The sequence below is a fragment of the Durio zibethinus genome, chromosome 3 (genome assembly GCF_047325235.1).
Source record: "Durio zibethinus cultivar Kanyao isolate XHJ-2024 chromosome 3, ASM4732523v1, whole genome shotgun sequence".
Taxonomy (NCBI): Eukaryota; Viridiplantae; Streptophyta; class Magnoliopsida; order Malvales; family Malvaceae; genus Durio; species Durio zibethinus.
In genome coordinates this window covers 38075251-38147339 of record NC_143164.1, presented here as the reverse complement: position 1 = coordinate 38147339, position 72089 = coordinate 38075251, and the positions used below count along the sequence as shown (strand labels likewise).

Genomic DNA, 72089 nt, shown 5'->3' with positions numbered 1-72089 from the left:
TATTATTAAATTAGATTATTTTATTTTGAATCAGCTTATATGAACTGAAAATAATTATTTTATAATAAAACAAAAGGTTATAATGCTTTGAAATAGATAATTGTTCAAATAGGAACTAATTCAGTAAAAAAATTTATTTTTTAAATCTCTTAGATATTCATTTTTGAAATATTAATAAATTAGTATTATTTTATTTTGAATAGGCTTGTATGATGAAAAACAATTGTTTTATGACAAAACAAAAGTTCCTAATGATTTGACATAGATAATTGTTCAAATAGCTATAATTATTTGAACTGATGATTTATTTTTTAAATCTCTAACTTATTAATTTTTGAAATATTAATAAAATAATATCATTTCATTTTAGATAAGCTTTTATGAACTAAAACAATTGTTTTATGATAAAACAAAAGGTCATATTTATTTTTAATAGATAATTGTTCAAATTGTTCAAATTGTCATAACTATTTGAACTTAGTAAACATATATTTTTTAATTTCTCACTCATTAGGTTTTTTAATGTTAATAAATTAGTATTATTTTATTTCAAATAAGCATGTGTGAACTAAAACAATTATTTTATGACTAAACAAAAGGTTAGAATACTTTGAAATAGATAATTATTCTAATAGTTTTAACTATTTAAACTGGTTCGGCAAACACATTTATTTTTTCAATCTCTTATTAATTTTTAGAGTATTATTAATGTAACAATATTTTACTTCAAATAAGCTTATATGAACAGAAATAATTATTTTATAACAAAACAAAGATCATAATGATTTGAGATAGATAATTGTTCAAATAGTCATAACTATTTGAGTTGGTTCGATAAACAAATTTAATTTTTAAATCTCTTATTAATTTTTGAAATATTAATAAATTAGTATTATTTTATTCTGAATTTTGTATGAATAGAAACAATTATTTTATGACAAAATAGAATGTGATAACGATTTAAAATAGATAATAGTGTAAATAGACATAATTGTTTGAACTTGTTCGGAAAACAGATTTATTTTTTAAATCTCAAACTTATTAATTTTTAGAATATTTATAAATTGGTATTATTTTATTTCAAATAAAATTGTATGAATAGAAACAATTGTTTTGTGACAAAACAAAAGATCATAATGATTTGAAATAAATAATTATTCAAATAGTCATAACTATTTGAACTCACTCAGTAAATAGATTTATTTTTTAAATATTTTTCTTGTTAATTTTTGAAATTTTAATAAATTAATATTATTTTATTCTGAATAAACTTTTATGAGCATAAACAATTGGTTTAGGACAAAACAAAAGGTTATAATGATTTGATATAGATAATTGTTCAAATATTTATAACTATTTGATTGTTTTAGAAAATGTATCTATTTTTTAAAATTTTATTTAATAATTTTTGGAATATTAATAAATTTATATTATTTTATTCGAAATAAGCTTGCATGAATAGAACCAATTTTTTATAACAAAAGAAAAGGTCATAATGTTCAAATAGTCATAACTATTTGAACCTGTTTGGTAACCAAATTCATTTTTTAATTCTCTTCCTCATTAATTTTTGAAATATTAATAAATTAGTATTATTTTACTTCAAATAAGCTTATATGAATTGAAACAATTGTTTTATTACAAAACAAAATGTCATAATGATTTGAAATAGATAATTATTCTTATAGTTATGATGATTTGAACTTGTTCAGTAAACATATTTATTTCTTAAATCTTTTATTTATTATTTGATGAAATATTAATAAATTAATATTATTTTAATTTGAATAAACTTGTATGAACAAAAACAGTTGTTTTATGACAAAACAAAAAGTCATAATAATTCAAAATAAATAATTGTTCAAATAGTCATAAAGATTTGAATTTTTTCAGTAAACAGATTTTTTTAAGTCTTTTACTTATTAATTGTCTTAATATTAATAAATTTGTATTATTTTATTTGAAATAAGCTTCTATGAATAGAAAAAATCATTTTATGACAAAACAAAATATTATAGTGATTTCAAATAGATAATCATTGGAATAGTCATAATTACTTATTAATTGTCTTAGTATTAATAAATTTGTATTATTTTATTTGAAATAAGCTTCTATGAACCAAAAAATCATTTTATGACAAAACAAAATGTTATAGTGATTTCAAATAGATAATCGTTGGAATGGTCAGAATTATTTAAACTTGTCCGATAAATAGATTTATCTTTTAAATCTCTTAATTATTAATTTTTGAAATATTAATAACTTAATGTTATTTTATTTTGAATAATTTTATATGAACTAAAATAATTTTTTAATGACAAAACAAAAGGTCATAACAATTTGAAATAGATATTTATTCAAATAGTCATGACTATTTGATCTAGTTCAGTAAATATATTTATTTTTAAAATTTTTTACTTATTAATTATTGAAATATTAATAAATTAGTATTATTTTAATTCGAATAAGCTTGTATGAACAGAAACTATTATTTTATAATAGAACAAAAAGTCATAACAATTTGAAATAAATAATTGCTCAAATGATCATAACTATTTGAACTGGTTTGATAAACAGATTTAATTTTTAAATCTCTTATTAATTTTTGAAATATTAATATGTTATTATTTTTTTATTTTGAACAAACTTTTATGAACAAAAACATTTGTTTTATAACAAAGCAAAAGGTCATAATGATTTGAAATAAATAATTGTTCAAATAGTCATAATTATTTGAACTGGTTAGGTAAACAAAATTATTTTTTAAATCTCTTACATATTAATTTTTGCTATAGTAATAAATTCATTTTATTTTATTCCGAATAAGCTTGTATGATAAAAAACAATTGTTATATCACCAAACAAAAGGTAATAAGATTTGAAATAGATAATTGTTGAAATGGCCATAAGTATTTGAACTGATTTGGTGAACAAATTCACTTTTTAAGTAACTTATTTATTTTTGGAATATTAATAAATTAGAATTATTTTATTTTGAATAAGCTTAAATAAATTGAAACAATTTTTTTGTGATAAAGCAAAAGGTCATAATGATTTTCAATAGACAATTGTTCAAATAGTCATAACTATTTGAATTTGTTCAATAAAAAAATTTATTTTTTTAAACTCTTATTTATTAATTTTTGAAATATTAAGAAATTAGTATTTTTTTTTTTTTTTGGATAAGCTTTTATGAATTGAAACAATTGTTTTATATCAAAAGAAAAGGTTATAATGATTTTAAATAAATAATTGTTCAAATAGTCATAAGTATTTGAACTTGTTTGGTAAATGATTTATTTTTTCAAATCTTTTGCTTATTAACTTTTTAAATGTTAATAAATTTGGATTATTTTATTCCGAATAAGCTTGTGAGATATAGAAAAAATATTTTATGACTAAACAAAAGATTAGAACAATTTAAAACAAATAATTATTCTAATAGTTTTAACTATTTGAGCTAGTTCGACAAACACATTTATTTTTTTAAATATCTTACTATTAATTTTGAAATATTATTAAATTAGTATTAATTTTAACCAAATAAGCTTCTATGATCAAAAACAATTGTTTTATGACAAAACAAAGATCTTAACGATTTGAGATTGATAATTATTCAAATAGTCATAGCTATTTGAACTGGTTCGATTAGCAATTTTATTTTTTAAATCTCTTACTTATTAATTTTTAAATATTAATAAATTAGTATTATTATATTTTGAATAAGCTTGTAAGATCAAAAACAATTGTTTTATGACAAAACAAAAGGTCGTAACAATTTGAAATAGTTAATCATTCAAATGGCCATAATTATTTTAACTAATTCGGTAAACAGATTTATTTTTTAAATTTCTTATTATTTTAGGAAATATTAGTAAATTTGTATTATTTTATTCTATCTAAGCTTCTATGAACTAAAATAATTTTTTTATGACAAATCGAAAGGTTATAATTATTAGCTCAAAAACTTGGAACAAACCAATAGAGGGTGAATTAGTTTTAATAAAATTTTCAAAAATAATATTCAATAAGCACAAGTTTAGCTAAACAAATTATCTAAGTAAATAAGCATAATAATTGAAAGTAAACAAGAGATAGGGTTAGAGAATTTGACACTAAGATTTATAGAGGTTCGATCTTTCCTTAGGCACCTACGTCCTCTCCTTTAGCCTCTCTTGCCAAGAAGTTTAATCCACTATGTGTTGAAGATTACAACCAAGCTTCTAAAAGCTTTACAAACTCAACACTATACACTCTTAAGTGTTATCCTCTTCCTTAAGCTTACAAACTCATAATACAAAAATTTTGAAGTATTTTGCAAACTCTAAAAACCTCTCAAAGGTTAGGTGTTTGCTAATTTGAAGTACACAATAGTATAGACAAGAAAATAGAGAAGAACTTATATGAATTCTGCACTTTTCTCTTTGAACAACTTTGAATGCTTTAGCAAATTGGTAGGTGAATAGCAATAAGTTTTCTTAGCTCTTGTTACTTTTGATCTGTAGTGGAATGCTTTATTTATAGGTAGGAAGAAGTTGAGAGCCGTTGGATTGCATTTAATGCTTCAAACCTACAAAAACTTTAGACAAAAATAGCTGTTGGGAGTTTCTAGCCTTCAGGGGATTGATTGGTTCAAGCTTGATAAGGCATGATTTTGAGCTTGAAAAGCCTTACCCGATCAATTAGGTAATCTACCTGATCGATCCATTCTTTAGGTGATCGATCCCCTATGTGGGGGATGATCCTTTTTCTGGATTTTCAGACTTAGGGAGCATTCTGTTTGAGTAAGCGATCGATCTCTTTAAGAGAAAGATCGATCCCTTGCCTTAGGAGATTGATCCCCTATATGGGGGGATCGATCCATTTTCTAAAAATTTGAATGATGAAAACTTTTTGTATGAAAAAGTGATCGATCCCTTGAATGAGAGTCAGCTTAAAACCCCAACCAATAGATCCCTACGAGGGGATTGATTGGTTTTTGCCAAAACTTGAAGAATTTTGATTATGGAAGAAAATAGGATCGATCCTTTTTGCTAGGGGATCAATCTAGTAAGGAAGGGATCGATCCCTTCCCTTAGGGGATTGATCTCTTTTATAAAAACATACACTAATTAGGTTTTGTTTCGAGAATTTGACTTGTTTTGGTTCTCAAATGGATTTTGGCAAGATAGATGGGTGGAAAAATATTCAATTTAAGCTTAGAAAAGATTGATTCAAGTTAGGCAAATTTTTGTTTTGTCAAATCAAAACTCTTAATCAATTTAAGGCCAACAATCTCCCCTTTTTTGATATGACAAAACCAAGTGAAAATTTTGCTTAAAAACATTTTTCCTTTTGAAAAAAAGCTCCCCCTGAATAACAATATAGCTCTCCATGAATTTAAGCAAAAGTTTTAAGGCAACTAAGCAAAACCAATATCACCAAAACCATCAATATTATTAGGATCATCAAAGTAATTTTTCATACCAATATTTCTCCCTTTTTTTTGTCATAGCAAAAAGGATGAAGTAAAGCAAAATGAGAGAACAATCAATTCAAGGCCATTTAAGTTCATATCAAACATCAAACAACACAACAATATCACATGCCATAATGCCACAAGCCATATGAGAATGAAAGATAAATTTCATTAATATAAATATCAAGTACAAAAGTTTACAAACCATAATGCAAAGATAAATTTACAAAGTACAAAGATGTGGGGAAACATAAGGAATAGCACTACTAAAGCTCATTGAGGTGGAGGTAGAGAATGAAGAGATTAATGAGGATGAGGAGAGTGAGGAAAAAGCTACCACATGTGCTGATACGTAGACCCCATTTGCTCAATGTCAGCTTTAAGATGGCAAACTCGTGCTACCAGCTCATTTTGAGTTTCCTCCATAGTTTCCAATCTAGTGTTTATATTTCCAACCATCGAATGCAAGCCATTCAATTGAAGCAAAAGCATCTCTAAGGCTCCTTGAGTATTGAATGGTGGTGTAGAGGGTCCTTCTTGAGGTTCAAGCATATCTAAAAGTTCTTGCTCTTCCTCTTTCTCTTGTGCAGCTCCAATATCACCCTTTTAAACCTATAGTCTACCTGCATTTTGAACATACCCCATGTTGTGCAATGTAAGAGCCTCAAGAACACTAAATTGGTCATTGAATACCATCTCCTTGTCTCCTCTAGTATTCACATCCAAATGCCTCAAAAGATTACTTATGGCATACCCATATACCAAGGTATAATCTCTATTATAAACTATTCTCATCATATCATTAAAAATGAAGTGCACCAAATTTGGTTTCTATTCATGCTTGATCTTATACATCCACTAATAGTCTTGCTTCCTAATAGTGGAGTGTTGTTTCCTAAAAGGTGCTAACATATGAGTAATAATGAGGTATAGCAACCTATCATGCATGGATAACCTAGAGGCTTGAGTGGGAGCAACTTGTAGATTATGATTTCTAAAGATGTTTTGAGCAGGTTGCACCATGTCACATCTAGTATTTGTTTTCCTTTCATCATCTAACATAAAAGCTTCAGCTAGCACTTGTTTGGTAACTAATATTTCCTTCCCCATCACATATGTTTTAAATCTATCAAGGCAATACCTATTTGATCATTCAATTTGAACATAGCTAGCATTGCTATAAAAAAATCTTATTAGATTCTCAAATAATAGACCTTTCATGCACAAATAATGTAGCCATCTAAATTTTTCAAAAGCATGCAAGTAAGGGAATTCTATTGATTGGAGGAATTCTAGTGAAATTACCCTTCCATGCTTTACTTCCCGCTATGCAAAATGTGTCTCATACCGTTCTTTTGCATCTGGATTGTTGAAATTTTGATTAAAGGAAGGTTTCATCATTGAGCTTGAAGCTTCTTTTGGGGGATTCCTTCTTCTAGCATTGACTTTGGTTTTTAAGGCCATGTTAAAGTGAAATTGATAAGAGAATTGGTGATAGTAGGTAATGAGGAGCAAGATATGTGTAAGAGATGCAAGAAGGATGAGTGAGTGTAGTAGATCAACTTTTTAGAGTGAGAAAAGATGGGTATCAATTTTTGAGTGATTTGATAGGTTTCAAGGAGGAATTTTAGCAAGAAATCAAGTTGAAGTGAAGGAATTTGTAAAAGATGTAGCTAAGAATGATCAATTTTGGTTGAGAAATGAGTGAGAGTGTTTAGGGTTTGGAGAGGATAAGTTTGGAAAAAAAATGAACAGGAGAAGAAAGTTGAAATTATTGACCAAGCTAGAAGAAGACCCAATTTTATCGAGCCAATACAGCGTGCATAATGACAGAGAAGTATGACTCGTTTCATCGGGTAAGTAGGGGGATAGATCTATTATGGTTCTTGCATGGAACCGATTGATTGGTTTTGAAGGGGATCAATCGGTTTTGCATGTTTTTAGCCTAATTTTGCTATTGGTTGCACATTCGATCGATCCTGTCCAAAGGGGGATCGATCGATCCTATATGTTTTCCCTTTTATTTGGCTACTGGATGAGTAACCAATCAATCCATTCCAAAGGGGATTGATTGGCTTTTGGTATAGCATTTTTTTTAATAAAAGGATTTAAAAATCATGTAATACGAGCATTCAAGCATGCATCATACAATCATATACAAGTTAAAAAAAATAGAAAATTATACATTTGATTAATCAAGAGTGCATCATTCATCATAACATCAAGAGATTCACTTCAAAGAGCATTCATCATACCAAGTTCACCTCTAATTGCATAAAATCTATCTTTATCAAGAGGTTTTGTGAAGATATAAGCTAGTTGATGCAATGTATCAACATATTCAAGCAGAATATCACCCTTTTGAACATGATCTCTAATAAAATGATGCCTAGTTTCAATGTGTCTGGTTATAGAGTGTTGAATTGAATTTTTAGTGAGATTGATGGCGCTAGTATTGTCACATTTAATGGGAATATGATCCATAGTTATTTCAAAATCCTCTAATTGTTGCTTAATCCACAAAACTTGAGCACAATAACTTTTAGTCGTCGCATATTCGGCTTCGGTTGTAGATTAAGCAACACTATTTTATTTCGTAGAAAACCATGATATGAGTGTATTTCTAAAAAATTGACATGTATCGAAAGTGCTTTTTCTATCAATTTTACACCCACCAAAATCTGCATCAGAATAGGCATGTAAAGCAAAAGATGAACCTTTTAGATACCGTAATCCTAAATTAGGGTTGTCTTTAAAGTACCTAAAAGTTCTTTTGACAGTAGATAAATGTGATTCTCTAGGTGAAGATCAAAATCTAGCACATAAACGTACACTAAACATAATATCGGGTTTACTTGCAGTAAGATATAGCAATGAACTAATCATAGACCTATAAAATTTAGAGTCAACACATATACCTCCTTCATCCTTGTCAAGTTTTGTTGAAATGCTCATAGGTGTTAAGCAAGGCTTTGATTTTCCCAATCCAAACCTTATGTGTAAATCCTTGATGTATTTGGCTTGATTGATGAAGGTGCCATCTTTTGTTTACTTTACTTGTAGTCCCAAGAAAAATGTGAGTTCTCCCATCATGCTCATTTCAAATTCACCTTGTATAATCTTAGCAAATTCTTGACAAAAAACTTCATTAGTAGTATCGAATATGATATCATCAACATAAATTTGCACTATGAGAATGTCCTTACCTTTTGTTTTAATAAAAAGTGTAGTATCAACCTTCCCTCTATTAAAATCATTTTCTATAAAAAAATTTGACAATCTTTCATACCAAGCTTTAGGAGCTTGTTTTAAACCATATAATGCTTTTGTCAATTTATAAACATGATTTGAAAATTTTAGGTTTTCAAAATCGAGAAGTTACTCTACATACACTTCTTCATTTATAAAACCATTAAGAAATACATTCTTGACATCCATTTGAAAAAGTTTGAAAATTTTAAAACATGCAAATACAAGCAACATTTTTATGGCCTCTAACCTTGCAACCGAGGCATAGGTTTCATCATAATCAATTCCCTCTTCTTGACTATACCCTTGAGCTACCAATCTAACTTTGTTTCTAATAACATTTTCATGCACATCCATTTTATTCCTAAAATCCCATTTTATGCCTATAGTAGGATGATCATTAGATCTAGGTACAAGATTCCATACTTGGCTTCTTTCAAATTGGTTCAATTCCTCTTGGATGGCCAATATCCAATTATCATCTCTTAAAGTTTTATCTATATTTTTGGGTTCAATATGAGATAAGAAAGCAACATAATTACATACATTATAAAAAGATCTAGTTCTTACCCTTTGAGTTGGATCACCAATAATTTCATTATCTTTGACATACCTCCTTTCTCTAGGATGATTTGGCTCTCTCTATGTGTTGTGGCTCCTCTAGAAACTCATCATCTTCCTTTTGATTATTTTCCTCAATGTCATAAGGTGCATTATTGATCCATTCTTGAAGTATACCTATATCATCATCATCAAAAAGCACCTTTCTCGGAGGTGGGTTATACTCATAAAAAATAACATGTATAGACTCTTCAACCACTAATGTTCTTTAATTAAAAACTCTATAAGCTTTTGAATTCAAAAAATATCCTAGGAAAATCCCTTCATCACTTTTTGCATCAAATTTACCAAGATCATCTTTTTCATTGTTCAAAATAAAACATTTGCAACCAAAAGGATAAAAATAACTTATATTAGGCCTTTTTCCTTTAAAAAGCTCATAGGGAGTTTTCTTCAAAATTGGCCTAATCATAGCTCTATTTATAATATAACAAAAAGTATTTATGGCTTTCTCTTAAAAATATCTAGCACAAAGCATGGGTCTAGCCATTTCTTCTAAAGTTTTATTTATCCTTTCTACTATCCCATTTTGTTGAGGAGTTCTAGGAGCAAAAAAATTATGGCTAATACCATTTTCACTACAAAATACATTAAAGCCAAGATTTTCAAATTCCTTTCCATGATCACTTCTAATACTAGTAATTGAATAACCTTTTTCATTTTGTATTTGTTTACTAAAAGTGATGAATTTTTCCAAAGCCTTATTCTTTAAATGCAAAAAGAGAACCCATGTGAATCTAGTAAAATCATCAACAATAATAAACCCATATTGTTGTCCAGCAAGACTCATTGTTCTAGTAGGTCTAAAAAGATCAATATGAAGTAGTTGAAAGGGTCTAGTAGTTGGAATGCAATTTTAGGTTTGAAAAAAATTCTTCTATGTTTTCTTTGAGCACATGCATCATAAACCTTATCATTGTCATATTTCAACTTTGGCAAACCAACAACTAAATCATTTTGAGAAAGTTTTGAAATTACATGCATAGTTGCATGTCCAAGCCTTCTATGCCAAATCCAACTCTCATTTTCTTTTTTGAGCCATAAAACAAACATTTTTAGAGGATAGGTCATCTAGATGCACTACATAAATATTTCCTTGACGATGTCCAACAAAAACAAGTTTGTTAGTTTTGATATCAATCACTTGACAACACATGGATTCAAACACAACTCTAAGTCCTTTATCATATAATTGACTAATACTAAGTAAGTTATGCTTGAGACCTTTTACAAGTAAAATATTTTCAATAGTAGTAGAGGAATTGTTACTAATGAAGGCAATTCCTTCAATTTGGCCTTTAAAGTTGTCACCAAATGTAACATCTCTTCCACATTTAGCTTTCAAGTCCTTAAAGAGAGTTTTATCTCCGATGATGTGTTTTGAGCATCCACTATCAAGGTACCATGGATTGTTCTTGCTTGAATTGGCTTTGTAGCAATGCTCATCCACCTACAAAAACACAATTAAATTTTTATTTTGGGTACCCAAATTTTCTTAGGTCCTTGAGTGTTAGTACCAATAATTTTTGTGCCTTTTGGAATCCATTTCATTTTAGTAATCTTATCTTGAGATGTGCTAACTCTTTTTGGAATCCACACTCTCGTAATGAGCTTATCTTTATAAGTGACTTTTTTCAAGGAATAATATTGTATAGAATAACCTAATTTATGACAATGTGCACATATGCTAGATGAATCATTTGGCTTAACAAGGAAAATTTTCAAATGAGTCTCTTTGTTGCCAGTACTATAGCCTAGTCCATCTTGTCAAAGAATGCTTTTTGTGTTTCAAGCATGTCATTGAGCTTTTGATGTCCCATATAAAATCTAGAGAATGAATTATGCAAATTTTCATTTTTCTTAGTTAAGTCATTGACATTCAACTTTAAGAGCTCAACTTCCTTTTCTAGGTCTTATTTTGCTTTAGTCAATGATTCATTTTCTAGTTCAACTTAAAGACCATTTTCCTATATTTCATGCTCATGTTCTCAAATTCTATGGCTAATTCAGCATAAGCATCTTGTAGTTCATCAAATGTGTATGAATTTAAATCACATGGATTAGAGGTTACCTTGGGCTCATTAAGAGCCATGAGACATAGATTGGCTACTTCTTCCTCATTTGATTCATCATCAGAGAAGTTGCTATCACTCTATGTTGCTACCATTACTTTCTTCTTTGGCTTTGTCATGTTTTGCTTCTTTCATAAAGGACAATCAAATTTAATATGTCTCGGTTTGTTACATTCATAGTAAATAATTTGATCTTTTTCTTTTCTACTTGATTCTCTTTTAGTCATCTCCCTTTCTGGTCTTCTACTTGAAAACTTGTTCATCCTCATGAACTTCTTGAATCTCTTTGCAAACATGGCCATCTCTTTATTTTCATTATCCTTCTCTTGTCCAATATTTTCTTCATCTTCTTAAAAGGTAGATTTGAGAGCAATGCCATTTTTTTTAATTAGTTCTTGTCCCCATTAGTTCATCCAAAGAGAGTGTATGAGGATCTTTGGACTCTTCAATGGCTGTCACTTTGGTTTCCTAACTCTTTGGTAGACTATTGAGAATTTTCTTCACCATCTCCATATTTGAGTAATTTTTCCCAAGAGCTTTTAAACCATTAATGATGTCAGTGAAGCAGTTTGACATCTCACTAATGGTTTCATCTGGTCTCATCTTGAATAATTCATAATCATGAGTGAGCATGCCAATTTTTATCTCTTTCACTTGATTTGTACCTTCATGAGTGACAGCTAACTTATCCCAAATTTTTTTTGTATTTTCACACAAAGAAACTCTATTGTACTTACTTGGCCCCAATGCATAAAAGAGTGTGTGCATTACTTTGGCATTGAGTTAAGCAATATTAATATCATTGACATCCCATTCACTCTCTAACTTGATCACCTCCCTACCATCCACCATCTTCATTAGAATTTGAGGACCACTTACAATGACCCTCCAAACTTCATAATCATTTGCTTGAATGAACAACCTCATCCTAGTCTTCTAATAAGAATAGTTGTCACCAACAAAGAGAGAGGGTTTTACAATTGAATGCCTTTCACTTCAAAGATGTTACAACTGTTTCACTTGCTATGAGACACACCTCTTGTTGGCCACTATAATTGTTATAGCTTGAGAATAGTTCTTCCATATTGATTACCATATTTATTTGAGCCATTTTTAGGATCACTCTTGGGTTGTTAAACCTACAAAAAAGAGTACTAGCTTTGATACCAATTGTTAGCTCAAAGACTTGGAATAAACCAAAAAGAAGGTGAATTGGTTTTAATAAAATTTTCAAAAACAAATTCAATAAGCACAAGTTTAGCTAAACAAATTATCTAAGAAAATAAGTACAATAATTGAAAGTAAACAAGAAATAGGGTTAGAGAATTTGACACCAAGATTTATAAAAGTTCGATCCTCCCTTAGGCACTTACATCCTCTCCCTTAGCCTCTCCTGCCAAGGAGTTTAATCCACTATGTGTTGAAGATTATAACCAAGCTTCTCAAAGCTTTACAAACTCAACACTACACACTCTTAAGGGTTATCCTCCCCCTTAAGCTTACAAACTTACAATACATAATTTTTGAAGTGTTTTACAAACTCTAAGAACCTCTCAAAGGTTGGGTGTTTGCTAATTTGAAGTACACAATAGTATAGATAAGAAAACAGAGAAGAACTAATATAAATTCTACACTTTTCTCTTTGAACAGCTTTGAATGCTTTAGCAAATTGGTAGGTGAATAGTAATAAGTTTTCTTGGCTTTTGTTACTCTTGATCTGTAATAGAATGCTTTATTTATAGGTAGGAAGAAGTTGAGAGCCGTTAGATTGCATTTAATGTTTCAAATCTGCAAAATTTCAAACAAAAATAGTCGTTGGGAGTTTCTGGCCTTCAAGGGATCGATCCCCTCCTTTAGGGGATCGACAGGTTCAAGCTTGATAAGGCACGATTTTGAGCTTGAAAAGCCTTACCCGATCGATCAGGTAATCTACTTGATCGATCCATTCTTTAGATGATTGATCTCCTATATAGGGGATCGATCCCTTTTTTGGATTTTTAGACTTGGGGAGCATTCTGTTTGAGTAATCAATCGATCCCTTTAAGAGAGGGATCGATCCCTTACCTTAGGTGATCGATCCCCTATATAGGGAGATCGATCCCTTTTCTGGAACTTTGAACGATGAAAACTTTCTGTATGAAAAAGTGATCAATCCCTTGAATGAAGGGATCGATCTGGTCAGTTTGAAACCCCAACCAATGGATCCATACAAGAAGGGGATTGATTGGTTTTTGCCAAAACTTGAAGAATTTCGATTTTGAAAGAAAATAAGATCGATCCCTTTTGCTAGGGGATTGATCTGGTAAAGAAGAGATCGATCTCTTCCCTTAGAGGATTGATCCCTTCTATCAAAACATGCACTAATCAGATTTTGTTCCAAGAATTTGACTTGTTTTGGTTCTCAAATGGATTTTGGCAAGATAAAAGGGTGAAAAAATGTTCAATTTAAGCTTAGAAAAGATTGATTCAAGTTAGGCAAATTTTTGTTTTTTCAAATCAAAACTTTTAATCAATTCAAAGCCAACAATAATGATTTTAAATAGACAATTGTTCAAATAGTAATAACTATTTAAACTTATTTGGTAAACAAATTTATTTTTTTAAATCTCTTTCTTATTAATTTTTTGAATGTTAATAAATTAGTATTAATTTATTCTGAATAAGCTTGTATAAACTGAAATAATTATTTTATGACAAACAAAGGTTAGAATGATTTCAAATAAATAATTATTTAATAATCCTAACCAATTGAACTGCTTCGTTAAACAAATTTATTTTTTAAAATCTATTACTTATTAATTTTTGGAATATTATTAAATTAGTATTATTTTAATCAAAATAAGCTTGTACGAACAAAATAATTGTTTTACAACAAAAGAAAAGGTCATAACAATTTGAAATAGATAATCATTCGTATAGTCTTAACTATTTGAACTAGTTTAGCAATTAGATTTATATTTTAATTTTCTTGGTTATTAAGTTTCGAAATACTATTAAATTAGTATTATTTTATTCAGAATAAAATAGAATGAACAAAACCAATTGTTTGTGACAAAATAAAAGGTTATAATGATTTGAAATGGATAATTATTCAAATAGTCAAAACTATTTGAAATAGTTTGGTAAAAAGATTTACTTTTTAAATCTCTTACTGATTAATTTTTTAAATATTAATAAATTAGTATTATTTTATTTCAAACAAACTTATATTAACAAAAACAATTGTTTTATGACAAAACATAAAGTAATAATGATTTGAAATGATAATTGTTCAAATAGTTATAATTATTTGAACTAGTTTGGTAAATAAAATTGTTTTCTAAATCTCTTATTTATAAATTTTTAAAATATTAATAAATTAGTTTTATTTTATTCCAAATACACTTATAGGAGCTGAAATAATTATTTTATGATAAAACAAAAGGTCCTAACAAATTGAAATAAATAATTGTCCATATAATCTTAACTATTTGAACAAAAGCTCATAACAATTTGAAATAAATAAATGTTAATAAATTAGTATTATTTTATTTCGAATAAGCTTGTTTGAACTGAAACAATTATTATATGACTAAACAAAAAGGTCAAAATGATTTAATAGTCTTAACTATTTGAACTAGTTTGGCAACCATTTTTATTTTTTTAATCTTTTATTAATTTTTGAAATATTATTAAATTAGTATTATTTTTATCCAAATAAGCTTGGATGATTAGAAACAATTGTCAAAGATCATAATGATTTGAGATTGATATTTATTTAAATAGTCATAACTATTTGAACTGGTTCAAAAAATAGTTTTAATTTTTAAATCTCTTGCTTATTAATTTTTTGAATGTTCATAAATTAGTATTATTTTATTCTAAATAAGTTTGTATGAACTGAAATAATCATTTTATGACTAAACAAATGGTCAAAATGATTTGAAATAGACAATTGTTCTAATAGTCTTAATTATTTTAACTGGTTCGACAAACACATTTATTTTTTAAATCTCTTATTTATTAATTTTTTAAATATTACTAAATTAATATTATTTTAATCCAAATAAACTTGAATGAAAAGAAACAATTGTTATATGACAAAATAAAGATCATAATGATTTGAGATAGATAATTGTTCAAATAGTCATAACTATTTAAACTATTTTAAAAAACAGATTTAGTTTCTAAATCTCTTATTAATTTTCAAAATATTGATAGATCAATATTTATTTTATTCTAAATAATTTTGCATGAACAGAAACAATTATTTTATGACAAAACAAAAGGTCATAAGAATTTGAAATAGATAATTATTCAAATAGACATGACTATTTGAACTTATTTGGTAAACAGATTTGTTTTTACCTATCTACTAATTTTTAGAATATTAATAATTTAGTATTATTTTACTTTAAATAACTTGTATGAATAGAAACAATTATTTTATGACGAAACAAAATATCATAACTATTTGAAAAAAATAATTGTTCAAATAGTCATAACTATTTGAACTTGCTTGGTAAACATATTTATTTTTTAAAATATTTTACTTATTAATTTTTGAAATATAAATAAAGTAGTATTATTTTATTTTGAATATAGTTATATGAACAGAAACAATTGGTTTATAACAAAACAAAATGTCATAACTATTTGAAATAGATAATTATTCAAATAGTTTTAACTATTTAAACATATTTAGAAAACATATTTATTTTTTAAATTTTTACTTATCAATTTTTTCAATATTAATAAATTTATATTATTTTATTTGAAATAAGCTTGTATGAACAAAAACAATTGTTTTATGACAAACCAAAATGTCATAATGATTTGAACTAGAAAATTATTTAGATAGTTATAACGATTTGAACTTGTTCAGTAAATAAATTCATTTTTTAAATCTCTTGCTCATTAATTTTTGGAATATTAATAAATTAATATTATTTTATTTAAATAAGCCTATATGAACTGATAAAATTGTTTAATGATGAAAAAAAGGTCATAACGATTTGAAATAGATAATTATTGAAATAGTTATGACTATTTAAACTTGTTTGGTAAACATATTTATTTTTAAAATCTTTTGCTTATTAATTGACAAAATATTAATAAATTAATATTATTTTAATCCAAATAAGCTTATATGAATGAAAACAATTGTTTTATGACAAAAAAAAGTCATAATGATTTGAAATAAATAATTGTTCAAATAGTTTTAATGATTTAAACTTATTCAGTGACCAAAGTTATTTTTTAAATCTTTTACTCATTAATTGTCTAAATATTAATAAATTTTTATTATTTTAATTGAAATAAGTTAATATGAATAGCAAAAATTATTTTATGACAAAGCAAAAGGTTATAGCAAATTGAAATAGGTAATTGTTCAAATAGTCATAACTATTTAAACTTGTTTGATAAACAAATTCAATTTTTAATTCTCTTAGTTATTAATTTTTGAAATATTAATAAATTAGAATTAAGCTATTCCTAATAAGCTTGTACGAATAGAAACAATTGTTCTATGACAAAATAAAAGGTTATAACAATTTGAAATAGATAATTATTCAAACAGTCATAACGATTTGCATTGGTAAAGCTAATAGATACATTTTTTAAATTCACTATTTATTAATTTTCAAAATATTAATAAATCAGCATTACTTTATTCTCAATAAGATTGTATGAACTGAAACAATTGTTTTATGACAAAACAAATGGTCATAACCATTTGAAATAAATAATTGTTCAAATCGTTATAACTAATTGAACTAGTTTGGTATACAGATTTACTTTTTAAATCACTTATTGATTTTCAAAATATTAATAAATTAATATTATTTTATTTTGAACAAACTTATATGAACAAAATATTTGTTTCAAGACAAAACAAAAGGTCATAACGATTTGAAATAAATAATTATTCATATAGTGATAACTATTTAAACTGGTTTTATAAACAAATTTATTTTTTAAATCTCTTATTAATTTTTGAAATATTAATAAATTAGTATTATTTTATTTTGAATAATTTTGTATGAACAAAAACAATTGTTTTATGACAAAACAAATTGTCATAATGATTTGAAATAGATAATAGTTTAAATGGACATGACTATTTGAACTTATTTAGTAAACAACTTTTGTTTTAAAATCTCCAACTTTTTAATTTTATAATATTAATAAATTAGTATTATTTTATTTCAAACAAAATTGTATGATTAGAAATAATTGTTTTATGATAAAACAAAGATCATAACGATTTGAAATAAATAATTGTTCAAATAGTCATAACTATTTGAACTTGCTTGTTAAACAAATTTATTTTTTTAAATCTTTTACTTATTAATTTTTTCAATAAATAAATTAGTATTATTTTATTCCATATAAGATTGTATGAACAAAACAATTGGCTTATGACAAGACAAAAGGTCATAACGATTTGAAATAAATAATTGTTCAAATAATCATAATTATTTGAAAGTATTCAGAAAATAGATTTTTCTTTAAACTTTTACTTTTTAATTTTTAGAATATTAATAAATTTATAGTATTTTATTCGAAATAAGCTTGCATAAACAAAATTAATTATTTTATGACAAAACAAAAGGTCATAATATTTTAAAATAGATAAGTGTTCAGATTGTCATAACTATTTGAACTTATTCAGCAAATAGATTCTTTTTTTAATTCTCTTACTCATTTATTCTTAGAATATTGATAAATTAGTATTATTTTATTTCAAACAAGCTTATATGAACTAAAATGATTGTTTTAGTACAAAAGAAAAGGTCATAATGATTTGAAATAGTTATAATTATTTGAACTGTTTTGATAAATAGAATTATTTTCTAAATCTATTACTTATAAATTTTTGAAATATTAATAAATAAGTTTTATTCTTTTCTAAATAAGCTTGTATAAGCTGAAATAATTGTTTTATGACAAAACAAAAGGTCATAACAATTTGAAATAAATAATTATTCATATAGTTTGAACTGTTTGAACTGGTTCAGCACATGAATTTATTTTTTAAATCTCTTAGTTATTAATTTTTAGAATTTTACTAAATTAGTATTATTTTATTTCAAATAAGCTTGTATGAACTTAAACAATTATTTTATGATAGAACAAAAGGTTAAAATAATTTGAAATAGATAATTTTTCAAATAGTCATAACTATTTGATCTGGTTCAATAAACAGATTTATTTTTTAAATCTCTCATTAATTCTTGAAATATTAATAAATTAGTATTATTTTATTTTAAATAAACTTGTATGAAAAACAAATGTTTTACGACAAAATACAAAGAAATAAAATTTGAAATAGATAGTTGTTCAAATATCCATAATTATTTGAACTAATTCAGTAAATTGATTTATTTTTTAAGTTTCTTAATTATTAATTTTTGAAATATTAATAAAGTAGTATTATTTTATTTTGGATAAATTTTTATGAAGTAAAACAATTTTCTTAAGAAAAAATAAAAGGTCATATTGATTTTAAATAGATAATTGTTCAAATAGTCATAATTATTTGAACTTGTTTAGTAAATAAATTTATATTTTCAAATCTCTTGGTTATTAATTTTTCAAATGTTAATAAATTAATATTATTTTATTTAAAACAAGCTTGTATGTATTGAAACAATTATTATATGACCAAACAAAATGTCTAAACGATTTTAAATAGATAATTATTCTAATAGTTTGAACTATTTGAAATGGTTCAGCAAACACATTTATTTTTTAAATATCTTATTAATTTTTGAAATATTATTAAATTAGTATTATTTTTAGTCGAATAAGCTTGTATGATCAAAAATAATTGTTTTATGAGAAAACAAAGATCATAACCATTTGAGACTGATATTTGTTCAAATAGTCATAACTATTTGAACTGGTTCGAAAAACAGCTTTAGTTTTTAAATCTCTTGATTATTAATTGTCAAAATATTAATAAAGTAGTATTATTTTATTTTGGATAAGTTTTTATGAACTAAAACAATTGTTTTATGACAAAATGAAAGGTCATAATGAGTTGAAATTGATAAACTATTCAAATAGTATAATCCATTTGAACTTGTTTAGTAAGCAAATTTATTTTTTAAAATCTCTTGCTCATTAATTTTTCAAATGTTAATAAATTAGTATTATTTCATTTTGAATAAGCTAATTTTTAAGATATTTTGAAATAAACATAATCTCTTACGCATTAATTTTTAGGATATTAATAAGTTAGTATTATTTTATTTTGAATAAGCCTATATGAATTGATGCGATTGTTTTATGATGAAACAAAAGGTCATAAAGATTTGAAATAGATAATTATTCAAATAGTTATTACTATTTGAACTTGTTAGGTAAACATATTTATTTTTTAAATCTTTTACTTATTAATTGTTAAATCTTAATAAATTAATATTATTTTAATCCGAATAAGCTTGTATGAACAAGAATAATTGTTTTATGACAAAACAAAAGGTTATAACAATTTGAAATAAATAATTGTTCAAATAGTCATAACTATTTGAATTATTTCGGTAAACATATTTGAAATAAGCTTGTATGAATAGAAAAAATTATTTTATGACAAAACAAAAGGTTATAGTAATTTGAAATAGATAATTATTCAAATAGCCATAACTATTTGAACTTATTCAGTAACATATTCATTTTTTAAATCTCTTATTAATTTTTGAAATATTAGTAAATTATAATTATATTATTCCAAATAAGCTTGTACGAATAGAAATAGTTGTTTTATGACAAAACAATGGGTCATAATGATTTGAAATAAATAATTATTCAAACAATCATAACTGTTTGCACTGATAAGGCCAACAAATACATTTTCTAAATCCATTACCTATTAATTTTCTAAATATTAATAAATTAGTGCTACTTTATTTCGAATAAGACTATATGAGTAGAAATAATTGTTTTATGTTAAAACCAATGGTCGTAACAATTTGAAATAAACTTATTAATATTTCAAAATATTAATAAATTAATATTATTTTATTTCAAACAAACTTATATGAACAAAAACATTTATTTTAAAACAAAACAAAAAACAAAAGGTAATAATGATTTGAAATAGATAACTGTTCAAATAGTCATAATTATTTGAACTAGTTAGGCAAACAAAATTATTTTTTAAATCTCTTACTTATTAATTTTTGAAATATTAACAAATTCAATTTATTTTATTTTGAATAAGTTAGTAAGAGTTGAAAAAATTGTTTTACAACAACAAAAATGTCATAACGATTTGAAAGATATAATTGTTCATATAGCCTTAACTATTTGATGTGGTTTGGCAAACAAATTTATTTTTTAAATCTCTTTGTTATTAATTTTAAAAATATTATTACATTAGAATCATCTTATTTCGAATAAGCTTGTATGAACAAAAATAATTGTTTGATGATAGAATAAAAGGTTTAATGATTTGAAATATATAATTGTTCAAATAGTTATAATTATTTGAACTAATTCGATAAATAGAATTATTTTTTAAATCTCTTAAAAATTTTTGAAATATTAATAAATTAGTTTTATTTTATTATAAGTAAACTTAGATGAGCTGAAATAATTGTTTTATAACAAAACAAAAGGTCATAATGATTTGAAATAGATAATTCTTCAATAAACTTAGTATTATTTTATTTCAAATAAACTTATATGAATAGAAATAAATTTTTTATGATAGAACAAAAGGTTATAACAATTTGAAATAGATAATTGTTCAAATAGTAATAACTATTTGAATTGGTTTGGTAAATAAATTTATTTTTTGAATCTTGTACTAATTCTTGAAATATTAATAAATTAGTATTATTATATTTCAAATAAGCTTGTATGTTCAAAAACAATTGTTTTATGACAAAACAAAAGGTACTAATGATTTTATTTCAAATAAGCTTGTATGTTGAAAAATAATTCTTTTATGATAAAACGAAAGGTAATAATGATTTGAAGTGGATAATTGTTCAAATAGCGATAATTATTTGAACTGATTTGGTAAACTGATTTATTTTTTAAATCTCTTACTTATTAATTTTTAAAATATTAATAAAGTAGTATTATTTTATTTTCGATAAATTTTTATGAACTGAAACAATTGTTTTATGACAAAAAATTCATAATGATTTTAAATCGATAATTGTTCAAATAGTAATAACTATTTGAGCTCACTCGGTAACCAAATTTATTTTGTCAAATCTCTTACTTATTAATTTTTTTAAAGTTAATAAATTAGTATTATTTTCTTTCAAATAAGCTTGTATGAACTATAACAATTATTTTACAACGAAACAAAAGGTTGGAACAATTTGAAATAGATAATTATTCTAATAGTTTTAACTATTTGAACTGATTCGACAAAACAAATATTTTTTAAAATCTCTTATTAAATTTTGAAATATTATTAAATTAGTATTATTTTTATCCAAATCAGCTTGTATGATCATAAATAATTATTTTATGACAAAACAAAGATCATAACAATTTGAGATTGATAGTTATTCAAATAGTCATAACTATTTGAACTCGTTTGGAAAATAGTTTTAGTTTTTGAATCTCTTATTTAATAATTTTTGAAATATTAATAAAGTAGTATTGTTTTATTTTGGATAAGTTCTTATGAATTGAAACAATTGTTTTATGACAAAACAAAAGGTCAAAATGATTTTAAATAGATAAGTGATCAAATAGTCATATGTAATTGAACTTGTTTAGTAAATAGATTTATTTTTTTAAAATCTCTTGCTTATTAATTTTTTTAATGTTAATAAATTAGTATTATTTTATTCCTAATAAGCTTGTATGAACAAAAATAATTGTTTTATGACTAAACAAAAGGTCAGAATGATTTGAAATAGATAATTGTTCTAATAGTCTTAACTATTTGAATTGGTTCGGCAAACATATTTATTTTTTAAACCCCTTACTTATTAATTTTTGGAATATTATTAAATTAGTATTATTTTAATTCAAATAAACTTGTATAAAAAGAAATAACTGTTGCATGACAAAATAAAGATCATAGCGATTTGAGATAGATAATTGTTCAAATAGTCATAAATATTCGAACTAGTCTGGTAGATAGATTTAGTTTTTAAATTACTTATTAATTTTAAAATTATTAATAAATCAATATCATTTTATTTTGAATAATTATGTATGAATAGAGACAATTGTTTTACGACAAAATAAAAGGTCATAAAGGTTTGAAATAGATAATTGTTCAAATAGACATGACTATTTAAACTTGCTCAGTAAATAGATTTGTTTTTTAAACTTCCTACCTATTAATTTGTAGAATATTAATAAATTAGTATTATTTTATTTTGAATAAACTTGTATAAATAGAAACAATTGTTTTATGACAAAACAAAAGATCATAACTATTTAAAATAAAAAATTGTTCAAATAGTCATAACTATTTGAGCTTACTTGATAAACAGATTTATTTTTTAAATCTTTTATTTATTATTTTTTGGAATATTAATAAATTAGTATTATTTTACTTCGAATCAGCTTGTATAAACAAAAACAATTGGTTTATCACACAAAAAAGGTCATAACTATTTGAATGTGTTCAGAAAACATATTTATTTTTTAAATTTTCACTTATTAAATTTTGGAATATTAATAAGTTTATATTATTTTATTCAAAATAACCTTGTATGAATAGAAAAAATTATTTTATGACAAAATAAAAGGTCATAATGATTTGAAATAGATAACTGTTCAAATTTTGAACTTCTTCATTAAAAAAATTCATTTTTTTTAATTCTCTTGCTCGTTAATTTTTAGAATATTAATAAATTAGTGATTTTTATTTAGAATAAGCCTATATGAACTGATACAATTGTTTTATGAGAAAACAAAAGGTTATAATGATTTGATATAGATAATTATTTAAATAGTTATGACTATTTGAATTTGTTCAGTAAACATATTTATTTTAAAATATTTTACTTATTAATTTTTGAAATATTAATAAATGAACATTATTTTAACCCTGATAAGCTTGTATAAAGAAAAAACAATTGTTTTATGACAAAACAAAAAGTCATAACGATTTAAAATAAATAATTGTTCAAATACATAGCTATTTGAACTTATTATGTAAATAGATTTATTTTTTAAATCTTTTGCTTATTAATTATCTGAATATTAATAAATTTGTATTATTTTAATTGAAATAAGCTTGTGTAAATAGAAAAAATTGTTTTATGACAAAACAAAAGGTTATAGCAATTTGAAATAAGTAGTTGTTCAATATTCATATGAGTTCAAAAAATAAATCCGTTTACCTAACAAGTTTAATTAGTCATGTCCTTTTGAACTATTATCTATTTTAAATTGTTATGACATTTTATTTTGTCATAAAACAATTGTTTTCATTCACACAATTATTTAGAATAAAATAACACTAATTTTTTAATATTTTGAAAATTAATAAGAGATTTAAAAACTAAATTTGTTTATCAAACCAGTTTAAATAGTTATGACTATTTAAATAATTATCTATCTCATATCATTATGATCTTTGTTTTGTCATAAAATAATTGTTTCTGTTCATATGAGCTTGTTTAGAGTAAAATATTGGTAAACTAGTTATATTCTAAAAATTAATAAGTAAGAGATTTAAAAACAAATATGTTTGCAGAATCAGTTCAAATAGTTAAGACTGTTAAAACAATTATTTATTTCAAATTGTTTGGACCTTTAGTTTAGTCATAAAATAATTGTTTCAGTTTACACATGGTTATTGAAAATAAAATAATATTATTTTATTAACATTCAAAAAATTAATAATAAATTTTAAAAAATAAATTTGTTTACCAAACAAGTTCAAATAGTCTAAACTATTTGAATAATTACCTACTTAAAATCATTAAGACCTTTTGTTTTATCATAAAACAATTGTGTCGGTTTATTAAAGCTTATTAAGAATAAAATAATATTACTTTATTAATATTTCAAAAATTGATAAATTGGATATTTAAAAAATGAATCATTTATCGAATCAATTCAAATAATTATGGCCATTTAAACAATTATTTTTTTCAAATCATTACAAACTTTTATTTTGTCATAAAATAATTGTATTACATCATACAAGCCTATTAGGAATAAAACAATTCTAATTTATTAATATTTCAAAAATTAATAAGTAGGAGATTTAAAAAATACATATGCTTACCAAATCAGTTTAAATAGTTATGACTATTTGTATAATTATATATTTTAAATCATGATAACCTTTTGTTTTGTCATAAGACAGTTATTTATGTTCATACAAGCTTATTCAAAATAACATAAAACTAATCTAATAGTATTATGAAAATTAATAACTAAGAGATTTAAAAAATAAATTTGTTTGCTGAACTAATTCAAATAGTTAAGGCTATATAAATAATTATCTATATCAAATCATTATGATCTTTTGTTTTCCAAACAATTGTTTATATCCGTACAGTCCTATTTGAAATAAAGTAATGCTAATTTATTAATATTCTAAAAATTAATAAGTAATGGATTTAGAAAATGTATCTGTTGGCCTGACTAGTGCAAATAGTTATGACTATTTGAACAATTATTTATTTCAAATCATTATAACTTTTGTTTTGTCACAAAACAATTGTTTCTATTTGTACAAACTGATTCAAAGGAACATAATTCTAATTTATTAATACTCCAAAAATTAATAAGTAAGAGATTTAAAAACTAAATCAGTTTATCACCTATTTCAAATCACTATAACCTTTTGTTTTGTCATAAAATAATTTTTTCTATTCATACAAGCTTCTTTCAATTAAAATAATACACATTTATTAATATTTAGACAATTAATAAGTAAAAGATTTAAAAAATAAATCTATTTATCAAATATATTCAAATAGTTTATGACTATTTGAATAATTACATATTTCAAATCATTATGACTTTTTGTTTTGTCATAAAAGAATTGTTTTTGTTCATATAAGCTTATTCGAATTAAAATAATATTAATTTATTAATATTTTGACAATTAATAAGGAAAAGATTTTAAAAATAAATATGTTTACATAACAAGTTCAAATAGTCAAAACTATTTGAAAAATTATCTATTTCAAATTATTTTGTCCTTTTTTTTTTATAAAATAATTATATCAGTTCATATAGGATTATTCAAAATAAAATAATACTAATTTATTACTATTCCAAAAATTAATGAGTAAGAGTTTCATTCATAGAAGCTTATTCTGAATAAAATAATATAAATTTATTAATATTCCAAAAATTAATAAGTAAAAAATTTAAAAATTAATCAGTTTATTGAGCAAGTTCAAATAGTTATGATTGTTTGAACAATTATTTATTTCAAATAGTTATGATCTTTTGTTTTATCATGAAACAATTCTTTCTATTCATACAAGTTTATTTAGAATAAAATAATACTAATTTATTAATATTCTAAAAATTAATAGGTAGGAGATTTAAAAAATAAATTTGTTTTCTAAACAAGTTCAAATAGTCATATCTATTTGAACAATTATCTATTTCAAATCGTTATGACCTTTTGTTTTGTCATAAAACAATTGTTTCTATTCATGCAAAACTATTTAGAATAAAATAATACTAATATATTAATATTTTGAAAATTAATAAGAGATTTAAAAACTAAATCTATTTACTAAAATAGTTCAAATAGTTATAAGTATTTGAACAATTATCTATCTCAAATTGTTATGATCTTTATTTTGTCATAAAACAATTGTTTCTTTTCATACAAGCTTATTTGAATTAAAATAATACTAATTTAATAATATTCCAAAAATTAATAAGTAAAAGATTTTAAAAATAAATGTGTTTACCGAACTAATCCAAATAGTTAAGACTATTAGAACAACTCTCTATTTCAAATTGTTCTCACTATTTTCTTTGGTCATAAAACAATTATTTTAGTTCATACAAGCCTAATTAGAATAAAATAATACTAATTTATTAACATTCAAAAAATTAATGAGCAAGAGATTTAAAAAAATAAATTTATTTACCAAATAAATTCAAATAAATTTGCCTATTTGAACAATTATCTATTTAAAGTCATTATGAGCTTTTGTTTTATCATAAAACAATTGTTTCAGTTCATAAAAACTTACCCGAAATAAAATAATACTACTTTATTAATATTTCAAAAATTAATAAGAGGTTAAAAACTTAAGCTGTTTTCTGAACTAGTTCAAATAGTTATGAATATTTGGACAAGTATCAATCTCGAATCATTATAATCTTTGGTTTCTCATAAAACAATTGTTTTTGATCATACAAGCTTATTTGGATAAAAATAATATTAATTTAATAATATTTCAAAAATTAATAAGATATTTAAAAAATAAATATGTTTGTCAAACCAGTTTAAATAGTTAAGACTATTAGAATAATTATCTATTTCAAATCGTTTTGACCTTTTGTTTGGTCATATAATAATTGTTTCATTTTATACAAGCTTATTTAGAATAAAATAATACTAATTTATTAACATTAAAATAATTAATAAACATGAGATTTGAAAAAATAAATATGTTTATTGAATAAATTCAAATAGTTATGACTATTTGAACAATTATCTATTTAAAATCATTATGACCATTTATTTTGCCATAAAACAATTGTTTTAGTTCATAAAAGCTTATCCAAAATAAAATAATACTACTTTATTAATATTTCAAAAATTATTAAGTAAGAGATTTGAAAAATAAATCAGTTTACCGAATCGGTTCAAATAATTATGGCCATTTGAGCAATTATCTATTTCAAATCATTATTATCTTTTGTTTTGTCATAAAAAAATTGTTTTTCAACATACAAGCTTATTTGAAATAAAACAATACTAATTTATTAATATTTCAAGAATTAATAAGAGATTTAAAAATAAATTGGTTTACTAAACTAATTCAAATAGTTATGACTATTTGAATAATTATCTATTTCAGAATAAAAATAATACTAATTTAGTAATATTCTAAAAGTTAATAACTAAGAGATTTAAAAAATAAATTCATTTGCCATACCAATTCAAATAGTTAAGACTATATGAACAATTATTTATTTCAAATTGTTATGAACTTTTGTTTTGTCACAAAACAATTATTTCAACCCATACAAGCTTATTCGAAATAGAATAAAACTGATTTATTAATATTTCAAAAAATTATAAGTAAAAGATTTAGAAAATAATTATAGTTACCAAACCAATTCAAATAATTTAACTATTTGAACAATTATCTATTTCAAATCATTATTGCTTTTTGCTTTGTCATAAAACAATTGTTTTGGTTAATATAAGCTTGTTTGAAATAAAATAATACTAATTTATTAGTATTTAAAAAATTAATCAATAAGAGATTTATAAAGTTAATCTATTTACCAAACCATTTTAAATAGTTTTGACTATTTGAATAATTATCTATTTCAAATCATTATAATATTTTATTCTGTCATCAAACAATTGGTCCTATTCATACAAATAAAATGATACTATTTTAATAATATTCCAAAACTTAATAACCAAGAAAATTAAAAAATAAATCTAATTACTGAACTAGTTCAAATAGTTAAGACTATATGAATCATATCTATTTCAAATCATTATGACCTTTTCCTTTGTCGTAAAACAATTGCTTTGTTCATACAAGTTTATTCGGATTCAAGTAATACTAATTTAATAATATTTCAAAAATTAATAAGTAAAAGATTTAAAAAATAAATTTGTTTACCAAATCAATTCAAATGGTTACGACTATTAGAATAATTATTTATTTCAAATCATTCAGACTTTCTTTTAGTTATAAAACAATTGTGTCAGTTCATACAAGCTTATTCAAAAAAAATTAATACTAATTTATTAACATGTAGAAATTAATAAGAAAGAGATTTAAAAAATAAATATGTTTACAGAATAAGTTTAAATAGTTATTATTATTTGAAAATTGTCTATTTCAAATCATTATAAACTTTTAATTTGTTATAAAAAATTGTTGCAATTAATACAAGATTAGATAGAATAAAATAATATTAATTTATTAATATTTCCTAAATTAGTAAGTAAGAAATTAAAAAAAATAAATCACCTTATCAAATTAGTTAAAATAATTATGGCTATTTGAATGATTATATATATCAAATTGTTATGACGTTTTGTTTTGTCATAAAACAATTGCTTTTATCACACAAGCTTATTCAAAATAAAATAATACTAATTTATTAATATTTCAAAAATTAATAAGTAGTAGATTTAAAAAATAAATTTATTTATCAAACCAGTTCAAATAGTTATAACTATTTGAACAATTATCAATCTCAAATCATTAAAATCTTTGTTTTGTTATAAAACAGCTATTTCTAATCATAGAAGCTTATTCACTTAAAAATAATACTAATTTAATAATATTTCAAAAACTAATAAGTAAGATATTTAAAAAATAAATGTGTTTGCAAAACCAGCTTAAATAGTTAAAACTATTAGAATAATTATCTATTTGAAATCATTATGACCTTTTATTTAGTCATAAAATATTTGTTTCATATCTTTCAAGCTTATTCGGAATAAAATAATCCAAATTTATTAACATTTGAAAAATTAATAAGCAAAAGATTTGAAAAAATAAATCTGTTTATCGAATAAGTTCAAAAAGTTATGACTATTTGAACAGTTATTTATTTAAGATTGTTATGACATTTTGTTTTAACATAAAATAATTGTTTCAGTTCATAAAAGCTTATCCAAATAAAATAATACTAATTTCTTAATGTTTTGAAAATTAATAAGCAAGAGTTTAAAAAAATAAATTTGTTAAGCTAACAAATTCAAATAGTTATAACTATTTGAACAATTATCTATTTAAAATCGTTATGACCTTTTGTTTTGTCGTAAAAAAATTGTTTCAGTTCATACTACTTTATTCAAAATAAAATAATAAAAATTTATTAATATTTCAAAAATTAATAAGTAAGTGATTTAAAAAGTGAATTCATTTACTGAATCAATTTAAATAATTATGGCTATTTCAACAATTATCTATTTCAAATTGTTATTACCTTTTGTTTGGTTATATAACAATTATTTTTTATCATACAAGCTTATTTGGAATAAAATAATACTATTTTATTAATCTTTCAAAAATTATGAAGTAAAAGATCTAAAAAATAAATATGTTTACTAGACCAATTTAAATAATTATGACTATTTGAATAATTGTATACTTCAAATTGTTATAACCTTTTTATTCTATCATAAAATAATTATTTATGTTCATACAAGCTTATTCAACATAAAATAATGCTAATCTAATAATATTCGTAAAAATAATAACTAAGAGATTTCAAAAATAAATTTGTTTACCGAACTAATTCAAATAGTTAAGACTATATGAACAATTATCTATTTCAAATTGTTATGATCTTTAGTTTTATCATAAAATAAAATTTTAAATTCATACTAGCTTATTGTGAATAAAAGAAAATGAATTTATTAATATTTCAAAAACTAATAAGTAAGAGATTTAAAAAATAATTTTGTTTACCTAATTAGCTCAAATAATTATGACTATTTGAATAATTATCTATTTCAAATCGTTATGACCTTTTATTTTGTCGTAAAACAAATGCTTTTCTTCTTATAAGTTTGTTTGGAGTAAAATAATAATAATGATTAATATTTCAAAAATTAATCAAAGACTTAAAAAAAAAATTTGTTTATCAAACTAGTTCAAATACTTATGACTATTTAAGCAATTATTTACTTCAAATGGTTATGACTTTTTATTCTATTATCAAACAATAGTTTTGTTCATACAAGCTTATTTGGATTAAAATAATACTAATTTATTAATATTTCAACAACTAATAAGTAAAATATTTTAAAAAATAAATATTTTTATCAAACTAGATAAAATAGTCTTGATAATTTGAATAATTATTTATTTCAAATTGTTATGGCCTTTTGTTTTGCTATAAATATCATTTCAGTTCATATAAGCTTATTCGAAATAAAATAATATTAAGTTATTAATATTCCAAAAATTAATAATTAAGAGATTTAAAAAATGAATCTATTTATCGCACAAGTTTAAATAATTATGACTATTTGGACAATTATCTATTTAAAATTTTTGTAACCTTTTGTTTTGTTATAAATAACTTTTTCTGTTCATACAAGCTTCTTTCAAATAAAATAATACAAATTTATTAATATTAAGAAAATTAATAAGTAAAAGATTTAAAAAATAAATTTGTTTATTGAACAAATTCAAATCATTATGACTATTTGATCAATTATTTATTTCAACTTCTTATGACTTTTGTTTTATCATAAAAAAATTGTTTTTATTCATACAAGCTTATTCAGATTAGAACAATATTAATTTATTAATATTTTGACAATTAATAAGTAAAAGATTTAAAATATAAATATGTTTTTCGAACAAGTTCAAATAGTCATAAATATTTAAGTAATTATCTATTTCAAATCATTTTTATTTTTTTCTTTTGTAATAAAACAATTTTTTAAGTTCATATAAGCTTATTTGAGGTAAAATATTACTAATTTATTAATATTTCAAAAATTAATCAGTAAGAGAATTAAAACAATTTTATTTATCGGATAAGTTTAAATAGTTATGACTATCTAAACAATTATCTATTTCAAAATATTATGACCTTTTTCTTTGTCATAAAATAATTGGTTCTGTTCATGCAAGCTTATTTTGAATAAAATAATATAAATTTATCAATATTCCAAAAATTAATAAGTAAAGTTGTAAAAAATAAATATGCTTTCTTAACACATTCAAATAGTTATGACTATTTGAATAATCATCTATTTCAAATCATTATGACCTTTTCTATTGTCATAAACCAATTGTTTCTACTCATACAATCTTATTCAGAATAAAATAACACTAATTTATTAAAATTTTAAAAAATAAATCTGTGTATCAAGCGAGTTCAAATGGTTATGACTATTTAAACAATTATTTATTTCAAATCATCTTTTATTTTGCGATAAAACAAATTTTTTTATTCATAAACATTTATTCAAAATAAATAATACTAATTTATTAATATTATAAAATTAATGAGTTGGAGACTTTAAAAATTAATCTATTTACCTAACAAGTTAAAATATTCATGTCTATTTGAACTATTATCTATTTCAAATTGTTATGATATTTTGTTTTGTTGTAAAATAATTGTTTTTATTCATATAAAATTATTTAGAATAAAATAATACTAATTTATTAATATTTCAAACATTAACAAGAGATTTAAAAACTAAATCTATTTATTGAACCAGTTCAAATAATTATAACTATTTAAACAATTATCTATCTAAAATCGTTATGATCTTTTTTTTTTGTCATAAAACAATTATTTTTGTTCATACAAGCTTATTCAGAGTTAAATATTGTTAAACTAATAATATTCTAAAATTAATAAGTATTAGGCTTCAAAATAAATATGTTTGCCAAAGTAGTTCAAATAGTTAAGACTATTTGAACAATTATTTTATTTCAAATTGTTTTAACCTTTTGTTTAGACATAAAATAATTGTTTTAGGTAATACATACTTATTCAAAATAAAATAATACTATTAAATTAACATTCAAAAAATTAATAAGCAAGAAATTTTAAAAAATAAATATGCTTACTAAGCAAATTTTAATAGTTATAACTATTTAAATAATTATCTATTTAAAATTGTTATGACTTTTCGTTTTATAATAAAACAATTGTTTCAGTTCATAAAAGCTTATCCAAAATAAAATAATATTACTTTATTAATTTTTCAAAAACTCAAAAGTTGGAGATTTAAAAAATAAATCAGTTTATCAAATCAGTTCAAATAATTATGGCAATTTGAACAATTATCTATTTCAAATCATTATTAACTTTTGTTTTGCCATAAAACAATTGGTTTTCATCATATAAGCCTATTTGGAATAAAAAATACTAATTTTTAATATTTTAAAAATTAATGAGTAGGAGATTTAAAAAATAAATCTATTTACCAAATCAGTTCAAATAGTTATGACTATTTGAATAATTATATATTTCAAATTGTTATAACTTTTTAGTTTGTCATAAAAAATTATTTATGTTCATACAAATTTATTCAGAATAAAATAATACTAATCTAATAATATTATGAAAAATTAATAACTAAGAGATTTAAAAAATAAATGTGTTTGCCAAACTAGTTCAAATAGTTAAAGCTATATGAATAATTATCTATTTCAAATCGTTATAGCCTTTTGTTCATACAATCTTATTCGGATTAAAATAATACTAATTTATTAATATTTCAACAATCAATAAATAAAAAATTTTAAAAATAAATATGTTTATCGAACTAGATCAAATAGTCATGACTATTTGAATAATTATCTATTTCAAATCATTATGACCTTTTGTTTTGTCATAAAAAATTATTTCAATTCATATAAGCTTATTCGAAATAAAATAATACTAAGTTATTAATATTCTAAAATTTAATAATTAAGAGATTTAAAAAATAAATTTGTTTACCAAACAAGTTTAAATAATTATGACTATTTGAATAGTTATCTGTTTGAAATCATTATAACCTTTTGTTTTTTCAGGATATGATTTTTTTAGTTCATACAAGCTTTTATAAATTGAAACAACTCTTTGATGTCAAAACAAAAGGTCATAATGATTTTAAAAAACAATTATTCAAATACTCATAACTATTTGAACTTTTCAGTAAAGAGATTTATTTTTTCAAATCTTTTGCTTATTAATTTTTTGAATGTTAATAAATTTGGATTATTTTATTTTGAACATACTTGTAAAATATGAAACAAATATTTTAGACTAAACAAAAAAGTTAGAATGATTTTAAATAGATAATTATTCTAATAGTTTTAACTATTTGAACTGGTTTGGTAAACACATTTATTTTTTAAATCTCTTACTTATTAATTTTTAGAATATTATTAAATTAGTATTATTTTTAACTAAATAAGCTTCTATGATAAAAAATAATTATTTTACGACAACACAAAGATCTTAATGATTTGAGATTGATAATTGTTCAAATAGTCATAATTATTTGATCTAGTTTGATAAATAGATTTATTACTTAAATTCTTAAATCTCTTACTTATTAATTTTTGAAATACTAATAAATTAGTATTATTTTATTTTGAATAAATTTATATGATAAAAAATAATTGGTTTATGACAAAACAAAAGGACATAACAATTTGAAATAGATAATTGTTTAAATGGCCATAATTATTTTAACTAATTCGATAAACATATTTATTTTTTAAATTTCTTACTTATTAATTTAGGACATATTAATAAATTAGCACTATTTTATTCTATCTAAGATTGTATTAACTAAAACAATTGTTTTATAACAAATCAAAAGGTTATAATGATTTTAGATAGATAATTGTTTAAATCGTAATAACTATTTAAATTTGTTCGATAAACGTATTTAGTTTTTTTAAATCTCTTTCTTATTAATTTTTCAAATGTTAATAAATTAGTATTAATTTATTCTGAATAAGTTGGTATGAACTGAAATGCTTGTTTTATGACTAAAGAAAATGTCAAAAAGATTTAAAGTAGATAATTATTCTAATAGTCTTAACCATTTGAGTTGATTCGGTAAACAATTTATTTTATAAATCTCTTACTTGTTAATTTTTGAAATATTATTAAATTAGAATTATTTTAATCCGAATAAGCTTGTATGAATAAAACAATTCTTTTACAACATAACAATAGGTCATAACGATTTGAAATAGATAATCATTCATATAGTCTTAACTATTTGAACTAGTTTGGCAATTAGATTTATTTTTTAATTTTTTTGGTTATTAAGTTTCAGAATATTATTGAATTAGTATTATTTTATTTTGAATAAAATACTATGAATAGAACCAATTGTTTGAAGACAAAATAAAAAGTTATAATGATTTAAAATAGAAAATTATTCAAATAGTCATAACTATTTGAAATGGTTTGGTAAATAGATTTACTTTTTAAATCTCTTACTGATTAATTTTCTAAATATTAATAAATTAGTATTATTTTATTTCAAACAAAATTATATTAACAAAAACAATTGTTTTATAACAAAACAAAAAATAATAACAATTTAAAATAGATAATTGTTCAAATAGTTATAATTATTTGAATTGGTTTGGTAAGTTATAATTATGTTTTTGTTTTGTCAATTTGTTATGACTTTTTCTTTTATCATAAAATTATTTCAATTCATATAAGCTTATTTGAAATAAAATAATACTATGTTATTAATATTTTGAAAACTAATAATTAAGACATTTAAAAAATGAATTTGTTTACCAATCAAGTTTAAATAATTAATGATTATTTGAGCAGTTATCTATTTGAAATTGCTATAACCTTTTGCTTTGTCATAAAATGATTTTTTCTATTCATACAAGTTTATTTCAAATAAAATAATACAAATTTATCAATATTAAGACAATTAATAAGTAAAAGATTTAAAAAATAAAGTTGTTTACTGAACAAGTTCAAATTGTTATGACTATTTGAACAATTACTTATTTCAAATTATTATTACATTTTGTTTTGTCATACAAGAATTGTTTTTGTTTATACAAGTTTATTCAGATTAAAATAATATTAATTTATTAATATTTTGACAATTTATAAGTAAAAGATTTGAAAAATAAATATGTTTACCGAACAAGTTTAAATAGTCTGACTATTTAAATAATTATCTATTTTAAATCATTGTAACCTTTTGTACTATAACAAAACAATTGTTTTAGTTCATATAAGCTTATTTGAAATAAAATAATATTGATCTATTAACATTCCAAAAAGTAAAGAGTAAAATAATTAAAAAATGAATTTGCTTACCAAACAAGTTCAAATAGTTATGACTATCTAAACAATTATCTATTTTAAAACATTATGACATGTTATTTTATCATAAAACAATTGGTTCTATTCATGTAAGCTTATTTCAAATAAAATAATATAAATTTATTCATATTCCAAAAATTACTAATAAAATTTTTGAAAATAAAGCTATTTTTTGAACATGTTTAGATAGTTATGATTATTTGACAATTATCTATTTTAAATCATTATGACCATTTGTTTTGTCATAAACCAATTGTTTCTATTCAAACAAGCTATTTTGAAAGAAAATAATACTAATTTATTAATATTCCAAAATTAGTAAGTAAAAAATTTTAAAAATAAATTTGTTTACTGAGCGAGTTCAAATAGTTTTGACTATTTAAACAATTATTTATTTCAAATTATTATGATCTCTTGTTTTGTCATAAAATAGTTGTTTCTATTCATAGAAGTTTATTCGGAATAAAATAATACTAATTTATTAATATTCTAAAAATTAATAAGTTGAAGATTTAAAAAATTAATCTGTTTACTGAACAAGTTCAAATATTCATGTCCATTTGAACTGTTATCTATTTCAAATTGTTATGACATTTTGTTTTGTCATAAAATAATTATTTCTATTCATATGAAATTATTTAGATTAAAATAATGCAAATTTATTACTATTTCAAAAATTAATAAGAGATTTAAAAACTAAATCTTTTACCGAGCTAGTTCAAATAGTTATAATCTTTGTTTTAAACAATTATCTATCTCAAATTGTTATGATCTTTGTTTTATCCTAAAACATTTGTTTCTGTTCATACAAGCATATTTGGAGTAAAATATTGCTACATTAATAATATTCTAAAAATTAATAAGGATTTAAAAAATAAATGTGTTTTACCAATCTAGTTCAAATAGTTAAGACTATTAAAACAATTATCTATTTCAAATCGTTCTGATCTTTTGTTTAGCCATAAAATAATTGTTTTAGTTCATAAATGCTTATTTGAAATAAAATAATACTAATTTATTAACATTTAGAAAATTAATAAGCAAGAAATTTTTTTAAAAAATAAATCTGTTCATCGAACAAGTTTAAATAGTTATGACTATTTGAATAATTATCTATTTAAAATCATTATGACCTTTTATTTTATCATAAAAGAATTGTTTAAGTTCGTAAAAGCTTATACAAAATAAAATAAAATAACTTTATTTATTTTTTAAAAATTGATAAGTTAGAGATTTAAAACATAAATTAGTTTATCGAATCAATTTAAATAATTATAGCCATTTGAACAATTATCTATTTCAAATCATTATCAACTTTTGTTTTATCATAAAATAATTATTTTTCATCATACTAGCCTAGTCGAAATAATTTAATACTAATTTATTAATATTTCAAATATTAATAACAATTATAGATTTCAATTTCTTATAACCTTTAGTTCTATCATAAAATAATTATTTCTATTCATACAAGTTCATTCGAAATAAAATAATACTAATGTAATAATATTTTGAAAATTAATAACTAAAAAATTTAAAAAATAAATTTGTTTGCCGAACCAGTTCAAATAGTTAAGGCTATATGAACAATTATTTATTTTAAATTGTTATGACATTTTGTTTTATCGTAAAACAATTTTTTCAATTCTTACTAACTTATTCAGAATAAAATAAAATAAATTTATTAATATTTCAAAAATTAATCTGTAAGAGATTTAAAAAATAATTTTTTTTGTTGAACCAGTTTAAATAATTATGACTATTTGAATAATTATCTATTTCAAGTCGTTATGACCTTTTGTTTTGTTTTTGTTCAAATAAGTTTGTTATGAATAAAATAATATTAATTTATTGATATTTTAAAAATTAATTAGAGAATCAAAAAATAAATTTGCTTACTAAACCAATTCAATTAGCTGTAACTATTTGAATAATTATTTATTTCAAATCATTATGACCATTTGTTTTGTCATAAAGCAATTGTTTTTGTTCATACAATCTTATTCAGAATAAAGTAATGCTAATTTATTAATATTCTAAAAAGTAATAAGTAATGGATTTAAAAAATGAATATGTTAGCCTGACCAATGCAAATAGTTGTGACTATTTGAATAATTATCTATTTCAAATTGTTATAACCTTTTGTTTAATCACAAAATAATTGTTTCTATTCATACAAGCTTATTTGAAATAACATAATTCTAATTTATTAATATTTCAAAAATTAATGAGTAAGAGATTTAAAAAATGAATATGTTCACCAAACAAGTTCAAATAGCTATGATTATTTGAACAATTATCTATTTCAAATTGCTATAGCCTTTTGTTCTGTCATAAAACAATTTTTTCTATTAATACAAGCTTATTTTAAATAAAATAATAAAAATTTGTTAATATTAAAACAATTAATAAGTACAAAATTAAAAAATAAATCTGTTTACCAAACAAGTTTAAATAATTATGACTGTTTGAGCAATTATTTATTTTAAATTGCTATGAGTTTTTGTTTTTTCATAAAACAATTGTTTCTATTCATACAAGCTTATTCAGATTAAAATAATATTAATATATTAATATTTAGACAATTAATAAGTAAAAGATTTTAAAAATAAACATGTTTACCAAACAAGTTCAAATAGTCATAACTATTTGAATAATTATCTATTTCAAATAGTTATGAACTTTTGTTTCGTTATATAACAATTGTACCAATTCATATAGGCTTATTCAAAATAAAATAATACAAATTTATTAACATTCCAAAAGTTTATGAGTAAGATATTTAAAAAATGAATCTATTTACCGAACAAGTTCAAATAGTTATGAATATTTGAACAATTATCTATTTCAAATCGTTATGACCTTTTATTTTGTCATAAAATAATCATTTCTTTCATACAAGCTTATTCCAAATAAAATAATATGAATTTATTAACATTCCAAAAATTAGTAAGTAAAAATTTAAAAAATAAATTTATTTTCTAAACACGTTCAAATAGTTATAACTATTTAAACAATTATCTATTTCAAATAGCTATGAACTTTTATTTTCTCATAAACTAATTGTTTCTTTTCATAGAAGCTTATTTGAAATAAAATAATATTAATTTATTAATATTCCAAAAATTAATAAGTAAAAGATTTAAAAAATAAATTTATTTACTGAGCAAGCTTAAATAGTTATGACTGCTTGAACAATTATTTATTTCAAATAGTTATGATCTTTTATTGTGTCATAAAACAATTGTTTCTATTCATACAAGTTTAGTCAAAATAAAATAATACTAATTTATTAATATTTTGAAAATGAAAAGGTAGAAGATTTAAAAAATAAATATGTTTACCAAACAAGTTCAAATAGTCATGTCCATTTGACCAATTATCGATTTCAAATAATTGAGGCCTTTTGTTTTGTTGTAAAACAATTGTTTTTGTTCATACAAAATTATTCAAAATAAAATAACACTGATTTATTAATATTTTGAAAATTAATAAGAGATTTGAAAACTAAATTTGTTTACCTAACCAATTCAAATAGTTATGACTATTTGAACAATTATTTATCTCAAATTGTTATGATCTTTATTTTGTCATAGAACAATTGTTTTTTTTTTCATATAAGCTTATTCGCATTAAGATAATACTAATTTAATAATAAAAAATATACGTGTTTTGTCCAATCAGTTCAAATAGTTAAGACTATTAGAACAATTATCTATTTCAAATTGTTTTGACCTTTTGTTTAGTCATAAAACAATTATTTTAGTTCATTTAAGCTTATGTGAAATAAAATAAAACTTATTTATTAACATTAGAAAAATTAATAAGTAAGAGATTTAAAAAAATAAAATTGTTTATCGAATAAGCTCAAATAGATATGACTATTTGAACAATTATCCATTTAAAATCATTACGACCTTTTGTTTTGTTATAAAACAATTGTTTCAATTCATAAAAACTTATTCAAAATAAAATAATCCTACTTTATTCATATTTAAAAAATTATTAAGCAAGAGATTTAAAAACTAAAATTATTTTTCAAACCAATTCAAATAGTTACAACTATTTGAACAAATATCAATCTCAAATTGTTATGATCTTTGTTTTGTCATAAAAAATTATTTTTAATCATACAAGCTTATTCAAATAAATATAATACTAATTTAATAATATTTCAAAAATTAATAAGTAAAAGATTTAAAAAATAAATGTGTTTGCCAAATCAATTCAAATGGTTTAAACTACTGGAATAATTATCTATTTCAAATCATTCTAACCTTTTGTTTAGTCATAAAATAATTATTTCAATTCATATCAGCTTATTAGGAATAAAATAATACTAATTTATTAACATTCAAAAAATTAATAAGTAAGAGATTTGAAAAAATAAATTTGTTTATCGAATAAGTTTAAATAGTTATGATTATTTCAACAATTATCTATTTAAAATCATTATGAATTTTTGATTTGTCATATAACAATTGTTTCAATTCATAAGAGCTTATCCAAAATAAAATAGTAGTACTTTATTAATATTTAAAAAATTAATAAAAGATTCAAGAAAACAAATTAGTTTATCAAATCAGTCCAAATACTTATAGCCATTTAAACAATTATCTTTTTTAGATCGCTATTATCTTTTGTTTTGTCATAAAACAATTATTTTTCAACATACAAGCTTATTTGAAATAAAATCATTATTACCTTTCATTTTCTCATAAACAATTGTTTTTCAACCTACAAGCTTATTTGAAATAAAATAATCCTAATTTATTAATATTTCAAGAATTAGTAAGAGATTTAAAAAATAAATATGTTTACCAAACTAGTTCAAATAGTTATGACTATTTGAATAATTACCTATTTCAAAATGCTATAACCTTTTTTTTCTATCTTAAAACAATTATTTTTGTTCATACAAGTTTATTCAAAATAAAATAATAGTAATTTAATAATATTTTGAAAATTCATAACTAAAAGATTTAAAAAATAAATCTTTTTATCGAACCAGTTCAAGTAGTTAAGACTATAGGAACAATTATCTATTTCAAATCATTATGACCCTTTGTTTTGTCATAAAACAATTATTTCAGCTCATACAAGTTTATTTGAAATAAAATAAAACCAATTTGTTAATATTTAAAAATTTTATAAGTAAGAGATTTAAAAAACAATTCTATTTGCCAAACCAGTTTAAATAAATATAACTATTTAAATAATTATATATTTCAAATTGTTATTTCTTTTTGTTTTGTCATAAAATAATTATTTCTGTTCATATAATTTTGTTTGAAATAAAATAATACTAATTTAATAATATTTAAAAAATTAATCAGTAAGAGATTTAAAAAGTAAATATATTTACCAAACCATTTCAAATAGTTTTGGCTCTTTAAATAATTATCGATTTCAAATCTTTATAACATTTGTTTTGTCATCAAACATTTGGTTTTGTCCATGCTATTTTATTCTGAATAAAATAATAATAATTTAATAATATTATGAATCTTAAAGACCAAGGAAATAAAAAATAAATCCAATTGTTGAACCAGTTCAAATAGTTAAGACTATCAATTTCAAATCATTATGACCTTTGTTTTGTCATAAAATAATTTTTTCTTCATACAAGCTTATTTGGATTAAAATAATGCAAATTTAATAATATTTCAAAAATTAATAAGTAAGAGATTTGAAAAATAATCTGTCTACCGAACCAGTTCATATGGTTAAAACTACTATAACAATTATCTATTTCAAATCATTCTGACCTTTTATTCAGTCAAAAGATAATTGTTTCAGTTCATACAAGATTATTCAGAATAAATTAAAACTAATTCATTAACATTCAAAAAATTAATAAGAGATTTAAAAAAATAAATCTATTTATCAAATAAGGTCAAATAGTTAGTACTATTTGAACAATTGTCTATTTAAAATCGTTATGACCTTTTTTTTGTCACAAAACATTGTTTTAGTTAACACAAGCTTATACGGAATAAAATAATACAAATTTATTAATATTTCTAAAATTAATAAGTAAGAGATTTAAAAAATAAATTTGTTTACCAAATCAGTTAAAATAATTATGGCTATTCAAATAATTATCTATTTCAAATTGTTATGACTTTTTTTGTTGTTATAAAACAATTATTTTTTATTATACAAGCTTATTCGAAATAAAATAATACTAATTTATTAATATTTCAAAAATTAATAAGTAAGAGATTTAAAAAAAATATGTTTACTGAACCAGTTCAAATAGTTATAACTATTTGAACAATTAAAATAATACAAATTTATTAATATTCAGACAATTAATAAGAGATTTAAAAGAAAATGATTACCAAATAAGTTCAAATAGTAATGACTATTTGAACAATTATTTATTTCAAATTGTTATGACTTTTTTTTGTCATAAAATAATTGTTTTTATTCTATCATAAAACATTTTTTTTGTTCATACAAGTTTATGCAAATTAAAATAATATTAATTTATTAATATTTTGATGATTAATAAGTAAAAGATTTTAAAAGTAAATATATTTACCGAACAAGTTTAACTAGTCATAACTATTTGAATAATTATCTATTTCAAATCGTTATGACCTTTTGTTTCGTCATAAAATAATTGTATCAATTCATATAGGCTTATTCGAAATAAAATAATACTAATTTATTAATATTCCAAAAATTATTGAGTAAGAGATCTAAAATATGATTTGTTTATTGAATAAGTTCTAATAGTTATGACTATTTGAACAGTTATCTATTTCAAATCATTATGACCTTTTTTTTCTATCATAAAATAATTGTTTATGTTCATACAAGCTTATTCTAAATAAAATAATATAAATTTATTAATATTTCAAAAATTAATAAACAAAAATTTTAAAAATAAATTTAGTTTTTGAATGTGTTCAAATAGTTATGATGATTTGAACAATTATTTATTTTAAAAACTTTTGACTATTTGTTTTTTCATAAACCAATTATTTCTGTTCATATAAGCATATTTGAAATAAAATAATACTAATTTATAATATTCCAAAAATTATAAGTAAAAAATTTAAAAAATCTTTTATGGAGCAAGTTCAAATAGTTATGATCTTTTATTTCATCATAAAACAACTATTTTTATCAATACAAGTTTATTCGGAATAAATAATACTAATTTATTATTATTCTAAAAATTAATAGGTAGGAGATTTAAAAAATAAATATGTTTATCGAACAAATTTAAATAGTCATGTCCATTTGAACAATTATCTATTTAAAAACATTTTGACCTTTTTGTTTTGTTGTAAAATAATTGTTTCTATTTACGCAAAATTATCTAGAATAAAGTAATACTGATATATTAAAATTTTAAAAATTAATAAGAGATTTAAAAACTAAATCTGTTTACTGAAACAGTTCAAATAGTTATTACTATTTGAATAATTATCTATCTTAAATTAGTACAATCTTTATTTTGTCATTAAAAAAATTGTTTCTTTTCTTACAAGCTTATTTGGATTAAAATAATACTAATTTAATAAAATTCCAAAAATTAGTAAGAGATTTAAAAAAATAAATGTGTTTACTGAACCAATTTAAATAGTTAAGAATATTAGAACAATTATCTATTTCAAATCGTTCTGACCTTTTATTTAGTCATAAAACAATTATTTCATTTCATACAAACTTATTTAGAATAAAATAATACTAATTTATTAACATTCGAAAAATTAATGAGCAAAATTAAAAAAAAAAATCAGTTTACCAAACAAGTTCGAATAGATTTGACTATTGAACAATTATCCATTTAAAGTTGTTATGACCTTTTGTTTTGTAATAAAACAATTCTTTCAGTTCATAAAAACTTATCCAAAATAAAATAAAATTACTCTATTAATATCTCAAAAATTAATATGTAAGAGATTTAAAAACTAAAGCTGTTTTTTTTAACTAGTTCAAATAGTTTTGAATGTTTGAACAAATATCTCTCAAATCATTATGATCTTTATTTTCTCATAAAACAACAGTTTTTGATCATGCATGCCTATTCAGATAAAAATAATACTAATTTAATAATATTCCAAAAATTAATGAGAGATTTAAAAAATAAATGTTTTTGCCGAACCAGTTCGAATAGTTAAGACTATTAGAATAATTATGTATTTCAAATCATTTTGACCTTTTGTTTAGTCATATAATAATTGTTTTAGTTCATACAAGCTTATTCGAAATAAAATAATACTAACTTATTAATAGTCAAAAAATTAATAAGCATGAGATTTGAAAAAATAAATCTCTTTATCGATCAAGTTCAAATAGTTATGACTATTTAAACAATTATCTATTTAAAACCATTATAACCTTTTTTATTTTGTCATAAAACAATTATTTTAGTTCATAAAATCTTATCCAAAATAAGTTAATACTACTTTATTTCAAAAATTAATAAGAGATTTAAAAAATAAATTTGTTTATTGAATCAATTCAAATAATTATGGCTATTTAAAAACTGAATCTATTTATCGAACAAGTTCAAATAAGGTTATAATGATATTAAATAGATAACTGTTCAAATGGTTATAACTATTTGAACTTGTTCAGTATATTGATTTTTTTTAATTTCTTGCTTATTAATTTTCTAAATGTTAATAAATTAGTATTATTTTTTTTTAATAAACATGTATAAACTAAAACAATTATTTTATGGCTAAACAAAAGGTTAGAACGATTTGAAAATTGTTCAGCAAATAGAAGTATTTTTTTTAATTCTCTTTCTTATTAATTTTTTGAATGTCAATAAATTAGTACTAATTTATTCTAAATAAACTTGTATGAACTAAAATAATTATTTTATAACTAAACAAATGGTCAAAATGATTTGAAATAGATAATTGTTCTAATAGTCTTAACCAATTGAACTTATTCAATAAACAAATTTATTTTTTAAATCTCTTTTTAATTTTTGCAATATTATTAAATTAGTATTTTTTTAATTAGAATAAGCTTGTATGAACAAAACAATTGTTTTATTATAGAAGAAAAGGTTATAAAAATTTGAAATAGATAATCATTCATATAGTCTTAACTATTTGAATTAGTTCTGCAAATTAGATTTATTTTTTAGTTTCTTGGTTATTGTATTTCAAAATATTTTTACATTTGAATTATTTTATTATGAATAAAATAGTATGAACAGAACCAATTGTTTGATGACAAAATAAAAGGTTATAACCATTTGAAATAGATAATTATTCAAATAGTCAAAACTATTTGAAATGTTCTAGTAAATAGATTTACTTTTTAAATCTCTTACTAACTAATTTTCTAAATATTAATAAATTATTGTTATTTTATTTCGAGCAAACTTATATTAACAAAAACAATTATTTTATGACAAAACAAAAAGTAATAACGATTTGAAATAGATAATTGTTCAAATAGTTATAATTATTTGAATTGGTTCAGTAAATAAAATTATTTTCTAAATTTCTTACTTATAAATTTTTGAAATATTTATAAATTAGTTTTATTTTATTCTGAATAAACCTATATGAGCTGAAATAATTGTTTGATGACAAAACAAAAAGTCATAATAATTTAAAATAAATAATTATTCATATAATTTTAACTGTTTGAATTAGTTTGACAAACAAAATTATTTTTTAAATCTCTTAGTTATTAATTTTTAAAATATTACTAAATTAGTATTATTTTATTTCGAATAAGCTTATATGAATAGGAACAATTGTTTTGTGATAAAACAATAGGTTATGACAATTTAAAATAGATAATTGCTCAAAGAGTCATAATTATTTAAACTAGTATGGTAAATAGATTTATTTTTTAATCTCTTTTTAATTCTTGAAATATTAGTAAATAAGTATTATTTTATTTTGAATAAGCTTGTACGTTGAAAAATAATTGTTTTATGACAAAACAAAAGGTAAGAACGATTTGAACTAGATAGTTGTTCAAATGACCATAATTATTTGAATTGATTCAATAAATTGATTTATTTTTTAAATCACTTACTTATTAACTTTCAAAATATTAATAAAGTAGTATTATTTTATTCTGTATAAGCTTTTATAAACTAAAACAATTGTTTTATGACAAAATAAAAGGTCATAACGGTTTTAAATAAATAATTGTTCAAATAGCCATAACTATTTGAACTTGTTTGGGAAACAATTTTATTTTTTCAAATCTCTTGCTTATTAATTTTTCAAATGTTAATAAGTTAGTATTTTTTTAGTTTTGAATAAGCTTTTATGAATTGAAACAGTTATTATATGACTAATCAAAAGCTCAAAATTATTTGAAATTGATAATTGTTCTAATAGTCTTAACTATCTGACTGGTTCGACAAAACATATTTTTTTATTATTAATTTAATATTATCTTAATTCGAATAAGCTTATATGAAAAGAAATAATTGTTCTATGACAAAATAAAGATCATAACGATTTGAGATAGATAATTATTCAAATAGTCATAACTATTTGAGCTAGTTTAGTATATAGATTTAGTTTTTAAATCTCTTATTAATTTTCAAAATATATAATAAATTAGTATTATTTTATTCTAAAAAATTTTGTATGAACAAAAACAATTGTTTTACGACAAAATAAAAGGTCATAACAATTTGAAATAGATAATTATTCAAATGGACATGACTATTTGAACTTGGTTAGCAAACAAATTTATTTTTTAAATCTCCTACCAATTAATTTTTAGAATACTAATAAATTAATATTATTTTATTTCAAATAAATTTGTATGAATAGAACAATTGTTTTATGACAAAACAAAAAACAAAGTATTCAAAATAAATAATTATTCAAATAATCATAACTATTTGAGCTTATTCAGTAAATAGATTTATTTTTTAAAATCATTTACTTATTAATTTGTGAAATATTCACAAATTAATAATATTTTATTTCAAATAAGCTTGTATAACTAGAAACAATTGGTTTATGACAAACCAAAATGTCAAAACTATCTTAAATAGATAATTATTCAAATATTAAAACTATTTGAACGTGTTAAAAAAACATATTTATTTTTTAAATTATACTTATTAATATTTGGAATATTAAAAAATTTATATTATTTTACTCGGAATAAGCTTGTAGGAATAGAAACAATTATTTATGACAAAACAAATGGTCAAAAGATTTGAAATAGATAATTGTTTAAATAGTCATAACTATTTGAACTTATTCGGTAAACAAATTTATTTTTTAAATCACTTATTAGTTTTCAGAATATTAATAAATTAGTATTATTTTATTTCGATTAAGCTTATATGATCTGATACAACTATTTTATAATGAAACAAAAGGTCATAATGATTTGAAATAGATAATTATTCAATTAGTTATAACTATTTGGACTTGTCTAGTAAACATATTTATTTTCAAAATCTTTTACATATTAGTCAAAATATTAATAAATTAATATTATTTTAATTAAAATAAGCTTGTATGAACAAAAACAATTGTTTTATGACAAAACAAAAAGTCATAACAATTTAAAATAAACAATTATTCAAATAGTTATAACTATTTAAACTTATTTGGTAAACAGATTTATTTTTTAAATATTTTACTTATTAATTGTTTGAATATTAATAAATTTGTATTATTTTATTTGAAATAAGCTTGTATGAATAGAAAGAATTGTTTTATCACAAAACAATAGGTTATAGCAATTTGAAATAGATAATTGTTTAAATAGTCATAACTATTTAAACTTGTTTAGTAAATAGATTCATTTTTTAAATCTTTTACTTATTAAGTTTTGGAATATTAATAAGTTTGAACTATGTTATTTCAAATAAGCTTGTACGAACAGAAATAATTGTTCTATTCTAAAACAAAATGTTATAATGATTTGGAGTACATAATTATTTAAACAGTCATAACTATTTACACTAGTCAGCCAACATATTCATTTTTTAAATCCATTACTTATTAATTTTCAAAATATTAATAAATTAGCATTACTTTATTTCAAATAAAATTGTATGAATAGAAACAATTGTTTTATGATAAAATAAATAATCATAACAATTTGAAATAAATAATTGTTCAAATAAATAAACTAGTTGAATAGGTTTAGTAAACAAATTTATTTTTTAATTCCCTTATTAATGTTCCAAATACTATTAAATTAATATTATTTTATTTTGAACAAACTTATTTGAACAAAAACATTTGTTTGTGACAAAACAAAAGGTCATAATGATTTGAAATAGATAATTGTTCAAATTATTTGAAATGGTTCGACAAATAGAATTATTTTTTAAAACTCTTACTAATTAATTTTTGAAATAAAATAAATTTGTTTTATTTTATTCCAAATAAGTTAGTAAGAATTGAAAAAATTGTTTAATACAATACAAAAGGTCATAACGATTTGTGCATATAGCCTTAACTATTTGAACTGGTTGGCAAACAAATTTATTTTTTAAATTTCTTAGTTCTTAATTTTCAGAATATTGTTACATTAGTATTATTTTATTTCGAATAAGCTTATATGAATAGAAATAATTGTTTTATGATAGAACAAAGGGTTAAAACAATTTGAAATATATAATTGTTCAAATAGTTAAAACTAATTGAACTGCTTCGATAAATAGATTTACTTTTTAAATCTTCTACTTATTAATTTTTGAAATATTAATAAATTAGTATTATTTTATTTTGAATAGGCTTGTATGATGAAAAACAATTGTTTTATGACAACACAAAAGTTCATAACAATTTGAAATAGATAATTGTTCAAGCTTTTATGAACTGAAACAATTGTTTTATGATAAAATAAAAGGTCATAATGATTTTAAATAGATAATTGTTCAAATAATCATAACTATTTGAACTTATTTGATAAATAAATTTTTTATTAATTTTTTGCCTATTAATTTTTTGAATGTTAATAAATTAGTATTATTTTGTTTCAAATAAGCATTTTGAACTGATACAATTATTTTGTGTCTAAACAAAAGGACAAAACGATTTGAAATAGATAATTGTTATAATAGTCTTAACTATTTGAGCAGGTTCGGCAGACACATTTGTTTTTTCAATCCTTACTTATTAACTTTAGAATATTATTAAGTTAGCAATATTTTACTCTGAATAAGGTTGGAAAAATAGAAACAAATGCTTCAGGACAAAAGATCATAATAATCTAAGATAAACAATTGTTCAAATAGTTATAACTATTTGAACTGGTTTGGTAAAAAGACTTAGTTTTTAAATCTCTTAATAATTTTCAAAATAGTAATAAATTAGTATTATTTCATTCTAAATAGTTTTTTATGAATAGTAACAATTATTTTACGATAAACAAAATATCATAACGATTTGAAACATATAGTAGTTCAAATGGACATGACTAGTTGAACCTATTCGATAAACAAATTAGTTTTTCAAATCTTCAACTTATTACATTTTAGAATATTAATAAATTAGTATTATTTTATTTTGAATAAACCTGTATAAATGGAAAAAATTGTTTTATGAAAAAAAATTCAAAATAATTTGAAATAAGAAATTATTCAAATAGTCATAACTATTTAAACTTGCTTGGTAAACAGATTTAGTTTTTAAATCTTTTACTTATTAATTTTGGAGTATTAATAAATTAGTATTATTTTATTCCGAATAAGCTTGTTTGAATAGACACAATTGGTTTATGACAAAACAACTGGTCATAATGATTTGAAATAGATAATTATTCAAATAGTCTTAAATATTTGAATGTGTTCATAAAACAAATTAATTTTTAAAATTTTTACCTATTAATTTTTGAAATATTAATAAATTTTTAATATTTTATTCGAATTAAGCTTGCATGAATAGAACCAATTATTTTACGACAAAACAAAAGGTAATAATATTTTGGAATAGATAATTGTTTAGATAGTCAAAACTGTTTAAACCTATCCGATAAATAGATTCATTTTTTTAATTCTCTTACTCATTAATTTTAAAATATTAATAAATTATTTGGTAAACATATTTATTTTTTGAATCTTTTACTTATTAACTATTGAAAAATTAATATTATTTTAATCCGAATAAGCTTGAATGAACAAAAAGAATTGTTTTATGACAAAACAAAAAGTCATAGCGATTTAAAATAAATAATTGTTCAAATAGTTATAATGAGTTGAACTTGTTCGATAAATAGATTTATTGTTTAAATCTTTTACTTATTAATTGTCTTAATATTAATAAATTTGTATGATTTTATTCTAAATAAGCTTGTGTGAACAGAATAAATCATTTTATGACAAAACAAAAGGGTATAACGATTTCAAATAAATTATTGTTTAAATGGTCATAATTATCTAAACTTGTTCAGTAAACAGATTTATTTTTTAAATCCCTTAATTATTAATTTTGTAATATTAATAGCATAGTATTATTTTATTTCAAAAAAGCTTATATGAACTGAAATTATTTTTTTATGACAAAACAAAAGGTCATAACAATTTGAAATAGATAATTATTCAAATAGTCATGACTATTTGATCTAGTTCGATAAATATATTTATTTTTAAAATTTTTTACTTATTAATTGTCAAAATTTTAATAAATTAGTAATATTTTAATTAGAATAAGCTTGTGTGAATAAAAATTATTGTTTTATAATAGAATAAAAAATTAAAAGATTTGAAATAAATAATCTCTTAAATAGTCATAACTATTTGAACTAATTTGACAAATAGATTTACTTCTTAAATCTCTTCTTAAATTTTAAAATATTAATAGGTTAGTATTATTTTATTTCAAACAAACTTATATGAACAAAAACATTTATTTTATGACAAAACAAAAGGTTATAATGATTTGAAATAGGTAATTGTTTAAATAGTCATAATTATTTGAACTAGTTAGGTAAACAAAATTATTTTTTTAATCTCTTACCTATTAATTTTTGGAATATTAATAAATTCATCTTATTTATTTCGAATAAGCTAATATGAATTGAAAATTTTGTTTTATGACAAAACAAAAGGTCATAACGATTTGAAATAGATAATTGTTCATATAGTCCTAACTATTTAAACTGGTTCAGCAAACAAATTTATTTTTTAAATATCTTAGTTATTAATTTTCAAAATGTTATTACATTAGCATTATTTTATTTGATTTCGTTTGCTAAATAGATTTATTTTTTAAATCTCTTATTGATTAATTTTTGGAATATTAATAAATTAGTATTATTTTATTTCGAATAAGCTAATATGAACAAAAAAAATTGGTTTACGACAAAATAAATGGTCGAACTATTTGAAATAGATAATTGTTCAAATAGTCATAACTATTTGAATGTGTTTAGAAAACATATTTTTTTTAAATTTTAGAAAACATATTTTTTTAAAATTTTTACTTATTAATTTTTGGAATATTAATAAATTTATATTATTTTATTCAAAATAAGCTTGTATGAACAAAAACAGTTGTTTTGTGACAAAACAAAAGGTCATAGTGATTTGAAATAGAAAATATTTCACATTGTCATAACTATTTAAACTTGTTTGATAAACAGATTCAATTTTTTAAATCTCTTACTCATTAATTTTTTGAATATTAATAAATAATATTATTTTATTTTGAATAAGCCTATCTAAATTGACACAATTGTTTTATGATGAAACAAAATGTCATACAAATTTGAAATAGATAATTATTCAAATAGTTATGACCATTTGAACTTGCTAGGTAAAACATTTATTTTAAAATCTTTTACTTATTAATTGTTGAAATACTAATAAATTAATATTATTTTAATCTAAATAAGCTTGTATAAAGAAAAACAATTGTTTTAAGATAAAACAAAAAGTCATAACGGTTTGAAATAAACAATTGTTCAAATAGTCATAACTATTTGAACTTGTTCAGTAAATAGATTCACTTTTTAAATCTCTTAATTATTAATTTTTGGAAACAAAAACAATTATTTTGTGATAAAAGAAAAATTTATAATGATTTAAAATAGATAATTATTTAAACAGTCATAACTATTTGCACTCATCAGTTTAACAGATTCATTTTTTAAATTCGTTACTTATTAATTTTTAGAATATTAATAAACTAGCATTACTTTATTCCCTATAAGACTGTATGTACAAAAACAATTATTTTATGACAAAACAAATGGTCATAATGATTTGAAATAAATAATTGTTCAAATAGTTATAATTAGTTGAACTGGCTTAATAAATAGATTTATTTTTTAAAATCTCTTACTTCTTAATTTTCAAAATATTAATAAATTAATATTATTTTATTCCAAACAAACTTATATGAACAAAAACATTTGTTTTATGACAAAACAAAAGGTTATAATGATTTGAAATAGATAATTATTCAAATAGTTATAATTATTCGAACTGATAAATATCTAACATATTAATTTTTGAAATATTAATAAATTTGTTTTATTTTATTCTAAATAAGTTACTAAGAACCGAAAAAATTATTTTACGACAAAACAAAAGGTCATAACGATTTGAAATAAAGAATTGTTCATATAGCCTTAACCATTTGAACTGATTTGGCAAACAAATTTATTTTTAAAATCTCTTAGTTATTAATTTTCATAAGATTATTACATTAGTAGTCTTTTATTCCAAATAAACTTGTATGAACATAAATAATTATTTTATGACATAACAAAAGGTTATAACAATTTAAAATATATAGTTGTTCAAATAGTCATAACTATTTGAATTGGTTCGGTAAACAGATTTATTTTTTAAATCTCTTACTTATTAGTTTTTGAAATATTAGTAAATTAGTATTATTTTATTCCGAATAAGCTTGAATGATCAAAAACATTTGTTATACGACCAAACAAAAGGTAATAACAATTTGAAAAAGATAATTGTTGAAATGGCCATAATATTTGAAATGATTCAATACACAGATTTACTTTTTAAATCACTTATTAATTTTTGAAATATTAATAAATTTGTATTATTTTATTTCAAACAAGCTTGTATGAACTGAAATGAGTGTTTTATGGCAAAACAAAAGGTCAAAACAATTTCAAATAGATAATTGTTCATGTTGTTTTAACTTTTTGAACTATTTCAGCAAATAGATTTATATTTTAACTCTCTTAATTATTAATTTTTGGAATATTATTAAATTAGTATTAATTAATTTCGACTAAGCTTGTATGCACTAAGACAATTATTTTATAATAGAACAAAAGTTTATAATGATTTGAAATAGGTAATTATTCAAATAAAAACTAGTTTGGTAAATAGATTTATTTTTTAAACCATCTACTTATTAATTTTTTATCACAAAACAAAAGTTATAGCAATTTGAAATAGATAATTGTTCAAATAATGATTACTATTTCAACTTATTCAATAAATAGATTCATTTTTTAAAATCTTTTATTAAGTTTCGAAATATTAATAAGTTATAATTATATTATTTCGGATAAGCTTGTATGAATAGAGACAATTGCTTTGTGATAAAGCAAAATGTTATAACGATTTGAAGTACATAATTATTCAAACAGTCATAACTATTTGCACTGGCCAAGCCAACAGATTCATTTTTTAAATCTATTGCTTATTACTTTTCATAATATTAATAAATTAGCATTATTTTATTTCGAATATGATTGTATGAATAGAAACAATAGTTTTATGACAAAACAAATGGTCATGACAATTTGAAATAAATAATTGATTAAATAGTTAAATTAATTAAACTAGTTTAGTAAAGAATTTATTTTTTAATTCTCTTACTTATTAATTTTCAAAATACTTATTATTTTATTCAAAACAAGCTTATTTGAACAAAAACATTTGTTTATGACAAAACAAAAGGTTATAATGATTTGAAATGGATAATTGTTTAAATAGTCATAATTATTTGAACCGATTCAGCACATAGAATTATTTTTTAAATCTCTTACTGATTAATTTTTGAAATATTAATAAATTTATTTTATTTTATTTTGAATAAGTTAGTAAGAACTAAAAAAATTGTTTAATACAAAACAAAAGGTCATAACGATTTAAAATAAAGAATTGTTCATATAGCCTTAACTATTTGAACTGGTTCAACAAACAAATTTATTTTTTAAATTTCTTAGTTCTTAATTTTTAAAATATTATTACATTAGTATTATTTTATTTTGAATAAGCTTGTATGAGCAAAAATAATTGTTTTATGACAGAACAAAAGGTTATCACAATTTGAAATATATAATTGTTTAAATAGTCATAACTATTTGAATTGCTCCTGTAAATAGATTTATTTTTTAAATCTCTTACGTAATAATTTTTGAAATATTAATAAATTAGCATTATTTTATTTCGAATAGGCTGGTATGATAAAAAACAATTGTTTTATGATAAAACAAAAGTTCATAACAATTTGAAATACATAATTGTTCAAGCTTTTATGATAAAATAAAAGGTCATAATGATTTTAAATAGATAATTGCTCAAATAGTCATAACTATTTGAACTTGTTAGATAAACAACAAATTTTTTTAATATCTTAACTATTCATTTTCTAAATGTTAATAAATTAGTATTATTTTGTTTCTGTTAGCTTTATAGGTTAGATGGTGATCTAAGAGGGGGGTGAATTGGATCTCTCCAAATTTTTCCCAAATAATGATTTCAATATAGTTGAATGGAAATTAAGACAACAAGCCCTTTTGATGAAAAAATAATGAAAACAATAACAATTAATGAACTTAAAATCAAATATGAACAATAATAAATTATAAGGAGATAGAGATAAAGAAATCAAACACAATGATTTATAGAAGTTTAGTCCTTCTCCACAAGGCACCTACGTCCTCTCTCTTGATTGTCCACACCAAGGCTCCAATCCACTATATGTTGAAGATTACAAACAAACTTCTCAAAGCTTTACAAACTCAACACTACACACTCGTAAGGGTTATCCTCCCTCTTAAGCTTACAAGCACACAATACAAATTTTTTGAAGCGTTTTGCAAACTCTAAGAACCTCTCAAAGGTTAGGTGTTTGCTAATTTGAAGTATACAATGATATAGACAAGAAAATGATGAATGAACAAAAAAAATAATTTGGATACAATAAATGCAAAGATATAGACTTTGAAGCTCTAAAAACTCTTGATTATTTGAGAGAATGAAAATATTGCTTGTTGACTTTTGCTCTATTAATTCATCAATCTTTTTGGTGTATTAGAATGCCCAATTTATAGAGAAATTGAAGAAGTAGCCATTAGAAGTGTTTGGAAATGAAAGTGGCCATTGAATCCTTGATAAAATAGTCGTTGGAGTGATTTTGGCCTTCAAGGGATCAATCTTCTCCCTTAGGTGGGATCGATTGATTCATGTTTTGAACCAATTTCCCTCTCAAAATAGCCTAATCGATCGATCCTTTTTGTAGGGGATCGATCCCTTTTGTAGGGGATCGATCCCTTTTTTGGATTTTTGATCCTGGGAACATTCTATTTGGAAACCAATTGATCCCTTCTACAGGGGATTGATCCTATCCATGTTGGGTGGTAGTTTCGCATTTTGCACTCTACTTACTAATTTGATCATAACTTGAGTTATACAAATCCAAATCACAAACCGTTTGAAGATTTATAAACTAGACTTAAAGGGATTTTTATCCATATAACGTTCATCACCTAATTCCCTGTGTATGAATTATAGTGCATTTTCAAATTAATGTATTGTGTTATTTTTTTGACAACTGCAGAGTGTCTAATAAAAATTCAAAATCTTTTCTTAGAAAATTTAGATTTTGATTTTGTTTAATCCATTAGAAATTAGACTCAAAGACTTTCCAACCATATAAAATTCAAATATTAAGACTTTGTGAATTAATACAAAAAAATAAAACAAGTTCAATGTTGGAAAACTTTATTCTTGTAAAACAGCTTTCGTAAGTTAATCTATTTCTCAAAACCAATATTATCAAAATTGTATTAAGTCCAAAATGAATAAGTTCACTTTAAAAACAACAATTGGACTTTCATTTAAGCTTAAATAAATAATCTTTAAAAATTGATTTGGTTTGAGAAATATGAAAATAAAGAAAGGTTTGTTTAAGCTTTGAAAATCATATTATTTATTTAGTATCAAAATATAAAACTTAAGAACACGTACTAAATAAATCCTTTTTCAAAATCTCAATCACGTTTATTTAGCTTTAATGTTTTGTCATTTCAAAATAAGGATCAATTCAAGGCTAACAATTTCATATAAGCATTATGAAATGAAACAATTATTTTATGACTAAACAAAATGTTAAAACAATTTGAAATACATAAATGTTGTAATAGTCTTAACTATTTGAACTGGTTCAGCAAATACATTTAGTTTTTAAATCCTTACTTATTAATTTTTAGAATATTATTAATTTAGCAATATTTTACTCTGGATAAGCTTGTATGAATAGAAGCAAATGTTTTAAGACAAAACAAAGATCATAACAATTTGAGATAAATAATTGTTCAAATAATCATAATTATTTGAACTGATTCGGTAAAGAGATTTAGTTTTTAAATCTCTTAATAATTTTCAAGATAGTAATAAATTAGTATTATTTTATTCTAAATAATTTTTTATGAATACAAACAATTGTTTTACGACAAATCAAAATGTCATAATGATTTGAAATATATAATAGTTTAAATGGATAGAACTAGTTGACCTTGTTTGGTAAATAGATTAATTTTTTAAATCTTCAACTTATTAATTTTTAGAATATTAATGAGTTAGTATTAGTTTATTTTGAATAAATGTGCATGAATAGAAACAATTGTTTTACGACAAAACAAAAGATCATAACAACTTAAAACACATAATTGTTCAAATAGTCATAACTATTTGAACTTGCTTGGTAAACATATTTATTTTTTAAATCTTTTACTTATTAATTTTTGGAGTATTAATAAATTAATATTATTTTATTTCGAATAAGCTTGTTTGAACAGAAACAATTGGTTTATGACAAAAAAAATGGTCATAGTGATTTGAAATATATAATTGTTCAAATAGTCAAAAATATTTGAACATGTTCAAAAAATAGATTTATTTTTTAAATTTTTACTTATTAATTTTTAGAATATTAATAAATTTATAATATTTTATTCAAATTAATTTTTCATGAATAGAACCAATTGTTTTATGACAAAACAAAAGGAAATGATATTTTGGAATACATAATTGTTCAGATAGCCATAATTGTTTGAACTTGTTTGGTAAACAAATTCAATTTTTATAATTCTCTTACTCATTAATTTTTGGAATATTAATAAATTATTCGATAAACATATTTATTTTTTAAATCTTTTACTTATTATTTGTCTAAATATTAATAAATTAATATTATTTTAATATGAATAAGCTTGAATGAATAGAGATTTCAAATAGATAATTATTCAAATAGTCATAATTATTTAAACTTATTCGGCAAAGAGATTCATTTTATTAAATCTCTTAATTATTAATTTTTGAAATATTAATAGCATAGTATTGTTTTATTTTGAAAAATCTCATATGAATTGAAATAATTTTTTTATGACAAAACAAAAGGTTATAATGATTTGAAATAGATAATTATTCAAATAGTCATGACCATTTGATCTAGTTCGATAAAAATATTAATTTTTAATTTTTTTATTTATTATTGTCAAAATATTAATAAAATAGTAATATTTTAATTTGAATAAGCTTGTGTGAACAAAAACTATTGTTTTATAATAGAACAAATAGCCAAAAGATTTGAAATAAATAATTGCTTAGATAGTCATAACTATTTGAATTAATTTGATAAACCGATTTGTTTTTTAAATCTCTAATTAATTTTCAAAATATTAATAGGTTAGTATTATTTTATTTCGAACAAACTTATATGAACAAAAACATTTTTTTATGACAAAACAAAAAGTTATAATGATTTGAAAAAGATAATTGTTCGAATAGTCATAATTATTTGAATTGGTTAGGCAAACAGAATTATTTTTTTAATCTCTTACTTATTAATTTTTGAAATACTAATAAATTCATTTTATTTTATTCCAAATAAGTTAGTATGAATTAAAAAAATTGTTTTATAACAAAACAAAAAGGTTATAACGATTTGAAATAGATAATGGTTCATATAGTCTTAATTGTTTGAACTGGTTCGACAAACAAATTTATTTTTTAAATCTTTTAGTTATTAATTTTTGAAATATTATTAGATTAGTATTATTTTATTTTGAATAAGATTGAATGAACAGAAATAATTGTTCTATGATAGAACAAAAGGTTATAAAGATTTGAAGTATACAGTTGTTCAAATAGTCATTACTATTTGAATTGGTATAGTTAACAAATTTATTTTTTAAATCTCTTACTTATTAATTTTTGAAAGATTAATATATTAGTATTATTTTATTTTGAATAAGCTTATATGATAAAAAACAATTGTAATATGACCAAACAAGAGGTAATAATGATTTAAAATAGATAATTGTTGAAATGGCCATGATTATTTGAATTGATTCCATATACAGATTCATTTTTTAAATCACTTATTAATCTTTGGAATATTAATAAATTAATATTATTTTATTTCGAATAAGCTTGTATGAACTGAAACAATTTTTTTGTGACAAAACAAAATGTCATAATAATTTTAAGTAGAGAATTGTTCAAATAGTCATAACTATCTAAATATGTTCGGTAAACGAATTTATTTTTTTAAACTCTTGCATATTAATTTTTGAAATATTAAGAAATTAGTATTATTTGATTTTGGATAAGCTTTTATGAATTGAAACAATTGTTTATGTTAAAACAAAAGGTAATAACAATTTTAAATAAATAATTGTTCAAATAATCATAATTATTTGAACTTGTTAGGTAAATAGATTTATTTTTTCAAATCTTTTGCTTCTTAATTTTTTGAATGTTAATAAATTTAGAATATTTTATTCCAAATAGGTTTGTAAGATATGAAACAAATATTTTATGACTAAACAAAAGGTTAGAAAGATTTGAAATAGATAATTATTCTAATAGTTTTAACTATTTGAACTAGTTCAATAAACACATTTATTATTTAAATCTCTTACTTATTAATTTTCAAAATATTTTTAAATTAGTATTATTTTTAACCTAATAAGCTTATATGAGAAACAATTTTTTTATGACAAAACAAAGATTTTAATGATTTGACATTAATATTTTTTCAATTAGTCATAACTATTTGAATTGATTTGGTAAGCAGATTTATTATTTAAATCTATTACTTATTAATTTTTGACATATTAATCAATTAGTATTATTAATCAAAAAGAATTTTTTTTATGATAAAACAAAAGGTCATAATGATATGAAATAGATAATCGTTCAAATGGACATAATTATTTTAATTGATTCAATAAATAGATCTACTTTTTTAAATTTCTTACCTATTAATTTAGGAAATATTAATAAATTAGTATTTTTTTTTATTCCATCTAAGCTTGTATTAACTAAAACAATTGTTTTATGACAAATCAAAAGGTTATAACAATTTTAAATAGACAATTGTTCAAATGATAATAACTATTTGAACTTATTCGATAAACAATTTTATTTTTTTAAATCTCTTTCTTATAATTTTTTAAATGTTTATAAATCAATATTAACTTATTCTAAATGAGTTTGTATGAACTAAAACAATTGTTTTATGACTAAACGAAATGTTAGAATGATTTGAAATAGATAGTTATTCTAATAGTCTTAACCATTTAAACTGATTCGATAAATAAATTTATTTTTTAAATCTTTTATTAATTCTTGAAATATTATTAAATTAGTATTATTTTAATCCAAATAAGCCTGTACGAACAAAACAATTGTTTTATGATGCAAGAAAAGGTCATAACAATTTCAAATAGATAATTGTTCATATAGTCTTAACTATTGAATTTGTTTGGCAATTAGATTTTTTTTTTTAAATTTTCTTGGCTATTAAGCTTTGGAATATTATTAAATTAGTATTATTTTATTTCGAATAAAATAGTATGAATAGAACCAATTGTTTGATGACAAAATAAAAAGTTATAATGATTTAAAATAGATAATTATTCAAATAGTTAAAACTATTTGAAATGGTTTGGTAAGCAAATTTACTTTTTAAAACTCTTACTAATTAATTCTTGAAATATTAATAAATTAGTATTATTTTATTTCAAAAAAGCTTGTATGTTGAAAAGCAATTGTTTTATGACAAAACAATAGGTAATAATGATTTGAAATTGATAGTTGATTAAATGGCCATAATTATTAGAATTGATTCAGTAAACTGATTTATTTTTTAAGTATCTTACTTATTAATTTTCAAAATATTAATAAAGTAGTATTATTTTATTTTAGATAAGCTTTTATGAATGAAAACAATTGTTTGATGACAAAACAAATGGTCATAATGATTTTAAATAGATAATTGTTCAAATAGTCATAACTGTTTAAACTTGTTCAGTAAACATATTTATTTTTTCAAATCTCATGCTTATTAACTTTTCAAATGTTAATAAATTAGCATTATTTTATTCCAAATAAGCTTGTATGAACTGAAACAATTATTATATAACTAAACAAAAGGTCAAAACGATTTAAAATATATAATTAATTTAATAGTCTTAACTATTTGAACTGGTTCGACAAACATTTTTATTTTTTAAATCTCTTATTAATTTTTAGAATATTATTAAATTAATATTATTTTTATCTAAATAAGCTTGTATGTTCAGAAACAATTGTATTATGAGAAAATAAAGATCATAACAATTTGAGATTGATATTTATTCAAATAGTTATAACTATTTGAACTAGTTCAAAAAACAGCTTTAGTTTTTAAATCTTTTGCTTATTAATTTTTGAAATATTAATAAAGTAGTATTATTTTGTTTCGGATAAATTTTTATGAACTGAAACAATTGTTTTATGACAAAACAAAATATCATACTGACTTTAAATAGATAATTGTTCAAATAGTTAAATCTATTTGAACTTGTTTGATAAACATATTTATTTTTTTAAATATCTTGCTCATTAATTTTTTGAAAGTTAATAAATTAATATTATTTTATTTTGAATAAGCTTGTACAAACTAAAATAATTATTTTATGACTAAACAAAAGGTCAGAATGATTTGAAATAGATAATTGTTCTAATGGTCCTAACATTTGAATTGGTTTGGCAAACAAATTTTTTTTAAATTTGTTACTTACTAATTTTGAAATATTATTAAATTGGTATAATTTTAATCCAAATAAACTAGTGTAAAAAGAAACAATTGTTTTATGACAAAAAAAAAGAACATAACAATTTGAGATAAATAATTGTTCATAACTATTTGAACTATTTTAGTAAACAGATTTAGTTTTTAAATCCTTTCTTAAGTATCAAAATATTAATGGATCAGTATTATTTTATTTTGAATAATTTTACATGAACAGAAACAATTGTTTTATGACAAAACAAAAGGTCATAACGATATGAAAAGATAGTTTTTCAAATGCACATGAGTATTTGAATTTGTTTAGTAAACAAATTTATTTTTTAAATCTCCTATCTATTGATTTTTAGAATATTAATAGATTAGTATTATTTTATTTTGAATAAACTTGTATGAATAGAAATAATTGTTTTATGACAAAAAAATCATAACTATTTAAAATAAATAATTGTTCAAACAATCATAACTATTGGACTCGTTCGGTAAATAGATTTATGTTTTAAATCTTTTGCTTATTAATTTTTAGAATCTTAATAAATTAGTATTATTTTATTTTGAATAAACTTGTATGAACAAAAACAATTGATTTATGATAAAAAAAAAGTCATAATTATTTGAAAAAGATAATTGTTTAAATAGTCATAACTATTTGAACGTGTTCAGAAAACATATTTATTCTTAAAATTTTTACTTATTAATTTTTGAAATATTAATAAATTTATATTATTTTATTTGAAATAAGCTTGTATGAGTAGAAACAATTATTTTATGACAAAACAAAAGGTCATAACGATTTGAAATAGATAATTGTTCAAATAGTCATAACTATTTGAACTTATTCGGTAAACAGATTCATATTTTAAATCTCTTACTCATTAATTTTTTGAATATTAATAAATTTGTATTATTTTATTTTGAATAAGCCTATATGAACTAATACAATTGTTTTATGACGAAACAAAAGGTCATAACAATTTGAAATAGATAATTATTCAAATGGTTATGACTATTTGAACTTGTTCGGAAAACATATTTATTTTTAAAATCTTTTACTTATTAATTGTTGAAATATTAATAAATTAATATTATTTTAATCTGAATAAGCTTGTATGAACAAAAGCAATTGTTTTATGACATAACAAAAAGTCATAACAATTTAAAATAAATAATTATTCAAATAGATATAACTATTTAAACTTATTCAGTAAACATATTCATTTTTAAATCTTTTACTTATTAGTTGTCTGAATATTAATAAATTTGTATTATTTTAATTGAAATAAGCTTGTATGAATAGAAAAAATATATTTTATGACAAAACAATAGGTTATAGTGATTTGAAATAGATAATTGTTCAAATAGTCATAACTATTTTAACTTGTTCGATAAACCAATTTAATTTTTAAATCTCTTACTAATCATTCCTAGTTAGTTTGTATGAATAGAAACAATTGTTTTGTAGCAAAACAAAAGGTCATAATGCTTTGAAATAGATAATTGTTTAAACAATTATAACTATTTATACTGGTCAAGCTAATAGATTCATTTTTCAAATCCATTGCTTATTAATTTTTAGAATATCAATAAATTAGCATTACTTTATTCCAAATCAGACTATATTAATAGAAATAATTGTTTTTAGACAAAACAAATAGTCATAATGATTTGAAATAAATAATTGTTCAAATTGTTATAACCATTTGAATTGGTTTGATAAAAAAATTTATTTTTTAAATCTCTTATTAATTTTTAAAATATTAATAAATTAATATTATTTTATTCAAAATAAACTTATATGAACAAAACATTTGTTTTACGAAAAAACATAAAGTCATAACAATTTGAAATAGATCATTATTCATATAGCCTCAACTATTTGACTTGGTTCGGCAAACAAATTTATTTTTTAAATATCTTAGTTATTAGTTTTCATAATATTATTATATTAGTATTATTTTATTACAAATAAGCTTGTATGAACATAAATAATTATTTTATGACAAAACAAAATGTTATAACAATTTGAAATATATAATTATTCAAACAGTAATAACTATTTAAAATGGTTCAGTAAGCATATTTATTTTTTAATTCTCCTATTAATTTTTGAAATATTAATAAATTAGTGTTATTTTATTCTGAATAGGCTTGTATGATGAAAAAAATTATTTTATAACAAAACAAAAGTTCATAACAATTTGAAATAGATAACTATTCAAATGGCCATAATTATATGAATTGATTTGATAAACTGATTTATTTTTTAAATCTCCAACTTTTCAATTTTTGAAATATTAATAAAGAATATTATTTTTTTTTTGGGTAAGCTCTTACGAACTGAAACAATTATTTTATAATAAAACAAAAGGTCATAATAATTTTAAATAGATAATTGTTTAAATAGTCATAACTATTTAAACTCGTTTGGTAAACATATTTATTTTTTAAAATTTCTTGCTTATTAATTTTTTGAATGCTAATAAAATTGTATTATTTTGTTTCAAATTAGTTTGTATGAACTTAAAAAAATTTTTTATAACAAAATAAAAGGTCAGAATGATTTGAAATAGATAGCTGCTCAATAGTCTTAACCATTATAACCGGTTCAGCAAACATATTTATTTTTTAAATCTCTTATTAAATTTTAGAATATTGTTAGTTTAGCAATATTTTACTCCAAAAAAAGCTTATATGAACAAAAACAATTATTTTATGACAAAACAAAGACCATACTGATTTGAGATAGATAATTGTTGAAATAGTCATAACTATTTAAACCGGTTTGGTAAATAGATTTAGTATTTAAATCGCTTATTAATTTTTAAAATATTAATAAATTAGTATTATTTTATTTTGAATAATTTTGTATGAATAAAAACAATCGTTTAGGAACAAAACAAAATGTTATAATGATTTGAAATAAATAATAGTTCAAATGGACATGACTATTTGAACTTGTTCGATAAATAGATTTATTTTTTAAGTCTCTAACTTATTAATTTTTAGAATATTAATAAATTAGTATTATTTTATTTCGGATATACTTGTATGAATAGAAACAATTATTTTATGACAAAACAAAATATCATAATGATTTGAAATAAATAATTGTTCAAATAGTCATAACTATTTGAACTCACTCGTTAAATAAATTTATTTTTTAATTCTTTTACTTATTAATTTTTAGAATTTTGATAAATTAGTATTATTTTTATTTTGAATAAGCTTTTATGGACAGAAATAATGACAAAAGAAAAAGTCATTACAATTTAAAATAGATAATTGTTCAAATAGTCATAACTATTTGAACGTGCTTAGAAAATAAATTTTTTTATTAAATTTTAGAATATTAATAAATTTAAATTATTTTATTTAAAATAAGCTTGCATGAACAAAATCAATTGTTTTGTGGCAAAACAAAAGGTCATAATGTTTTGAAATAGATAATTGTTCAGATAGTCATAATTATTTGAACTTATTAGGTAAACAGATTCCATTTTTAGTTCTCTTGCTCATTAATTTTTAGAATATTAATAAATTAGCATTATTTTACTTCAAATAAACTTATTAGAACCAAAACAATTATTTTATTACAAAAGAAAATGTCATAATGATTTTAAATAGATAATTATTTAGATAGTCTTGACTATTTGAACTTGTTCGGTAAACAAATTTATTTTTTAAATCTTTTACCTATTAATTGTCTTAATATTAATTAAATTTGTATTATATTATTTGAAATAAGTTTGTATGAATAGAAAAAATTCTTATGACACAACAAAAAAGTTATAGCGATTTTTAATAGATAATTCTTCAAACAATCATAATTATTTAAACTTGTTCAATAAACAAAATAATTTTTTTAAATCTTTTTATTATTAATTTTTGGATTACTAAATAATTAGCATTATTTTATTTTGATTAAGCTTATATGAACTGAAATAATTCTTTTATGAAAAAGTAAAAGGTCATAACGATTTGAAATAGATAATTATTCAAAAAATCATGTTTATTTGATCTAATTCGATAAACATAGTTATTTTTTAAATTGTTTACTTATTAATTGCTGAAATATTAATAAATTAGTATTATTTTAATCCTAATAAGCATGCATGAATAGAAAAAATTGTTTTATAACAAAACAAAAAGTTATAACAATTTGAAATAAATAATTACTTAAATAGTCATAACTATTTGAACTAGTTTGATAAATAGATTTATTTTTTAAATCTCTTATTAATACTGAAATATTAATAGGTTGCTTTATTTCGAACAAACTTACATGAACAAAATATTTCTTTTATAACAAAACAAATGGTCACAATGATTTGAAATAGATAATTGTTCAAAATGTCATAATTATTTGAACTGGTTAGGTAAACATAATTATTTTTTAAATCTCTTACTTATTAATTTTTGAAATATTAATAAATTCATTTTATTCTATTCAAAATAAGCTATTATGAATTCAAAAAAACTTATTTTATGACAAAACAAAAGGTCATAATGATTTGAAATAGATAATTGTTCATATAAACTTAAATACTTGAACTAGTTCATTAAATAAATTTATTTTTTAATTCTCTTAGTTATTAATTTTTGGAATATTATTAGAATAGTATTATTTTATTCCGAATAAGCTTGTATAAACAAAAATAATTGTTTTATGATAAAACAAAAAGGTTGCAACGATTTAAGGTTTACATGTTCAAATAGTCATAACTATTTGAACTAGTTTGGTAAACAAATTTATTTTTTAAATCTCTTTTTAATTTTTGAAAGATTAATAAATTAGTATTATTTTATTTCGAATAAGCTTAAATGTTCAAATACAATTGTTATATGACAAAACAAAAGGTAATAACAATTTGAAATAGGACGTGGCCATAATTATTTAAACTGATTCGATAAACATATTCACTTTTTAAATCACTTACTTATTAATTTTTAAAATATTAATAAATTAATATTATTTTATTTCAAATAACCATCTATGAACTGAAACAATTGTTTTATGACAAAACAAAAGGTCATAATGATTTGAAAGAAATAATTGTTTATATAGTCTTAATTGTTTGAACTGCTTTGACAAACAGATTTATTTTTTAAATCTCTTAGTTATTAATTTTTGAAATATTATTAAATTAGTATAATTTTATTCGAAATAAGCTTAAATGAATTGAAACAATTATTTTATAACAGAACAAAATGTTATAATGATTTAAAATAGATAATTGTTCAAATAAGAATTGGTTTAATAAACAGATTTATTTTTTAAATCTCCTACATATTAATTTTTGAAATATTAATAAATTAGTATTATTTTCTTCCGAATAGGCTTGTATGATGAAAAACAATTGTTTTATGAAAAAACAAAAGTTTGCAACAATTTGAAATAGATAATTGTTTAAATGGCCATAATTTTTTGAACCAATTTGATAAATTTACTTATTTTTTAAATCTCTAACATATCATTTTTTGAAGTATCAATAAAGTAATATCATTGTATTTCAAATAAGCTTTTATAAACTGAAACAATTATTTTATGATAAAACAAAAAGTTATATTTATTTTAAATAGATAATTATTCAAATAGTCATAACTATTTAAACTTGTTCGGTAAACAAATTTATTTTTTAAATTTTGTTCTTTATTAATTTTTTGAATGTTAATAAATTAGTATTATTTTACTTTGAAAAAGCATGTATGAATTGAAAATATTATTTTATGACTAAACAAAAACTGTCATAACGTCTAAATCTAGGGATCCATCGCTAGACATTATCTTTAAGAGTCGCCACCAATCTTTTTTATCTAGGTGCGATTGGCCACTTAAAGAATCTATCCTTTTAAGGAACACCTAAGCCTAAGGGTTCCTAAAAGAATAGGTTTAGGTCTACTAACTAGAACAGGATTTGAGAGTACGATTACATATGAGAAAGGTTATAGCACCCTCACAATGCCTATCGAAAGATGGTACCAGCTTAATTTTGTGTTATCCAATAAGCCTTAAAAATTTACCAAGTAATTAATTATTGAAAATTATTCTCAATTGACTCTAATACTCTTAACAGAAAATTGAGAAAATTTCCTCACCTCAAGAGTATGCAAAGAAACTATTGCTTCACTTGCAAAAGCTCTATTGTTGGATTATTTAATATTAAAGAAAATTTAAAAAGGAAAAGAAAAAAAAATGATTCAGCTTTAGATATAAATCCTTTTTTCTTCAAAAACTCATTGCTTTTGTATAAGAAAAATTGATACTTTCAACTTTTCCTCGAAAATATTTTTTAGAAAACTTATTTTCAAGAAAAATTGATACTTTCAAATTTTACTCAAAAATATCTTTTTTTGGAATTTTATTTAAAGAAAATGATTTAAAAAAATAAAATAAAATAAGGAATACTAAAGAATTCTAATCTAATAATAATAATAATAATAATAATAATAATAAGAAAAAATAAGAAAAAAAAGGGAAAAAAATCTTTGGAACGGCTTGGCTCCAGGAAGAATGACGGCTCGAATGTGCAGCTTGACAGGAAAATGGTTAGGCTTGGCTCGACTCGACTTGAACCTAGATGGAGAAGCGGGTCACTAGATCATGTACGCTACAAGTCAGGTCAAATCTTAGCAAAACGTACGGATCTTGTAGGTTTACTAACGTAAAAATAACATCGTTTTGAGAGGGTATATAAGGCTGAAACGCGATTTTTCTTTAGATTTCCTTTCTCCTCTCCTCTCCTCTCTCTTCCTTTCTTTTCTCTTTTTTCTCTCTAAACAATCTCAAATTTCGGTTGAATGTTCTACCGAAATCTAGAAAAAGATGCTGGAAACGTCAAAGTTGGCCTAAAAACTCGTCGAAAAATTAAAAGTTCGTCGAAAAATTTTGTCAAATTTTGAAAAATTTCAAGAAATTTTCCAAAAAAAAAACCTTCAAAAATTCTAAAAAAATTTCTCACAAATTCCTAAAGTTGTTTCTAACGCACCAGAACATTTTTAGCTTCTGTTTCCTCTTTGTGTTATTGTATCATGCCAATGTAATTTATACAAAAAAAAAAACACAAAAGGAAAAAAATATGTCATTAGTACAAAAGAGATAAGAAAAATAAAAAATAAAGTAATAAAAGCTTGAAAAATAAAAGAAACAAAAGAAAATTTCTTTTTTAGAAAAGCAAATGAGACAAAGATCTTATTGTATATTTTAAGAAAACAAAACAAATATGAATGCCTACATTTATGATTTTCTTAAAGAAAAATACAATACAAATGTTTCCCTTTTTATTCTAATTCATAGAGATGGTCTATGGCTTTACCTCAGGTCGGCTCTTATGGTTCGCTATATGCGATGTTCAAATTGATTTGCATCTAAAGGTCCTCAAATTGTTCCTCACTTGCTATTGCAGAGGTTATCACCTCATAAGAACATAGGCACTTTACTCCTTCCTAAAAGGGCTAGAGTTTGGGTATAGAGCTCATGCATGATGTGAACGTGTCATGTGTGAACAAAGGAACAAAGTATTATAATCTTATTCTAAGCACTTCATAATAACAATAATAGTACATATGAAGCATAAAATAAAATAGCAAATAGTAAATAAATGACATGGGTAAAATAAAATGCAATTTTTTGTTTCATAAAACTATTCCAATACTTTGGCAACATTAAAGGAACCATCTCACCTAAGAAATTTTTAAAAATCACTACTCGAAATTCTCAAAAATCTTAGCCTCTGTGGTTCATATTTATTTCTAGTATATATGTTAAAAAAACATAAAATATGATATGTATACTTTTAAAAACAAATAGTATTTTCTAAAACTCATTTCTATGCCATTTAAAAAAAATGAAAAATCTTTCTCGAAAATTAATTTAAATGCTCCAATACATTGGTGGCAATTTAGATAAATTTTCTTACCTAAATATTCTTAAAGAATCACTACTCGAATTTTTTTAAGATCTCATCCTTGAGGATTTTTTTGCTTGTTTTTAAAAATTATTAAAAGTCATGTAATAATATAATTATCTACAAACATATTTATTTCCTAAAAAACACACTCTTGTTTATTAAGAAAACTATTCAAATTATAGAAAATAATTATAAAATGAAAAATTTTCATATTGAAAAGAAACTTTTTTGGCAATTTTTAGAAGATTTTTCTCATCTAAAGAATTCTCGAGAATCACTACTTGGATTTCTCATAGTCCCATTATCGAAAATTCTCATTACTTAATTTTATTATTATTAAATTAACTAACCAATTTTGAAATTAGCACTTATTTAAGTTACTGGTGGATTCTGCTTAGTTGTTTCTCCTGCTAACAGAATTTTCAACTCCAATTTTCTCCCTTTTTTGTATTTTTCTTCTCTGATTGTACTCAGTTCTATTTCGGCCGGGTAGATGGAATATTAAGACATGCATTTATGTCATCAGTTGCAGGCCTTTTAAGCAATCGTAGCCATGGTATATATGTAAACTTTTCTGCCTCAATTCATCTTCCTGACATTGTTCAGTTTTGTGAAATTTCTCATAATCGCATATATAGCCATGTGTTCTGTCTATAGTTCTGGAATGGTGCTTGGTGGTGTTTTATGATTTTTCACCTTGAATCTTTAAGTTGAGCTATTTCATGGCTGCAAAATCCTATGACGTTTCGTAGCATATGCCTTTGTTGATTTTGAAAAGATAGCTTCCTGATTTTTGGTGGAAACTTTTGAAATTAATGGGTGGTATAAGTGACACCTGCAGTGTGTCCTTTCGAATGCTTTTTTCTCAGTGATATTTTGTGGTTGCAGATTAGGTTTCCAGTAACTTTTGGTTACTACATTCAGACCTTCATGACTCCAGGGTTACTGCTGTTTCGGAATTTTTGTCATCTATGGTCGCCAGTTTGGAACCATTGCATCAACCGGCAAACGGACCGAGAGGTGATTTGGAAAATTTCTCTTCGGTCGAGCACAACTCAAAGAAAGGAAAGTTTCATGTTGGATTTAAGTGGAGAAATGGATGGGTTCGTGTGATGGTAACTTCCCTCCTCTCTCTTTGTGGAGATTAAGAGAGCAGCAGATTGTCTTAATAGTCTTTAAATCTATATGTAGTCAGAAGAAGTTCAGATTGAGCAGTCAGGCATCCGCATCAACTTTACATTTTTGTCATCCGAAGGAGAAATTAATCAAGGTTTTGTTCCAAAGGTCATAGCTTAAACTCTCTCTCTCTCTCCTCCTGCCCTCCCTCCTTTTATCTTTAAGTTTGAGGGTACACTAACACATGTATAAATGCTTTCCTGTGCTCAATGAATTAGCATACCTCAAGCAAAAGAAATACAATACAATTGCATGTGCTGGCAAAACCACTATATGCAGGCATTCAAAGCACAATTTATCCAGTTCCAGTTGTTATAGGTCAAGGTCAGTCTTCTTCAATTGTCATTTGGGGCTAAATTCATGTTTCATTTACAGGTCCAGTTTAGTCTGCAGTTGTCCGAGAAAGAGAGAATTGATAGGGCTAATATTGTACTTCCTATTGAGCACCAAGGTAGAAATATGGATAGATTATAATTATGTGCTTGAATTTTAGCTTTTGTTTGCTTTCTATTTGGTGGCTTTTTTACTAGAATCTCTCTTTTTCTTTGGATTGACTTTTGCTTGCTTTAGGTAATGGTAAACCCATGCAAATTTACGATGGCGGAAGATCTCTGGCGGATATCAAACATGAGACGTCAGTTGCTGCAACAGAAAAAGTCTAGACAAGTGAGGACTCTGGCAGGGGTGAGATTATTTGTTTCCGTGACTCAGATGATGAGATGCCAGATTCTGATGAGGACCCACCCTCTTAATTTGCAACTTTGAATTCATGCCTGGCATTGTAAATTGATATGTTTTGTTTTCTCTTTCTGTAACCGTGAATGAGTTAAATCTCTTAGGTATTACCATCTAAAAGTTGTATTTTGCTTTCAAAAAATGTATAAATCTTTTACTAGTTATAATTATTGTGTTAAACATGATAAGTTACATTTAGGTTCTTTATGGTTGATGCCATTGTTATTTGCTTTTTACTCTTTTAGTAGAAAGTACAAAGCAAAAATTAAAATATGAGTTGAAAAAATGAGAAATAGAAAAGAAAAAAAAAACAAAAAATAAAAGCATTGAGCAACACGAGGACCTGGTGTCGCTCTTTCCTTTTAACTTAATTATTTACTCTTCATTGCACTACATTTTAGCTTATGAGAGTGGAAGAACTCACAAATATATATATATATATATATATAATTCAAATTATATATACATAATTCAAATTATATCTATCTTAAGACAATGTTGAATTAGACAGAATAAAAAATTATTAATATCTTCACCTCCGCAGACTATATAGAAACTTAAAACTGAATTCAATTATGCTATATAGTTTCCAATCATTTTGAGTTAAAATCTGTTAATACTTCGTAAGGAACTTTGTTCAATCATATTCAAAGCAATTTCAAACTTTTGTCATCTGAAAAACTAGCAATTCAAGCATCCAAGATACTGAACAGGTTATCCAAACAGTGTGATCCACCAAATTTAGCTCTTAACCATTGTTATTCAACTCTTTCTTGAAATTGAAAAAAAAAAATTAAAAGGCAAACAACCGCAGTGCACTGTTCTTTTCAATTTCTGTAAACCACTGGCCAGACCCATTGAACCTGCATTATTGTGCATGGAGGGACCGTGTATAAGGGGATATATAGCAGAGAAAAAAAGGTGAACAAGAACATTATCATTCTTTTGTCAGACATTATCTTTTTCTTCTTTTCACAGCAGGTTTCACATCAGTTGCTAAAGCACATTATCATTTTAACACCAGAATTTTATGTATATATAATCATGATTATAAAAACTTCTTTTCTAAAGATGAAATTGCTCTCAATCAGATTTTGGAGACCTTCAGGGTGTTTTTTTTTTTTTTTTAATGTACGTAGGTCGAGTTTCCTAATCCAGATCCAAATCCAATGAACTTTGTGGATAGATCTCAACGCATTGGGCAATTAATCATATTTCAGAACAGGAAGTGTTAAGTGGTGCAAGTCTGAAATGAAAATTTATATATATTTTTTACTATCTTTACAAATTTTCAAACTCGAGTTCACGATGCAATAATCAGGTTCAGAAAATGATGTTTGAAACTAATTGAAAGGACCTTTCTTTTCATCACTCAGCCCCCCAACCCTCCAAAGAAAAAAAAAAAAGGAAAAGGATAAGAAAAGAGAAAACCTCCCAAGATTCCCTGTCCCTACGTTGAAGTTTGAACCATTAGAAACTCAAAATCAAGAGACAATCGGAGCTGTTTAGAAGATGAGATCGGGAATATGAGGTTGCAAGATTTATTCCTATGTAATTTTGCCTCTTCTCATGTCAGTCGAACTCGCAATGAAAAAATTTAAGGTTGGTTGGTTTATCTTTAAGTACCCAATTTTCCACGTGGGATATCTCTACTTTTTTTTTT

General features: G+C 21.7%; 1 pseudogene across 1 annotated transcript; it reads left to right on the top strand.

The window, feature by feature from the left end:
• Nucleotides 1-67911: 67911 nt before the first annotated feature.
• LOC111283616 (elongator complex protein 5-like) lies at nucleotides 67912-70527 on the top strand (annotated as a pseudogene). Its single transcript, XR_016337706.1, has 8 exons — nucleotides 67912-67926; nucleotides 68012-68071; nucleotides 68933-69071; nucleotides 69404-69630; nucleotides 69707-69799; nucleotides 70067-70142; nucleotides 70262-70325; nucleotides 70374-70527. The product of XR_016337706.1 is annotated as an elongator complex protein 5-like (transcript).
• Nucleotides 70528-72089: the final 1562 nt, after the last annotated feature.